At 38.4% G+C, this 72089-nt stretch overlaps 2 non-coding genes across 2 annotated transcripts; both read left to right on the top strand.

Moving 5' to 3' along the window:
* The first annotated feature begins 29084 nt into the window (after nt 1–29084).
* LOC130953914 (small nucleolar RNA R71) lies at nt 29085–29188 on the top strand. Its single transcript, XR_009076075.1, has one exon. It is a non-coding gene; the product is annotated as a small nucleolar RNA R71 (small nucleolar RNA).
* Nucleotides 29189–52475: 23287 nt separating this feature from the next.
* On the top strand, nt 52476–52579 carry LOC130952774 (small nucleolar RNA R71). The gene has a single exon (XR_009074951.1). It is a non-coding gene; the product is annotated as a small nucleolar RNA R71 (small nucleolar RNA).
* The last annotated feature ends 19510 nt before the right edge of the window (nt 52580–72089 follow it).

Here is a 72089-nt window from a genome sequence, read left to right as displayed (position 1 = left end):
GAAACAAGCAAAAGACAAGCTATTTATAATATTCACATATGTACAATAGCTAATAACATAACACCATTGCAACTCCCCGAAAACGGCGCCATTTTGATGATTAGATTTTTGATGGTTTAGAATTTCACAAATTAATTCTCGTTGCAAGTATAGTTCCTAAACCAAACAATAATCTTTTCATACAAAAATTTATTTGTCACTAAAACAAACCCCTAAATTTATAAACCGAAGTATTGAAACCTCGGGTCGTCTCCCTAGGAATTACAATAAAATGTCTTGTTATTAGTTGTGAGCTATTTTGGGGTTTTTGATGAGAAATATGAAAAGTAAATGGAAATAAAATTTTATTAACAAAATGGTCTTGGCAAGGGTTGATGATCAAGGACCTATATCATTATCACTAATCACAATCATGATAGTAGCAAGGATCGATCTCACTAAGTCATCATCTAGCTAATAGCAAAGGAAAGTCAAGTGAGTTATATCAATCCAAGTCCATAAATCCTAGTTCACTAATTGAATTAATGAAGGCTAGAGCCAATGGCTATCAACTATCAATCACTTGGATATTAGTAACTCAAGAGTTCCTAAGTTATCTTCCCAAGCCAAGAACATAAAATTCTATTCTAACATTCTCCCAAGCATTTCATCAAACACTTGGAAGGTACAAAAGAGAAGTATAGTAAATCACAACAAGAATGAATTCTACCTACAATTGAATGCAAAGAATTAACAATAACAATCAAGGAAGTCACAATTATCATGTATTACCTCAAATTGCATTATTGAAAGAAAACAAAAGAACAACATTAGATCCACAACAAAATGAAGAATTGCAAGAATTAAAGTACATAACTAGAGAGAGGAAGAGTAGAATAGTAAGAATTGATAAAGGAAAAGTAAATCAAAGCATGAATTAATCCTAGATCGAAGAAGACAGATTAACCTAAACCTAATCCTAATTCTAGAAAGAAGCGAGAGTTTCTCTCTCTAGAAAACTAACTCTAAACTAATCTTAATGTGCATAAAATGATGCTAAGTCTTCAAAGATGCATTCCCCTTCAATCATTGGTCCTTTTGATGTATTTTGGCGCCAAAGTTGGTTGCACTGGGCCCCACAACTTCCCAGAAATCACTAGGCATGAGTTTCCTTTAAAAATCACGTGCAGCCTTCGGTGCGGACGCGCACAGTATGCGTACGCATCCCTGGTCGATATTGCAATGTGCGCGCAAGCGCCTTGCGCGCGTGCGCATCCTTGGCTGAGGTTACTTCTTTGGCTTTTTATACTTCTCTCCACTTGCATGCTTCCTTCCTTGCTCCTTTGATCCATGACTAGCCTATTTTAACCTGAGATTACTAGCAAACACATCAAAGCATCTTATGGAATCAAGGATGAATTAAAATTATCAAAATAAAGGCTAAAAAAGCACGTTTTTACATTCAAGCACAAATACGGGAGAGATAACAAAACCATGCTAATTCATTGGTTAAATGTGAGAGAATGTTATCAAAATACTCTAAATTCAACACAATATAAACCCTAAAAACGGGGTTTATCAATCGACCCTTACTCACGTAAGGTATTACTTGGATGACCCAGTGCACTTACTGGTTAGTTGTGCGAAGTTGTGACAAAGTGTGATTCACGTTTGAGAGCTCCAAGTCTATTGGCGCCATTGTTGATGATCACAATTTATGCGCACCAATGATCACAGAAAAATGTCCCTGGAGGAAAGCAACAGTGAACCGGAAGCAGATCCCCTGAAACAATCCTTGGTGAACAAGCAAGAAATTCAAGAGATACAGCAACCAAGGGAGCTCAAAGAAGAGTTGAAGCCACAAGAATCAAGAAAAGTAGCTAACCAGAACCTCCCTAACACAAGAGTCACTGGAGAACTGCTAGAAGAAGAAAAAAGAGTTGTGAAGAAATTACCAAGGGGATAGAGAAATAAGAAGATTCCTACAGAAGGTTTTTCCCCTGGAGACAAGGTGATATCAACCCACCATCCACCAATTCTACCCCATCTTCCAACCATTCCATCTCAGTTACTTCAAGTGTTCAAAATCAGAATTGTCCTTTCCTTGGAACATGTATAAATCATCAAAGAATCAAGTGGAGAAAGCTTTACTATGCGAGGAGAGGAAATGAGGCACTACAATCCACCCTAACAGAGACTAACCGTCAAGCTAGTGACGTTAAAAGAGCGCTTATTGGGAGGCAACCCAACCAAAGGTAATTTTCTTTTCATAACTAGTCAATAAAAGAGTCAAGAAGACTTCTCTGCATTGCAATGAGCTAAGTTTGGTGTTACACACCAAAGAAATTCAGAGATGAATATGCAATTTTAAGTTTGTTGCTTCACCATAGACTTCCCTAAAGAGCAGATTGCATTTCTCATCATAACTGGTTAGAAGCTCCAAACAATCAGAGAAACTACTTGACAAATTTTTTATTTTCAACCATAGTTTAACTTCTTAATAAAAGCACTTACAGTTTCACATGTATGTTTACCTTGCTGCATTTAGAAGTAAGAAAGGAATTAAGTTTGGTGTTCACACACCAATTTAAGTTCTAAAAATCACAAGCATACATATAGACTTACCATTTCTCGAGTGCTTGGGGAACAAGCAACTTCCAATAGTTTTGCAGGAAGACAATCAAACCTTTAAGAAAGCTATGCACCATCATCTAGGGAAAAAAAGAATACCAAGGCTAGGAAGGGTGATGAACAACAAAAAAGATGCCAAAAGGTTGTATTGCTACTTAATTGCTTGTACTTTGAATTACTGATATTGGAAGCTTGAACATACCCCTGCTGAATGGTATACTTATGTCTGAATTCTGTTTGTTTAATTTCTTTAATTTCAAATAAGTGTTTTAGTCTAAGTGTCTGGGTGAATCTCACTTGCTTGAATGTATGCTTGTCCCTTGTTTTAATTAAATAAAGAAATGTTTGAACAGATGAGAAATAGTTCCATTTGGCAAGGAACAAATAAAGATTGAGTGGTGGTATGTATGTCTGATTGTGTAGCTAGCTCACTAATAACTAACAAAAAGGGTTGAGTACTTCTCTTTAGTGTCAACTTGGCTGCTGTCTATGAATCTTAGCAAATAAAAGTCCTTGGAAGAAAGAAAGAACAAATATGAAAGAAATAAAGAATAAAAGGCTAGGCACCTATAGTTTGATCTTAAGGCATGTGTCTGTGGTGTTTTTGTGCAAGGATATGCATGAATGAGTAAGTTCATAGGAGTGCTTCATCACTTGACAACTTGGGTTAACTAACCTGGGATTGTCAATTGAAAATTCACAATCAAGAGCAACCTTGTCACAAAACATTTAGTAACCCAAAGAGGTGCTGGACACCAAGGCCTAGAGAATGAATAACAAACCATGTTCCTGTAGTGGATATGTGCTGAGGAGAGACTTAGGTAATTAAGTCCTTAGGGGTGTTTCAACACCTAGCACCTTCAACCAACTGGTTCAGGAGTGTTGACTGAAATCCTACCTTAAAGAGTTGCCTCAAAAATATGACACTGAGCTATAATGGACAATAAGTTCACAGAAAAAGAAAGACAAGGAAAAGCAATTACCAAGGATGAGTGAATAATAAGAAGTCATAGCAGCATGTTGGTTGATACTTAAAAGAGATATTCCTCACCTAAGAATCAATAAAAAGTGAGCTGCAATATTTTCTGCATAAAACCCTACGAATTAATTTCAATTGTTTGCTGATATGGGCACTACCTTCTGTTTCACTAATTCTTCTCATAATTCAGTGCTTGCTTGGGGACAAGCAAGATTTAAGTTTGGTGTTGTGATGCCAAGGCATCTTAGGCTAGTTTCACTAGCCTTTTTCTTTTGTTTTAGTAGTTTTATCCAATTTCTTGTGCTGTAAGTAAGCATTTGGGTTAAATGTTCATGTATACCTTGAATCATTCAAACATGGTTATTTTGATGCATTTCTATGAGATTTTGGCCATAATTACTTGTGCGCTAAGAACGATGCAATCTCTCATGATATTATTAAGGCTTTGATGCATGTATTGCTTGATGATAGGTGGAGAAAGGCATGGAAGGAGGTTGAAGAATGGCCATGGAAAGAAGGAAGAGGAAGCAATGTTGGTGGCCAAAGTTGGACCACCAACGTTGCCTCAAACGTTGAGAGGAATGAAACAAGGAAAAAGTCTGCATAATTCTGATACCCACGTTGGAGGGAGCGTCGGTGAGCCAACGTTACCTCCAACACTAGTGATACAATGTGCTTTCAGAAAAATTAGAAAAATTATTGCGACGCGTACACATGCTATACGTGCATGCGTGGATTGTGAATTTTTGCCAATCCATGAGCACGCATAGGTGATGCGCACACGTTGATAGGTTAACGTTGGAAGGAACGTTGTCACTCAAACGTTGATGCCAACGTGCCGATAGGAAGTTCAAAACTCAATTTGGAAAAGCGCATCGACTCGCATGCATATGCTACGCGTACGCGTGAGCGTGGGTTTTGGCGATCCATGCGCACGCATAAGTGACGCGCACTCGTGGATGAATCAACGTTGGAGGGAGCGTTGTTGATCCAACGCTGAGGCCAATGTGTGCGAAAAAGTTTCAAAAATAGAATTGGGGAACTTGCATCCACCCGTACGCGTAGGAGACGCGCACGCGTAGGAGACGCGCACGCGTGGATGAGCATTTTGGTCCCAGACTTGCACACGCATAAGCAGCACATACGCGTGAAGTGGTGAATTGTGCCATCCACGCGCATGCGTATGTCACGCATACGCGTGGACAAGAAAACGTTGGCACTCCAACGTTGAGTCAAACGTTGCTCAAAATGCCCAAATTCCATTTTCTCTGAAAGATGTTTGACTCAACGTTTGCCCTCAAACGTGGACTCCAACGTGGGCATCAGAACTCTACAAATCAAGCACATCTCTTCTCAATAGCATTGGAGCAACTTCAACCCATTTCAATTAAGCCCAAAAGCCCAATCCAGAGACTGAAGATCAATGGAAGAAAGTGTATAAATAGCTTAGAATTTAAGTTAGTCGGGGGGCAGAGACACTGAGTACTGAACTTCTGCCCAATTTTACTTTCTCTGCAACTTTTCGATTCTGCAATGTGCTTTTCATTTCCAATTTCCATTTTGAGAGCTATGAACAACTAAACCCCTTTCATTGGGTTAGGGAGCTCCATTGTAATTCCATAGATCAATAATAGTTTTCATCTTCTTCTTCTATCTTTTCTCTTGATTTTGTTGGAAAGCTTTCGATCTTAATTCAATTGGATAGTTATCTTGACAGAGAAGCTATTCTGGAATTCCTCTGATCCTTGAGAGAGGGATGAGGAATTCATTTTAGAATTTCTTTCTCACATTAGATTAGGTTGGGATTGGATGGATATTGTGACATTTAATCCTACAAATACTTTGATATATGAATCTGTGTGGTATAATCATTGATCGAACATCATCTCTTCCCATGAGCAATTAAATCAAGACATTGGGCAATTGTTCATGCTTAGAGATATTGGTGAGCCAAGACATTGGGATCAAATCATCTAAGGTTTCCAAGCAAGGTCAATGAATGCAATGATTGAGGAAGAGATGAAAATGATTTGATCTGGAGAGTTCAATATCTCCTGAAACCCATTGAATCCCCTACTCTGATCTTACCCATTCTCATTACATTCTGCTCTTTAAGTTCATGCTTGATCTCCACTCCCATTTAATTTCTTGCAATTTAAGCTTCTGCACTTAAATTACTTGCAATTTACTTTCTGCCATTTAAATTCAGTCAATACATTCAGTTATTTACATTTCTTGCACTTTAAGTTTCCCGCCAATTTACATTTTGTAATCTCAATTCATTTATGATTTCGTTCAACTAGAACAATTTTCCAATTAAAGTTGATCAACCAACCAATCCCTGTGGGATTCGACCTCACTCTATAGTGAGTTTTACTTGACGACATTCCGGTGCACTTTCCGGTAGGAAATTTATTGAGAGACAAGTTTTCGTGTATGAGTGCCACACCTAGCCACTCAGTTTGGCTTGGCGCGCCACGCCTAGCTCCTCAAGTGGCACGCCCCTTGCATCAATCTCCCTGGCGTGCGACGCCTTCGAACCCTGGTTAGCCTAGCATGCTATGCTTTCTAGCCCAAGTGGCACACCCAGGCTTCTTCTTCTTGCTCTTCTTCTCTGGATATTTGAACTGGTGTGGCACGCCCAGGCTCTGGCATGCCACGCCCATTGTGTGCTTCATTTCCCTCTTCTGGTAAACATTACTGGCATGCCACGCCCAGGTAGGTGGCATGCCACGCCCATGTGTTGTATGCATGGCTTCTTGTTCTAGTGGCTGGCGTGCCACGCCCAGTCTTCTTCTTCTTTGTTTTCTGAAGTTGCTATGCCATGCCTGAGACTGAAGTGGCACACCCAAGTCAAGAATGATAGCTGGCGTGCTACGCCTTTGATACCAAGTGGCACGCCCAAGTGTTTAGATCTTCACCTCCTCCTCTGGAAACTTGTATTGGCGTGCCACGCCTTGGTGTTCAAGTGGCACGCCCATATTGATGTGACTCCTTCAAGCCTGGCATGCCAAGCCTAGGTCCTCAAGTGGCACACCCAAGTGTTGGATTAGAGTTGGCGTGCCACGCCTTCGATACCAAGTGGCACGCCCAGTGTGTGTCCCCTTCTGGATTGGTGAATTGGCGTGCCATGCCCACAAGTTCAAGTGGCACGCCCTTGGTGTATGATGGGGTTGGCGTGCCACGCCCAGCCTAGCATGCCACGCCCCCTTTATGGCCTTCAATCTTGCTCTTTGGAAAATGTAACTTGTGTGCCACGCCTGGCTCTTGGCGTGCAACACCCTTGTTAAAGTTTTAAGAACTCTTCTCTAGAAATTGCAACTGACGTGCCACGCCCTGATGCTGGCATGCCACGCCCATACAATTTCATGGCGTTTGTTCCAAGTGGCACGCCCAACTTCACACGCCCAGCCATATTTGTTGTTTCCTTTCCTTTTTGTTGCTCTTTTCACCTGAAATTCAGCACAAACTCATTTCAAAGCAAAGTACCATAATATTTATCATTTGGTTTATGAAATTGCATTGTTCAATGAGATGATGCTCTTTTTATGGTCCTTTTAGATAAGAAAAAAAGGTAAATGATGATGTAAGTCATCACGAGTTCAAAAATAAGAACACATTGAATTCATTTTTGAATTCAACTGAACCACAATTAAACCATGTAATGAACTGAAATTATCAAGATTTGTACAAGCAGTAAAACTTACACATTAACTGGTGCTTCTTGTTCTGATTGTTGTACCGATGCTTCTTTGCAGGGCTACTGTTGCGTTTCCAGAGGGTTGCTGCATTAAAAAGAAAATAGTTCAATAATGACCACAAATAATTATCCTATACCATTAAAATTAATAAAAAGAATTTTATGTGCAACTTACTCAATATCAGAAGGGAGATAGGTATAGTCATCTTTTAGTAACTCTTCCTTAAGAGAACTCGGAAGACACACCACAATAGGATCTCTAAGGAATGTAAATAAGGAAAAAGTTAATGTTGAGCAATTGGAATAGGTTCTGAGAAACCAAAATTTGCCCAATAAAAAACTCACATTTCCAAAGGTTGACAACGAGTTTCTTCTCGAACCTCAATGATTTGTAGGTCAGAATCAGGTGTAGTGCTACAAACATTTAAACACGATTTTCGTGTGATTAATTAAACAAAGTTTATTACCTAAATCTAAAAGAGCAACATAATATTTTTAACTTACAATGGTAGAGTTTTAAAACTCTATTTTTGATGGAATTTCTTTATTCTAAAAATTTTTACCTGAGTTTCCGGGGTATTTTTCCTAATAAAAAAGATACCAAATTAAAATCAGCAACTTGATGCACGAAAACTTTTCTCTCAACAATTTTTTCTCGGCAAGTATACCGAATTGTCGTCAAGTAAAAACTCACAATAGAGTGAGGTCGAATCCCACAGGGATTGATTGGTCGAGTAATTTTAGTTAGAGGAGTGTTCTAGTCAAGCTAAGCCAAATTGAGTTGAGAATTGCAGATACTTAAATGCAGAAAAGATAAATGACATGGAATATAAAGTTACAAAATCTTAAATGGGGAGTTGGGGAGATGAGCATGAAAGTAAATAACAGAAAGTAAAGAGAATGGGTAAGATCAGATATGGGGAATTCATTGAGCTTAGGAGATATTACATTCTCCGGATCAAGTTCATCTTCATCTCTTCCTCAATAAATGCATTCATTAATCTCCTTGGCAATCTTAGGTGATTGGATCCTAATTCCTTAGCAACCCAATCTCTCTAAGCTTGAACAATTGCCCAATTCCTTGATTTAATTGCTCATGGGAAGAGATGAAGTATGGTCACAGATTATACCACATGTATTTCCAAATCAAGTGTTGGTAGGATTATATATCACTATATCCATCCAAACCCCAATTCGGTCCAACATGAGAAAGCATTTCTAGCATGATCTTCTCATTCCTCTTCCAATGCTCAAAAGAGATCCAATTATGGAGGGTCTCTTTTCCAAGATAACTAACCAATTAGTTGAAGAACAAAAACTTTCTAGTAAAATCAAGAGAAAAGAAAGAGGAAGAAGAATGAAAACTATAATTGATCTATCAAATTACAACAGAGCTCCCTAACACAATGAAAATGGGTTTAGTTGTTCATAGCTCTGGGAATGGAAAACAAGAAAGAAAAGTGCATTCTAAAATAAGCTAGAAATTGCAGGTAAAGTAAAATATACAGAGTGTAGCTTCCAATAATGCCAATCTCTCTTCTAGTTCAAAACTACCCCTATATATACTACTCTTCTGGTCTTCTAGTTAGCTCTTCAAGTCTTGGATATGGGCCTTTGATCTTTAGTTGAAGCAGTTACAGCCTTCAGTGGGCTCAACTTTGCTTGCAGAAAAAGAGTGAGTCAGGCATGGTATGCAGTTAGTCAGGATGTTAGTGGCATTAACGTTAAGTGTAATATCTGGTTCGAAGACGTTAGTGACATTAACTTTGTCACTAACGTCCCAACCCAATTGAGCCACATTAACCCCAACGTTAGTGGCACTAACATGACCACTAACGTAGCCTTTCTATCCTTTGCTAGCGTTATTGGCACTAACTTTGCCAATAATGCTACATTCTTGCCCTTTTTCCCACGTTAGTGGTCCACATTAGTGTAACTAACGTGACCATTAACATAGGCATGCCATGACACGAAGGCGTTAGTGACACTAACTTTGTCACTAACGTTACAAAATTCCTTCTCTTCCACGTTAGTACTCACGTTAATGGCGTTAACGTGGCTACTAACGTGGGTGTATTACGCCATCTCCAACGTTAGTGACAAAGTTAGTGTCACTAACGTTGGCATCTCATTCCTTGCTCCACGTTACCCTTCACGTTAGTGGCATTAACATGGCCACAAACGCAAGTACTCTTGGCCTAGTCCAACGTTAGTGACAAAGTTAGTGTCACTAACGTTGGCGATTTCCTCTTTGCTCCACGTTAGAGTTCATGTTAGTAGCACTAACGTGGCCCTTAACATGGTTATGTGTGGCCTTTGCAACATTAGTGGTGTTAACTTTACCACTAACATTGGAGCTTCCTCTTCCTTCCACGTTAGTTCCTACGTTGGTGTAGCTAACGTGGCAACTAACATGGGTTGTGATGGCTTTCGAAGGAGTTAGTGGTGATAACTTTACCACTAATGTTGCAAGCTTGCTCCCTTTCCACGTTAGTGGTCACGTTAGTGATACTAACGTGGCTACTAATGTGGTTCTTCTATGCTTCCTTTGTCCTGAAATTAAACAAACAGGGTGCATCAAAGCTTTATTTTAGGTCATGAGATCTTGCATTATATAAATTGGCATTCAACTCATGCATTATTCTCATGAAATCATGTAAATTTCACAATATTTGCTTGAATCAAGGTGTATGTGTACATTCACCCAAAACCTGCTTATTTCCTAAGAAAGTGCATGAAACTACCTAAAAACAGTAAAGAAAAGGCCAGTGAAACTGGCCAAGATGTCCTGACATCACAACACCAAACTTAAAGCTTGCTTGTCCCTAAGCAAGTACTGAAACATAAGAAGAAAGAATGAATGTACAAGATAAACAAGTCCTTATTTATGAAAGTTCTTGGCTCATGGGGTTTCATGCATAGCAACTTAGGTTCATGCCTGGTGCTGATGACAAGTCATCTTAGCCTAGTTTCACTAGTCTTTTTCTTTTGTTTTCAATTAAATTATGCACTTTCTTGAGCCACAAGCAAGCCAATTTAGGTAGATTTTCATGCTTCCTTTGATTTAATCAACCATATGTGAATTAATGCAATTTCATGAGGTTTGAAGCTATAATTGTTGCATATTATGATAGATTGAACATCTCATGATTTTGAGCATAGCTTTGATGTGTTTGGTTGATTAATGATAGGTGAAGAAAGCTTGGAGAAAAGTGGAAGAAAGAAGGAACGGCTAGAAGCAAAGAGGAGACAATGAAACAAGTGAATTTGAACCAGGAAACATAAAGTTGGAGTTGAAGTTAGCCCTCAAACTTTGGCACAAACTTTTGGTGCAAAGTTAGCCTCAAAGTTAGCCCCCTAACTTGAAGGCTAACTTGAGAAGTTGAATTTTCTTCCCTGGGCCACTCAAAGTTTGCGCCAACGTTAGCCCCCAAACTTGGAGGCTAACGTTGGCATGTAAATTTCTACTCCAGGGTGGCCAAAGTTTGCGCCAACGTTAGCCCCAAACTTGGAGGCTAACGTTGGCATGTCAATTTCTCCCAGGGGTGGCCAAAGTTTGCGCTCAAGTTTGACCCCAAACATGGAGGCTAACTTTGGCGCCAATTGTGTTTAAGGAAAGGCCAAAGTTTGCGCTGAAGTTTGCCCCCCAACGTTGGCACCAACTTTGGCACCAGAAAAATGGGCTTGCTGATATAAAAAGTTGGCCTCAAAGTTAGCCCCCAAACTTCAACTTAAACTTTGAATCCAACTTTGCAAAAACTCAAATCCGGTTCAAATGGTTCACTTGGGTTTCTCTCCAAACTTCAAGAGCAATTAACCAAAGCCTCTTTCAACCCAATTCCACCAAGAGCAAAGGCCCAACTCAAGGCTTGGAGATCAATTGAAGAAAGTGTATAAATAGGCTAAGATTCAAGTGAGTCGGGGAGTTCCCTTTTTAGAATTTTTCATAGAGCTTTCTTTTCATTTTTAGTTACAGAGAGTGATCTTTAGTTTCTTAGTTTGGGGAAGGAGAATTCCATTCTCTTCCTTTTAGTTTTAGTGCTTTTAATTTCAATTACAATTGTCTTGGATCTTGGGTTGGAGAATTGAAGGAATTCTGTTTCAATCTCATCCTTGGATCTCTTTTTACAGCTTAATTGAATTTAGTTCTCTGTTAATTGTTCTTCTTCTATTTTCGTTGCAATTTACAATTCTTTTACTATTGTTCTTGTTGGATCTAGGAAGGCATTGAGATCTAGATTTGGTTTTCTAGTCTCTGGGTCCTGAGATCTAATTTTCCCATTTCAATTTTCTGTTTCTTGCTTCACTTGTTCATTTACTTTCCTGTTTTAAATCCGATCCAACCCCAATTCCAATTTACCCTTCTGTTTGATGCAATTCAACTTCTCTTTGTTTAATTCCTGCAAATCCAAGTCCCAATCCCCTTTACATTTCAAGTCATTTACATTTCTTGCCATTTAAGATTCTTGCAATTTACATTTCTTGCCCTTTAAGTTTCTGCCATTTAATTTCTTGTTTCTTAAGATTCAGCACTTTAATTTTTGTTCTCTCTAAATTCATGCCAATTTCCCATTCCTTTTACTTTCAATGCAATTTAAATTCTGCCAATTACCAATCAATCAACCAAATCTTGATTCGCTTGACTAATTCAACCACTAAGCTAAAATTGCTCAATCCTTCAATCCCTGTGGGATCGACCTCACACCCGTGAGTTTTTATTACTTGATGCGACCCGGTGCACTTGCCGGTTAAATTGGTGTGTTTTTGGGAGAAATTCATTTTTCCACACAAAATATATTACATCAAGTTTTTGGCGCCGTTGCCGGGGATTGATTAGATTGACAATGATTAAGTGAGGTGGTAATTTAGATCAAGCACTTTTTCTTAATTTTTGATTAACCCACTAACTGTTTGATTTATTGTTTAAACTAACTAAAACTTCAATTTAGCAGTAAATTGAAACATCACTGGTTTGTGAATTTCTTTTGTTATGCTTGTATGTCAGGTACAAGGAGAAGCACACTAAATCTTCATGAACAAGATGAAAGAACTCTCAGGAGGTTAAGAAGAGCTGAAAGAGGGAAGAATATTGTTGGAGAAGAGGAATCTGAAGAAGAATTTCAAGATATGGAGGAACATACAACAACAATGGCAACCCACCTCAGAGGAGAGTTTTGGCTTCCTATACCTTTGCCAATCCTAGACATTGTGGAAGCAGCATCTTGGCTCCAAATATCAATGCAAACAATTTTGAACTTAAGCCACAACTCATCACTTTGGTTCAGAATAATTGCTCTTTTGGTGGAGGATCACTTGAAGACCCACATCAACACTTATCCACCTTCTTGAGGATATGCAACACTGTCAAAACTAATGGAGTGCCTCCTGACAGTTACAAACTGATGCTATTCCCATTCTCTCTCAGGGATAAGGCCACTCAATGGTTGGAATCCTTTCCATGGGACAGCATTAACAACTGGGATGATTTGGTAACCAAGTTCCTCGCCAAGTTTTATCCACCACAGAGGGTTATAAGGTTGAAGGCCGAGGTACAAACATTCACTCAAATGGAGACTGAACCCATATATGAGGCCTGGGAGAGGTACAAGGCTCTAGTCAGAAAATGTCCTTCTAACATGTTTAATGAATGGGAGAAGTTGCAAAACTTCTATGAAGGCTTGACACTGAAGTCCCAGGAATCTTTAGATCATTCGGCTGGAGGTTCCTTGCAACTCATGAAAACTGCAGAGGAGGCCCAAGAACTCATTGATATGGTGGCCAACAACCAATATTTCTTTGCTCATCAAAGAAACCGCCAACCATCACAAAGAAGAGGAGTAATGGAGCTAGAAGGAGTGGATTCAATCCTAGCTCAAAACAAACTCATGCAGCAGCAAATCCAATAACAATTTGAGCAAATGACCAAGAGGATTGATAGCCTCCAAGTTGCGGCAGTGAGCACTAGCCAACCATCAACCACATGGGGGCAAAATGAAGAAGTTCAAGAAGAGCAACCGCAGGAACAAGTCCAGTACATGCACTCTAATCCAAATGAGTTCTATGGTGACACTTACAACCCTTCATGGAAGAATCACCCCAATCTCAGATGGGGAGATACTCAAAACCACCAACAACCATGGCAGAGAAACTCAAACTAAAACAACCCAAGAAACAACCAAAATTACAACCAGCATCAAACCAACCAAAACACCTACAGAAAACCTCAAAACAACTACCCCAACCTCAACCAGTACCAATCCAATAACCAGCCCATTAACCAAAATGCCCACCATCCACCACCTACAACTCACAACCCACCACAAGCACCACCTGAATCCCAAAGACTCACAAACCTGGAGACCTTGATGGACAAAATGATGAAATACCAAGAAATGGCAACCAAAAACCAAGAAGCATCAATAAAAAGCCTAGAGAGGCAGATCGGGCAAATCTCCAAGCAAATCTCTATTGAGAGACCTTCAAGTTCACTGCCTAGTGACACAATCCCAAATCCCAAGGAGGAGTGCAAGGCAATACAATTAAGGAGTGGGAGAACATTGATGAGCAACAGTGACACTACAAAGAAGCAAGCAGAAAGCATCAAAGAACCAACAGGGGATAAAAAGCAAATAAAAGCAGATCAAGCTAAGGAGCAAGTTGTGGTGCCAAACAAAAGCACTGAGAAACTCAAAGAGCAGAACAACCAATCACATAGCTCAAAGGAGATGACTCAGGGACAGCAGCACATAGGAAAAAGCATCACACCTCCATTGCCATATCCTCAGAGATTCAACAAAGAGGTTAAGGACCAACATTTCCACAAGTTCCTTGAAACCTTCAAGAAGCTGGAAATCAATATCCCCTTGGCAGAAGCACTCGAACAAATGCCTCTATATGCCAAATTCTTAAAGGAACTCATCAATAAGAAAAGAAGGTGGGATGAGCAAGAAACCATAGCGATCACTGAGGAATGCAGGGCCTTGATTCAAAAGGGACTTCCTCCCAAGCTTGAGGACCCAGGGAGCTTCCTGTTACCATGTACCGTTGGGGAATTAACCATCACTAAAGCAATGTGCGATCTCGGAGCAAGTATTAATTTGATACCGTCCTCCCTAATGGAAAAGATGCATATAGAAGAAGTCAAACCAGTACAAATGTCGCTGGAGCTGGTAGATAAGTCAATGGTGCACCCTAGGGGTGTAGTTGAAAATCTGTTGGTCAAGGTGGACAGCTTTATATATCCTGCTGACTTTGTGGTTCTAGAGTCAGATGAGGATGATGGTGACTCTGTTATACTAGGAAGGCCATTCTTGGCCACGGCTAGAGCCATCATAGACATAGAGAAAGGGGAGTTAACTCTCAGGATGCATGATCAGAGTGTCACTCTGAAGGTCTTACCAGAAGCACAGTTTAGTGAAAAGAAGAAAGACTATATAGAAATTGATAAGGGAGGATCACAGCTGAAGGAAAAGAATGACAAGGAAAGTCCCAGCAACACCCCAAGGCCAAGGATTGTGCCAATTAATGAAGAAGCCCAAGAAGAGATTGGAATATTAGCCACTGAGAAGAGAGGTCCCCAAGAGAAGCCCATGGCCAGAAAAGAAAGATCAACAAAAGGAAAGATGAAACACAGAAACAAAACAAAAAGGGGTTGAAAGAACAGGAGGATTCCAACAGAAGGGTTTTCCAAAGGTGACAAAGTGCAGCTGATATATCAACAGCTCGGGTCAAATCAACAAACTGAGGACTACTACATTGTCAGCAACATACTTTCATTGGAGCATGCTGAAATTGAACACCAGAAAACAAAGAAGAGAATCACAGTCAGGGGAGACAAATTGAGGCTCTACAAGCACCAACCACCATAAAAGAAAGCCTCAATGTCAAGCTAATGACAATAAAAGAGCGCTTGTTGGGAGGCAACCCAACCTGAGGTAGTTTTCTTTTCATAGCTTTTTCAATAGAAATGTTGAATAATTGATATGTATTGCAAGGAAATTAAGTTTGGTGTTACACACCAAAAACAATTCAAGGGAGAAGGTAGGATTCTAAGTTTGGTGTTCCACCAAAACCTCATTCAGAAACACATTTTAACTTCCTGCACATTGCTAGTCTCAATTATTCAACCATATAACTGCTTTTTAGTCCTAACTCTATAACCTTTAGCAAGAACATAAAAGTCTGCCCAGAGTCAAACTGTTGAATCAGAGGAATTAGCAAGGAAGTACGCATCATGACTCGAAACGGGGCACAACAGAAGGACGAACAAAAGAACTGCAAACCAATAGGTTGTATCTATACTTAACCTTTGCTGTTGAGAAATGTTTTGAGTATGTTCTGTTAAGGTGTTCACTTAGTTCAAATAGATTCAATTTTCTCTTAAAATAAGTAAGCTAGTTTAAGTTTGTGCTTGTGTGTTTACTTTCACTTGACTAAAAGCATGTTTTGTCCCCTGCATCTTTAAATCTATAAAAGAAATGTTTGAATGTGAAGTGAGATAGTCTCTGTTAGATAGAAGTAGAATAAAAGTAAGTGGTGGTATGTGTGTGATTGTATAAAAACTCACTATTAGTGAATAAGTGAACTAGAATGTCTCATTCTAAGTGTAGAGTGGCTTACTGTCTATGAATCTCAATAAGAAAATCCTTGGTTCAAAAGAAAAACAAAAAGAAAGAAAGAAAAGAAATAGCCAAAAGATGGCAGAACCAAAGAAAACAAAAGAAACAAAGCTGGACACCAATAGCTTGAACCTTAAAAATATATGCCCGTGGTGTCTGTGTATTAGGATCTGCTTGGACTACTAAGCTCTTTGGAGTGCTTCAACACTCGGTGACTTGGATTAACTAATCCGGGATCATCAGCTGAAAATCCACTATCAAGAGCAACCTAACTACAAGGCATTTAGTAACCAAAAAAAAAAAAAAGGTGCTGGGCATCAATGTTTAAAAGGAAAGGTGAGCCAAGTGTCCATGGTGAATAATGTGTCAAGTATACAGAAAAGAAAATGAACTTGCTACACATGACACTCAAATAAAGCTTTGAACAAAGTAATAGCCAAGGATAAGGGAATAATGAGAGGTCATAGCTGTAGGTTACTTGAAGCTTGAAGGAGACTTTCTAGGCCTAAGAGTCAATAAGAAGTGAGTATTGCATATCCACACAAAACCCCATGAACTACCAATAACTTCCTGCTAGCATGAACACCCTCTTCCATTTCATTCTTTCTTCTTAATAATTCATTTCTTGCTTGGGGACAAGCAAGCTTTAAGTTTGGTGTTGTGATGACAAGTCATCTTAGCCTAGTTTCACTAGTCTTTTTCTTTTGTTTTCAATTAAATTATGCACTTTCTTGAGCCACAAGCAAGCCAATTTAGGTAGATTTTCATGCTTCCTTTGATTTAATCAACCATATGTGAATTAATGCAATTTCATGAGGTTTGAAGCTATAATTGTTGCATATTATGATAGATTGAACATCTCATGATTTTGAGCATAGCTTTGATGTGTTTGGTTGATTAATGATAGGTGAAGAAAGCTTGGAGAAAAGTGGAAGAAAGAAGGAACGGCTAGAAGCAAAGAGGAGACAATGAAACAAGTGAATTTGAACCAGGAAACATAAAGTTGGAGTTGAAGTTAGCCCTCAAACTTTGGCACAAACTTTTGGTGCAAAGTTAGCCTCAAAGTTAGCCCCCTAACTTGAAGGCTAACTTGAGAAGTTGAATTTTCTTCCCTGGGCCACTCAAAGTTTGCGCCAACGTTAGCCCCCCAAACTTGGAGGCTAACGTTGGCATGTAAATGTCTACTCCAGGGTGGCCAAAGTTTGCGCCAACGTTAGCCCCCAAACTTGGAGGCTAACGTTCGCATGTCAATTTCTCCCAGGGGTGGCCAAAGTTTGCGCTCAAGTTTGACCCCAAACTTGGAGGCTAACTTTGGCGCCAATTGTGTTTAAGGAAAGGCCAAAGTTTGCGCTGAAGTTTGCCCCCCAACGTTGGCACCAACTTTGGCACCAGAAAAATGGGCTTGCTGATATAAAAAGTTGGCCTCAAAGTTAGCCCCCAAACTTCAACTCAAACTTTGAATCCAACTTTGCAAAAATTCAAATCCGGTTCAAATGGTTCACTTGGGTTTCTCTCCAAACTTCAAGAGCAATTAACCAAAGCCTCTTTCAACCCAATTCCACCAAGAGCAAAGGCCCAACTCAAGGCTTGGAGATCAATTGAAGAAAGTGTATAAATAGGCTAAGATTCAAGTGAGTCGGGGAGTTCCCTTTTTAGAATTTTTCATAGAGCTTTCTTTTCATTTTTAGTTACAGAGAGTGATCTTTAGTTTCTTAGTTTGGGGAAGGAGAATTCCATTCTCTTCCTCTTAGTTTTAGTGCTTTTAATTTCAATTACAATTGTCTTGGATCTTGGGTTGGAGAATTGAAGGAATTCTGTTTCAATCTCATCCTTGGATCTCTTTTTACAGCTTAATTGAATTTAGTTCTCTGTTAATTGTTCTTCTTCTATTTTCGTTGCAATTTACAATTCTTTTACTATTGTTCTTGTTGGATCTAGGAAGGCATTGAGATCTAGATTTGGTTTTCTAGTCTCTGGGTCCTGAGATCTAATTTTCCCATTTCAATTTTCTGTTTCTTGCTTCACTTGTTCATTTACTTTCCTGTTTTAAATCCGATCCAACCCCAATTCCAATTTACCCTTCTGTTTGATGCAATTCAACTTCTCTTTGTTTAATTCCTGCAAATCCAAGTCCCAATCCCCTTTACATTTCAAGTCATTTACATTTCTTGCCATTTAAGATTCTTGCAATTTACATTTCTTGCCCTTTAAGTTTCTGCCATTTAATTTCTTGTTTCTTAAGATTCAGCACTTTAATTTTTGTTCTCTTTAAATTCATGCCAATTTCCCATTCCTTTTACTTTCAATGCAATTTAAATTCTGCCAATTACCAATCAATCAACCAAATCTTGATTCGCTTGACTAATTCAACCACTAAGCTAAAATTGCTCAATCATTCAATCCCTGTGGGATCGACCTCACACCCGTGAGTTTTTATTACTTGATGCGACCCGGTGCATTTGCCGGTTAGATTGGTGTGTTTTTGGGAGAAATTCATTTTTCCACACAAAATATATTACATCAGGTGCACGAAATTGTGATCATCAATGGTGCCATCAACATGGTACGCTCAATTGCAATCTCAACTCTTTATCACAACTTCGCACAACTAACCAGCAAGTGCACTGGGTCGTCTAAGTAATAAACCTTACGCGAGTAAGGGTCGATCCCACGGAGATTGTTGGTATGAAGCAAGCTATGGTCATCTTGTAAATCTCAGTCAGGAAAATTTAAATGGTTATAGATGACTTATGAATAAAGCATAAAATAAAGATAGAGATACTTACGTAATTCATTGGTGAGAATTTTAGATAAGCGAATGGAGATGCTTTCTCCCTTTCGTCTCTCTGCTTTCCTACTGTCTTCATCCAATCCTTCTTACTCCTTTCCATGGCAAGCTGTATGTTGGGCATCACCATTGTCAGTGGCTACAGTCCCGTCCTCTCAGTGAAAATGTTCAACGCGCTCTGTCACAGCACGTCTAATCATCTGTCGGTTCTCAATCAGGTTGGAATAGAATCAGTTATTCTTACGCCCATTTGCTGCCCTTACTGGCGTTTAAACGCCAGCAAGGTTTTCCTCCAGGGTGTGCTATTTTTCTTTCTGTTTTTCATTCTGTTTTTGCTTTTTCAATTGATTTTGTGACTTCCCATGATCATCAACCTACAGAAAACATAAAATAACAAAGGAAAATAGATAAATATAACATTGGGTTACTAAGTCAGAGTGGCTTTGCTTAGAGTTCTCTGTCTGTTGCTGAGAAGATGATGGAAAAGGTTTGCCATTGCTAAACCTGTTTCTTCCACCATTATTGTTGTTGAAACCTTGTTGAGGTCTCTGTTGATCCTTCCATGAGAGATTTGGATGATTTCTCCATGAAGGATTATAGGTGTTTCCATAGTGTTCTCCCATGTAATTCACCTCTTCCATTGATGGGTTCTCAGGATCATAAGCTTCTTCTTCAGATGAAGCGTCCTTAGTACTGCCTGGTGCAGCTTGTATTCCAGACAGACTTTGAGAAATCATATTGACTTGCTGAGTCAATATTTTGTTCTGAGCCAATATGGCATTCAGAGTATCAATCTCAAGAACTCCTTTCTTCTGATTCGTCCCATTGTTCACAGGATTTCTTTCAGAAGTGTACATGAATTGGTTATTTGCAACCATTTCAATGAGTTCTTGAGCTTCTACAGGCGTCTTCTTCTGATGAAGAGATCCTCCAGCAGAGCTGTCCAATGACATCTTGGACAGTTCAGACAGACCATCATAGAAGATACCTATGATGCTCCATTCAGAAAGCATGTCAGAAGGACACTTTCTGATCAATTGTTTGTATCTTTCCCAAGCTTCATAGATGGATTCACCTTCCTTTCGTCTGAAGGTTTGGACTTCCACTCTAAGCTTACTCAATTTTTGAGGTGGAAAGAACTTTGCCAAGAAGGCATTGGCTAGCTTTTCCCAAGAGTTCAGGCTTTCTTTAGGTTGTGAGTCCAACCATATCCTAGCTCTGTCTCTTACAGCAAAAGGGAATAGCATAAGTCTGTAGACGTCAGGGTCAACCCCATTAGTCTTGACAGTGTCACAGATTTGCAAGAATTTAGCTAAAAACTTATGAGGATCTTCCAATGGAAGTCCATGGAACTTGCAATTCTGTTGCATTAGAGAAACTAATTGAGGCTTAAGCTCAAAGTTGTTTGCTCCAATGGCAGGGATAGAGATGCTTCTCCCATAGAAGTCGGAAGTAGGTGCAGTAAAGTCACCAAGCACCTTCCTTGCATTGTTGGCATTGTTGTTGTTTTCGGCTGCCATGTCTTCTTCTTTGAAGACTTCTGTTAGGTCCTCTACAGAGAGTTGTGCTTTAGCTTCTCTTAGCTTTCGCTTCAAGGTCCTTTCAGGTTCAGGGTCAGCCTCAACAAGAATGCTTTTGTCTTTGCTCCTACTCATATGAAAAAGAAGAGAACAAGAAAATACGGAATCCTCTATGTCACAGTATAGAGATTCCTTGAGGTGTTAGAGGAAAAGAAAAATAGAAGGAAGAGGTAGAAGAATTCAAACTTATCAAGAAAGATAGAATTCGAATTGTGCATTCAGGAGTAGTGTTAGTCCATAAATAGAAGGATGTGAGAAGAGGGGAAGAAATTTTCGAAAATAAATTAAAAGATTTTAAAAAAATTTTGAAAATTTGAAGAATGATTTTCGAAAAATGTGATTGGGAAAGAAATAAAGTGATTTTTGAAAAAGATTTTGAAATTAGAAATCAAAAAGATATGATTGAAAACTATTTTGAAAAAGATGTGATTAAGAAAATATGATTAAAAAGATGTGGTTTTAAAGAGATGTGATTGAGAAGATATGATTTGAAAAACAATTTAAAAAGATTTGATTTTAAAAATTAATGACTTGGCTAACAAGAAAAGATATGATTCAAACAATAAACCTTTCTCAACAGAAAAGGCAACATAATTGAAATGTTGAATCAAATCATTAATTGTTAGCAAGTATTTTTGAAAATGGAAAGAAATTGATTTTGAAAATATATGATTGAAAAGATATGATTTGAAAAAGATTTGATTTTGAAAAATGATGAAAACTTGAAAAAAAATTTGAATTAAAAAAACAAAATCTTCCCTCTTGTGCCATCCTGGCGTTAAACGCCCAGAATGGTATCCATTCTGGCGTTTAACCCCCAAAACTCACCCCTTTTGGGCATTAAACGCCCAGCCAGGCACCCTGGCTGGCGTTTAAACGCCAGTTTTCCTTCTTCACTGGGCGTTTTGAACGCCCAGCATTTTCTGTGTAATTCCTCTGCTGTATGTTCTGAATCTTCAATTCTCTGTATTATTGACTTGAAAAGACGCAAATTAAAAATTTTTTGGATTTTTAATAATGAGGAATAATCAAAATGAAACTAAGATCAAATAAACAATGCATGCAAGACACCAAACTTAGAAGTTTGTATACTACTGACACTAACAAAATTGAGAAAGCATGTGAGAAACAACAAAACACTCAGGACAGGAGAATTTAAAGATCAGAACAAGGAAATCATCAAGAACAACTTGAAGATTAATTTAGACACATGAATGAATTCGAAAAAATGCAAGAAGAATAGAAACATGCAATTGACACCAAACTTAAAATGAGACACTAGACTCAACAAGAAACATAAAATATTTTTGGTTTTTATGATTTTGTTATTTTTTGGATTTTTTATTTTCGAAAATTTAAAGAAAATAAGGATATCAAAATTCTTAATAAGAATTCCAAGAATCATGCAATGTTAGTATAAAGCTTTAGTCTAAAAAAATTAGACATGGCTAGCCAAGCATCAGCAGGACATTGCATTCAAGAGCTAAATTGATGAAAATCAATCAGCTTTGGTGATGATAAGAACATCACCTTGAAACACTAAAATTCATTCTTAAGAACTCTGAAGAAAAATACCTAAGCTAAGCAACAAGATGAACCGTCAGTTGTGTAAACGCAAACAATCCCTGGCAACGGTGCCAAAAACTTGGTGCACGAAATTGTGATCATCAATGGCAACATCAACATGGTACGCTCAATTGCAATCTCAACTCTTTATCACAACTTCGCACAACTAACCAGCAAGTGCACTGGGTCGTCCAAGTAATAAACCTTACGGGAGTAAGGGTCGATCCCACGAAGATTATTGGTATGAAGCAAGCTATGGTCATCTTGTAAATCTCAATCAGGCAAATTTAAATGGTTATAGATGATTTATGAATAAAGCATAAAATAAAGATAGAGATACTTATGTAATTCATTGGTGAGAATTTCAGATAAGCGAATGGAGATGCTTTGTCCCTTCCGTCTCTCTGTTTTCCTACTGTCTTCATCCAATCCTTCTTATTCCTTTCCATGGCAAGCTATATGTTGGGCATCACCGTTGTCAGTGGCTACAGTCCCGTCCTCTCAGTGAAAATGTTCAACGCGCTCTGTCACAGTACGGCTAATCATCTGTCGGTTCTCAATCAGGTTGGAATAGAATCCAGTGATTCTTTTGCGTCTGTCACTAACGCCCAGCCTTCAGGAGTTTGAAGCTCGTCACAGTCATTCAATCCTTGAATCCTACTCAGAATACCACAGACAAAGTTTAGACCTTCCGGATTCTCTTGAATGCCGCCATCAATTCTAGCTTATACCACGAAGATTCTGATTAAGGAATCCAAGAGATATCCACTCAATCGAAGGTAGAACGGAGGTAGTTGTCAGGCACACGTTCATAGGTGAGAATGATGATGAGTGTCACGGATCATCACATTCATCAAGTTGAAGAACAAGTGATATCTTAGAACAAGAATAAGCTGAATTGAATAGAAGAACAATAGTAATTGCATTAATACTCGAGGTACAGCAGAGCTCCACACCTTAATCTATGGTGTGTAGAAACTCCACCGTTAAAAATACATAAGAACAAGGTCTAGGCATGGCCGTGAGGCCATCCCCATGTTCTAAGATAGCGTAAGACTACTCAAAGATAGCTACCCAGATGAGAATACAAAAGTAAAAGGTCCTATATGTAGAGAACTAGTAGCTTAGGGTTTACAAAGATGAGTAAATGACATAAAAATCCACTTCCGGGCCCACTTGGTGTGTGCTTGGGCTGAGCATTGAAGCTTCTATGTGTAGAGACTTTTCTTGGAGTTAAACGCCAGCTTTTGTGCCAGTTTGGGCGTTTAACTCCCATTCTTGTGCCAGTTCCGGCGTTTTACGCCAGAATTCTTAAGCTGACTTAGAACGCCTGTTTGGGCCATCAAATCTCGGGCAAAGTATGGACTATTATCCATTGCTGGAAATCCCAGGATGTCTACTTTTCAACGCATTTGAGAGCGCGCCAATTGGGCTTCTGTAGCTCTAGAAAATCCACTTCGAGTGCAGGGAGGTCAGAATCCAACAGCATATACAGTCCTTTTCAGCCTCTGAATCAGATTTTTGCTCAGGTCCCTCAATTTCAGCCAGAAAATACCTGAAATCACAAAAAAACACACAAACACATAGTAAAGTCCAGAAAAGTGAATTTTATCTAAAAACTAATAAAAATATCATAAAAACTAACTAAAACATACTAAAAACATACTGAAAACAATGCCAAAAAGCGTATAAATTATCCGCTCATCAATGCCCTTGCTGGTTTCTAGGCCCTTATCATATCCTTGAACTTTTACTTGGTTGCATTCTATGATATTCTTATTCACTTGATCCCTTTTTCTTTTCTATAAGAGCTTATTGTTTTTTTAGGCTAGGTGCTCTGTGTTGAGGCAACTCTTTATAATAAGCTTTCAGCCAGCACTCCCGAACCAGTTGGGTCAAGGTACTAGGTGTTGAAACACCCCTAAGGACCTACTTCATCAAGTCTCTCTTCTACACATACACACCACAAGCATATGGTTTGCTATTTTCTTCCTTGAGACCTTGGTGTCCAGTACCTCTTTGGGTGACTAAATGCTTTGTAGTAAGGTTGCTCTTGACAGTGGATTTTCAGTTGATAATCCCGGGTTAGTTAACCCAAGTTACCAAGTGATGAAGCACTCCTAAGAAATTATTCATCCAAGCAGATCTTTTACACAAAATCACCACAGACACATGCCTCAAGGTTCAAACCCTTGGTGCCTAGCCTTATTTCATTTTCTTTTCTTTCCTTTTTCTTCTTTCTTTCTTTTTTTTTAACACTTTCTTATTTGTTTCTTATTGGAATCTGTTATTCAGCTAATCTCATAGGATGCATTTTCAAGTATATGATTCAAAACACATAATTGTCCTTATACCTCATTGCTGAACCAACTTAGCTAATCAATTACCACCACAAACATTGAGACTTTTACCTTTATAACATGGACTCCACTCTTGTTTTTCATGACATTCTCCTTTATGTATCATAAGGGACAAGCATACATTAAGCAAGATAGAGCAGGGGACTGGCTAGTACAGACTATATTAGGTATTAAAGATAGTACACAGACAGAATTAAAATTCCTAAGCTACTATGGAAGCATGTTCTATTTCATACATGATTTTCCTTATTTTAAACTTGAAAGATAGAGAAAGAAACTCCACCACCTTTTACTCATGGGTGTGCTCCTGGCCATCCCCTTGCTTGTCCCCTTCCCTTTGGGTTCTCTCGTTGTGTCTACTTGTGCTACCTTGCATTCGTGCCACTCTGGCTATTCTCTAATCTTCTAAGGCTTTTCTTACTAATTCATGACTCTTTTCGGCTCTTTCTTTTTCCACCTGTGCTAATTCATCCTGGACGTCTTCATATCTTGTGATCCCAGGGTGTAAGTTGGATAGTTGTCCAACGAAATATCCCAGCCTAGCTTGAGTGTTTATATTATATGCAGTCCCACTCATATAAACTCCTTCTGAGAATGCTCTGAACTCATCGAATGCATCTGTTTGTTCCCTTTGCCTCCAATGCATATCATGGATGTGTGCTCCTTGGTGTGCTTGTATATTGATCAACTTTTGGATAGCTTCTTATTGCTGAGCTTGCTTTTGGTTCACCGTATTGAAGGACTCATTCCACTGTCTTCCTTGTTTAAGTTGATGCTCCATCAGTTGTATTTGCCACTCCCTTTGGTGACTCATCCATTTAGAATTCAGTTCTTCTTGAAGATCCATCAGTTGCAGTTGGAGGTTCCTCTGTGTCTCTTTGTTTTCTAGGTATTGTCTTGATAGGCTATCAATGGCTTCTTGAATTTGGCGCATGTCCAGAGAGGTTGGAGCTTGCTCTTCTGAGGCTTGTCCTTCTTGCGGCACTGCTCTCTTTCTTGCCCTTTGTGGAGGTTGAGGTGGTGCAACATATTGCATTCGTCGAGCAGTAATTGGGACACCAACTTTCACCCATTCAGTTTCCTTATCCTCAAATACTACCCAGCCTTCTTACACAAGCAGAAAATGGTGCTAGGGTAGCCTAACATACCTCTAGGATCATTTTTCTCGGCTAACTTCTGAATGCCTTGAACTATGAGTTCATAAACTTTGATTTCCCCTCCTTTCAATAGACATTGCACTATTGTTGCTCTTTTGAGATTCACCTCCGAGTTGTTTTCGGCGGGGAGGATGGATCTCCTCACAATTTGAAACCATCCCTTAGCTTTGGGGATAAGATCCCCTCTTTTAATGAATTTGGGCTTTTCCTGGGGGTTTCTTACCCAATCTGTTCCTTGTATGCAGATGTCTTTCACAATCTGGTCATAATTGGGTTCTCCATCTATTCTGGATTGATAACTTTCTTCCTCAAATGGTATGATTCATAGCTTCAACACCGTCATGATGGTCATTGGACTAAAATCCACCACTACCCCCTTACAAAACTTCTATAGAATTCATCCTCCTTACCATGCCTGACTGCATTTGCGTAGAACTCTCTAACAAAAGTTGTGCTTACTTTCATGACCGGATCAGTAAGGAGTTTCCATCTTCTCTTTTTGACCTTCTCTGTGATTTTTGGGGCATTCATTCTTTCTGACTTGAAAGGCTAGCTCGTATATTATCTCTTTGTCAGCCATCCACCCGAATTGTAATGCATGGTGCAAAGTTCTGAACTTCTTTTCATCAAAAGGGTGTTGCTCTATAGGCTCTTTCCCTTTTCTTCTTTTGGAGCTAGGTGATGCCATAAGTAAGAGGTGAGCTATAGAGATATTGAGAAATGTAGTTTAATGGTGGATCTTGGCAAGGTGTAGAGAAGGTATTCTAGTTATTTTCAACGGAATGATGGGTGAAGTTCGGAATGTATAGTAGTTTTGGCTACATGAGGTGAGAGCCTTTTTATATCAAGGAATGGTGGGCAAATAAAGGGTGTGGATTGGTTGTATATGTTAGAGATAGACGGTTGGAGTTTGAAATGAGATGAGCACAAGGATCACCACTTTTGTGAAGTGGTTTGTTCAGTCTCCAAGGGCACTCTCCCTTCAATGTTGTATGGCAACGTTTCCCGACGCATTCTATGCCAAGACATGTGGCTGGCCCCCTTTATGAAGTGGCCGAACCTCTCTTCTTGGTTTGTCCCATCAATTCCATCCAATCCTTCCTTCATTTCCTATACAAGATAAAAGAAAGTAAGAGTTAGGTATCTTTGTGGCGACAAAATAGACATAGGAACTAACTACTTTTTAAATTTTTCTTTTAGACAAAATAACTGCTATTCATGAATTTAAATCAACGGACTCCTTAGTGTTTATGTATGCCACATTGGTGACACCAAACTTAGTTTGTGACTATGTAGTGCAAGAAGAGTTGATCACGGCTCTAAGATAAGCATGATATGCTTTGTGTTCATGCCCTCTTAGAGTGCCTTGAACACCAAACTTGTTGTTCACTATATGTTGCATACAAAGATTCACCTAAGTGTCTGTCAAAGTGGATTTGAAATTCATGAACCTTGCTTTATTAACTACTATTAAAGATTTAAAGGAAAGGATATAAAACATGGGTTGCCTTCCAAGAAGCGCTTCTTTAGCGTCATTAGCTTGACAGTTGCTCTTCGTTAGGGTGGTTGATAGTGCCTCAAGTCTTCCCCTCTTGCAGTAAATCAATCTCTATTGGCTTCATTAAGAATCTCCACATATTCTAAGGAGAGAACTCTGCTGATGGTATATGCTTGGGGTAGCTGAGATGGAATGGTGGGGAGATGATGTGGGATTAGTGGGAAATGAGCAGAGATCACTTTATCTCCTAGAGAGAAGTCCTCTGTAGGGATCTTTTTGTTCCTCCATCCCCTTGGCACCTTTTTCTTTTCTTCCCTTGGTGCTGCCTTGCTCCTTGTGGCCTCCTTTTCCAGGGAAACCTTGTTGCTAGTCTCATATAACTTTTCTTGGTTCAGCTCCACCTAGGTTTCCCTTGGCTGTTGTGCCTCCTGACTGCATTGCTTGTCAACCAAAGGGATTTCCAGGTGTCCTATTCGTGCTTCCTTATTTGTTTCCTCCATGGGTGTCCTATTGTGGTTCTCCCTAAATTCCTTGTTTTCTTGATATGTTTCTTGTGAGGGCTTGAAGACATTGAAGGTAAGTTGTTCATCATGTATCCTCAATATTAGTTCTCCTTGCTCCACATCTATAAGTGCTCTGGCCGTGGCTAGGAAGGGTCTCCCCAGGATGATTGGATGGATGTGACTCTCTTCCATCTCCAGGACAACAAAATTTATGGGAAGGAAGTAGTTCCCGACCTTCACCAAAGTAGTTCCCGACCTTCACCAACACGTTTTCAACCACACCTATTGCTTGTTTTTGAGTTTTGTCAGCCAATTGGATGATTACATCTGTGGGTGTTAGCTCTTTGATTTGAAGCTTCTTCATGAGGGATAACGGCAATAAGTTGATGCTTGCTCCCAGGTCACAACGTCCCCTATCAATCCTTATTTCTTCTATAGCATAGTAGATGTGAAAGCTCCCTGGGTCCTTTCTTTTTATAGGCAACTCTGTCTGAATGAGAGTACTGTACTCCTTATTCATCACTATTGTTTGCCCACCCTTCAATAATTCCTTCTTGGTCAGCAGCTCCTTCATACACTTAATGTATGATGGCATTTTTGGAGAGCCTTGATGAATGGTATGTTTACATGGAGGTATGCAAACATGTCGAGGAATCTTGAGTATACTTTCCCTTCTACACCCCCCTTGAGTCTTTGGAGAAATGGTGCTTTGGGTGCATATGGGTTCAATACCTCCTTCTCCTCTGGCTCTTTTCTTTGTGTAAGCTTACCTCCTTGGTCTTTCTTGTCTGAATGCACTTTTGAACCACCTTGGGGGTGCCCTGATGATTTGTTCACTTCTTCCAAATTCTCCTCATCACTTATAGTAACCATCTTGCATTCTTCCCATCTCATTTTCTTTGCTTCTCCTCTCAGATTTTTCTCCGTGTCACTTAGGAAGCTATCAGTAGGCTTAGGGATCTGCTAAGAGAGATATCCTACTTGAGATTCGAGTCTCTTGATGGTGTCCCCTTGATTCTTTATATTAGCTCGTACTTAATCCTTGAACACTCTATTGTCTTGAATTTCCTTGCATATGCCTTCGAGCAAGGTCTCAATCCTAGAGAGTCTATCTTCGGATGGTGATGGTGGGTTGAGGTTAGAGTTTGGGTTTGATATGGCTACTGAGAAGTGTTGTTGGGTGGGTGTTGATATGATCTCTGTGTGGAATGTTGGTATGCTGTATTATTACTGGGGTTGTGACGTCTCTGATCTTGGCTTTGGTCTTGTTGATTTTCCCACCCAAAGTTTGGATGGTTGTTCCAATCAGAATTGTAGGTCTTTGAGTATGGATCATGTGATTGCCTGGGTGAGTTCCCAATATAGTTGGCTTGTTCCCAGTCATCTCCTTCCGCTATATTCACTCCTTCTTGAGCTGGTGGTGGGGTGGTGACTGCTGTAACTTAGTTCCTCTCTATCTGCTTCGTAAGGTCAGCAAACTGCTTGGTGATCATCTTGTTTTGAGCTAGCAGTTCATCCATATAGTTCAACTCCATTACTCCTTGAGTGTTGCTCCTCTCAGAAGCATAAAAGTAGTCATTCTCAACTACAGTCTCAATGACATCTATGGCTTCTTCAATGGTCTTTTTCTTATTTAGAGATCCCCTGGAAGAGTGGTCAACTACCTTCTTTGATTCGTAAGACAAGCCTTTATAGAAAATGTGTAGTTACACCCATTCATTGAACATGTCTAGCGGGCACCTTCTTGTTAAGTCCTTAAACCTCTCCCATGCCTCATAGAGAGTTTCACCATCTTATTGCCTGAAGGTTTATACCTCAGCTCTCAACCTGTTGATCCTTTGAGGAGGATAGAATCTTGCCATAAACTTGTTCACCACATCTTCCCAGGTTGTTAATCTCTCCTTTGGGAAGGATTCTATCCATTTAGATGCTTTGTCCCTGAGTGAAAAGGGGAACAAAAGCAATCTATAGGTGTCAGGATGAACACCATTAGACTTCACAGTATCACATATTCTTTGGAAGGTGGTTAAATGTTGATTGGGGTTTTCTTGGGCGCTTCCTCCGAATGAATAGTTGTTCTGGACAAGGGTGATGAGCTGGGGCTTCAGTTCAAAGTTATTGGCATGTATGGTTGGTTTTTGGATGCTACTTCCACAGTTTCCTGGATTTGGATAATATAAGAGCCTAGAACTCTTCTCTCCTGCCCAGCATGATCTGCTAGACCTTCTCTGGCAAGGTTGTGTGTCTCCTTCTCATGGTGGTTTTCCATGTTCTCCTCCATGTCTGTCTCAAAATCCTCCTCTTCTTTCTCAATACCAACGACCATCTTCCCTCTTGCTTCCCTCCTTAATCTAAGGAAGGTCCTCTCAGGTTCAGATTCAAAAGAGGTTGAAGCTCCTCTTCTGCTACCTTTCATACAATCAGCAGATTACATAAGCAAGAGAAAAGTGAAGAAATCACTCTTGTTAAGGTTACTGTTAGTGTGAGTGAAGCAATTTATCAAACAGTTAGTGGATTAGTTGACAGAGTTGTGAATTAACTGAGAAAATAAAACAAAAGGAAATAATAAATGAAAATGGCTAAAACTGAAAGTAAATGACAGAAACAAAATAAATGAAACAAAAGAAAATTGCTCAATCTAGTTATCCTATAATTTAATCATTGTCGATACAAAATCAATCCCCGGCAACGGTACCATAAACTTGATGCACGAAAACTTGTCTCTCAACAAATTTTCGTCAGCAAGTATACCGAATTGTCAACAAGTAAAAACTCACAATAAAGTGAGGTCAAATCCCACAGGGATTGATTAGTCGAACAATTTTAATTAGAGGAGTGTTCTAGTCAAGCTAAGCCAAATTGAGTTGAGAATTGCAGAAACTTAAATGCGGGAAAGATAAATGACATGGAATGTAAAGTTGCAAAATCTTAAATAGGAAGTTGGGGAGATGAGCATGAAAGTAAATAACAAAAAGTAAAGAGAATGGGTAAGATCAAATATGGGGAAATCATTGGGCTTAGGAGATGTTGCATTCTCTGGATCAAGTTCATCTTCATCTCTTCCTCAATCAATGCATTCATTGATTTCCTTGGCAATCTTAGGTGATTGGATCCCAGTTCCTTGGCAATCCAATCTCTCTAAGCTTGAACGATTGCCCAATTCCTTGATTTAATTGCTCATGGGAAGAGATGAAGTATGGTCACTAATTATAGCAAATGTATTTCCAAATCAAAGTGTTGGTAGGATTATATGTCACTATATCCATCCAAACCCCAATTTGGTCCAACAAGAGAAAGCATTTCTAGCATGATCTCCTCATTCCTCTTCCAAGGCTCAGAGAAGATCCAATTATGGAGAGTCTCTTTTCCAAGATAACTAACCAATTGGTTGAAGAACAAAAGCTTTCTAGTAAAATAAAGGGAAAAGAAAGAGGAAGAAGAATGAAAACTATAATTGATCCATCAAATTACAACAGAGCTCCCTAACCCAATGAAAAAGGGTTTAGTTGTTCATAGCTCTGGGTATGGAAAACAAGAAAGAAAAGTGCATTCTAAAATAAACTAGAAATTGTAGGTAAAGTAAAATATAGAGAGTGTAGCTTCCAATAATGCCAATCTCTCTTCTAGTTCAAAACTACCCCTATATATATTACTCTTCTGATCTTCTAGTTAGCTCTTCAAGTCTTGGATATAGGCCTTTGATCTTTAGTTGAAGTAGTAACAGTCTTTAGTGGGCTCAGCTTTACTTGCAAAAAAAAGGGAGAGTCAGGCATCGTATGCACTTAGTCAGGACGTTAGTGGCGTTAACGTTAAGTGTAATGTCTGGTTCGAAGACGTTAGTGACATTAACTGTGTCACAAACGTCCCAACCCAATTGGGCCAAGTTAACCCCAACGTTAGTGGCACTAACGTGACCACTAACGTAGCCTTTCTATCCTTCGCTAGCATTATTGGCACTAAGTTTGCTAATAACGCTACATTCTTGCCCTTTTTCCCATGTTAGTGTAACTAACGTAACCATTAACGTAGGCATGCCATGACATGAAGGCGTTAGTGACACTAACTTTGTCACTAACGCTACAAAATTCCTTCTCTTCCACGTTAGTGCTCACGTTAATGGCGTTAATGTGGCTACTAACGTGGGTGTATTTCGCCATCTCCAACGTTAGTGACAAAGTTAGTGTCACTAACGTTGGCATCTCACTCCTTGCTCCACGTTACCCTTCACGTTAGTGGCATTAATGTGGCCACTAACGCAGGTACTCTTGGCCTGGTCCAACGCTAGTGACAAAGTTAATGTCACTAACGTTGGCGATTTCCTCTTTGCTCCACGATAGAATTCACGTTAGTAGCACTAACGTGGCCCTTCACGTGGTTATGTGTGGCCTTTGCAACGTTAGTAGTGTTAACTTTACCACTAACGTTGGAGCTTCCTCTTCCTTCCACGTTAGTTTCTACGTTGGTGTTGCTAACGTGGCAACTAACATAGGTTGTGATGGCTTTCGAAGGTGTTAGTGGTGATAACTTTACCACTAATGTTGCAAGCTTGCTCCCTTTCCACGTTAGTGGTCACGTTAGTGATACTAACATGGCTACTAATGTGGTTCTTCTATGCTTCCTTTGTCCTGAAATCAAACAAACAGGGTGCATCAAAGCTTTGTTTCAGGTCATGAGATCTTGCATTATATAAATTGGCATTCAACTCATGCATTATTCTCATGAAATCAAAGTTCACAATGTTTGCTTGAATCAAGGTGTAAGTGTACATTCACCCAAAACCTGCTTATTTCTAAGAAAGTGCATGAAACTACCTAAAAACAGTAAAGAAAAGGCTAGTGAAACTGGCCAAGATGCCCTGGCATCAGCAACCCAGATTAAAAGCAGAGCTCTATAAATACATGAAATTCATTTCTAGAACCTACTGAATCGAAAGTAAAGCCTGCAATGAACGAATTTACCTGGTATTATCCGGGGCATTCACAGACGATGTGGAGCTCGCCTGAGTCTGTAAGAGAGGTTTGCTACCCAGATTTACAGTCGATAGTCTAAGCAAGATAAATAAATATTACTCAGTGAATCCAAAAGAATTAGAAGAGGTTCTAGGAAAAGTTAGCAAACAAAGAAAAAGAACTTGATATAAGAAACCGAATCTTACGTCTCGGAGAAATCATTTCGTGCCTCTGTTGAGGCAAACCTATCTAGAGCAACATTTGTTGTCTGAGATCCATTATTTCTTCTATTTGATCTATTTTCTCTTAACATCTGCAACGCCTGTCTTCTTCTTTTCGAAGTGTTGTCCTTTTCTTGTTCAGTTCTGAAAATTCATAAAATAAGTATCAATAAACCTAGAAGGAGAGCATTAATAACCAAAAATATGATTTGATAAACTTACTCCCTGTCAGATTCAGTTTTGCTATCTGAATCTATCAAAACAAGCTTTCCTGATTTGGTTTGTTCTTTTGCCACCCTTCCCGATTATTTTCTTTTCACGATGGGTGTTTTTTTATTTCTTTTTCTCTGCAACATAGACAAACATATCGAATTTATACCGGAGACAAATATCAGCAAGAAAAACATTTCTAACGCGAAAGGACCCAACTAAAGACACTAACAATCAAGTGAATAAAAATGAGTAACACCAGTGAACTGAACGCAATTCATATACTGAATAATACGTTATACACATTCAATCATCAAGAAAAACATTTCTGCATGCAAAAGGACAAGTGAAGACACTAACAATCAAGTGAACGAAAATTACAAAGCCCAATGAACCAAATGCAATTCATATGCTGAATAAAATGTGATACACATTCAATCATCAAGAAAAATATTTCTGCATGCAAAAGGACTCAACTGAACACTTGACAATCAAATGAATCAACTTGACCAACTCCACTGAACAATATCACATTTGTAATTTACTCAACAAGCATACATAAACAATTTTCAGCAAAGAAAAGCAAAACTAAACCAAATGAATATCATACAATCACATAAATGAACATCACCCTGTGCTTACTGGCTTTCAGATTGGCTTGTGCTCTCTGAATTTGTCAGCACATGCTTTCTTTTTTTGCTTTCTTTTTCAACTACCTTCCATGGTTGTTTTCTTTTCTTTGTTGATATTCTTTCAATTTCTTCTTCTCTAGAATACATAAGAACAAGCGCATAAGAACGATTTTAACCAAATACAAGTAAAATGAAATCAATATGAACATCAAATTTACTGGTTTTTGGATTCATGGTGGACGAAATTGTGATTTCTATCTTTTGATCTTTAGTATGTACACAAAAACTATTGTATCTCTTTATGGAATATGATAATAGAGCCTGGTCCAAAATCAACTTCACAACTTCGTTCAACTAACCAGCAAGTGCATTGGGTCGTCCAAGTAATACCTTACGTGAGTAAGGGTCGATCCCACGGAAATTATTGGTTTGAAGCAATCAATGTTATTTTATTAATCTTAGTCAGGAGGCTAATAAAGTTATTTGGATTTATTTATAAGAAGCCAAAGTATTTAAAATTGTAAGTTAAAATAATAGGGAATAATAGCGTTACTTGTTGTGTAGTAGTGAGAAATATGTTGGAGTTTTGGAGATGCTTTGTCCTCTGAAATTCAACTCTTCCTTGAAATCCTTTCTCCACACGCAAAACCCATTCTATAGCAAGCTCTATGTAGGGTGTCACCGTTGTCAATGGCTACCTCCCATCCTCTCAGTGAAAACGTTCCTATGCTCTGTCACAGCACGGCTAATCATCTGTCGGTTCTCAATCAGGTTGGAATAGAATCCATTGATTCTTTTGCGTCTGTCACTAACGCCCAGCCTTCAGGAGTTTGAAGCTCGTCACAGTCATTCAATCCCAGAATCCTACTCGGAATACCACAGACAAGGTTTAGACTTTCCGGATTCTCATGAATGCCGCCATCAATCTGGCTTATACCACGAAGATTCTTATTAGGAATCTAAGAGATACTCATTCAATCTGATGTAGAACGGAGGTGGTTGTCAGACACACGTTCATGGATTGAGGAAGGTGATGAGTGTCACGGATCATCACCTTCTCCATAATTAAGCGCGAATGAACATCTTAGATACGAGTAAGCGTGTTTGAATGGAAAATAAAGGAATTGTATTAATTCATCGAGACGCTGCAGAGCTCCTCACCCCCAACAATGGAGTTTAGAGACTCATGCCGTCAAAAAGTATGTAATTCAGATCTGAAAATGTCATGAGGTACAAGAAATGTCTGTAAAAGTTGTTTAAATAGTAAACTAGTAACCTAGGTTTACAGAATATGAGTAAACTAAGATAATTGGTGCAGAAATCCACTTCTGGGGCCCACTTGGTGTGTGCTGGGGCTGAGACTAAAGCTTTCCACGTGTAAAGACCTTTCTTGGCGTCAAACTCCAGATTATAACGTGTTTTGGGCGTTCAACTCCGGATCATGACGTTTTTCTGGCGTTTAACTCCAGACAGCAGCATGAACTTGGCGTTTAACGCCAAGTTACGTCATCTATCCTCGCGCAAAGTATGGACTATTATATATTGCTGGAAAACCCCGGATGTCTACTTTCCAACGCCGTTGAGAGCGCGCCAATTGGACTTTTGTAGCTCCAGAAAATCCATTTCGAGTGCAGGGAGGTCAGGATCCAACAGCATCAGCAGTCCTTTTTCAGACTAAGTCAGATTTTTGCTCAGCTCCCTCAATTTCAGCCAGAAAATACCTGAAATTACAGAAAAATACACACACTCATAGTAAAGTCCAGAAATATGATTTTTTCTTAAAAACTAATAAAATTCTATTAAAAACTAATTAAAACATACTAAAATCTACATGAAATTACCCCCAAAAAGCGTATAAAATATCCGCTCATCACAACACCAAACTTAAACTGTTGCTTGTCCTCAAGCAACTAGATAAATAAAATAGGCTTTAGCAGAAATTAAGAAGTAATAATATTTTAGAGTTTTAAATGAAGCTCATATTCTTATTAGATGAGCGGGGCTTGTAGCTTTTTGTTTCTGAACAGTTTTGGCATCCCCCTGTATCTTTAAATTTTCAGAATAATTGGCATCCTTAGGAGCTCAGAATTCAGATAGTATTATTGACTCTCCTAGTGTAGTATGTTGATTCTTGAACACAGTTATTTTGTGAGTCTTGGCTGTGGCCCTAAGCACTTTGTTTTCCAGTATTACCACCGGATACATAAATGCCACAGACACATAACTGGGTGAACCTTTTCAGATTGTGACTTAGCTTTGCTAAAGTCCCCAGTTAGTGGTGTCCAGAGCTCTTAAGCACACTCTTTTGCTTTGGATCACGACTTTAACCACTCAGTCTCAAGCTTGTAACTTGGACCTGCATGCCACAAGCATATGGTTAGGGACAGCTTGGTTTAGCCGCTTAGGCCTGGATTTTATTTCCTTGGGCCCTCCTATCCATTGATGCTCAAAGCCTTGGATCCCTTTTTTACTCTTGGCTAGTGCTCATGGCTTGTTTTTTTTTTTTTTTTTGAACTGTTTTTTCTTGCTTCAAGAATCAATTTCATGATTTTTCAGATCATCAATAATATTTTTCGTGTTCCTCATCCTTTCAGGAGCCAATATTCATCAAATTCAAAGTACAATTTATGCACTGTTCAAGCATTCATTCAGAGAACAAAAAGTATTGCCACCACATATAATTAATTATAGTCTTTATTACTAAGAACTCAAAAATATAAATTACTTCTTTATTCTAAAAAAAATTCTACTACTTTATTTATGCCTGATGATGATGAGAAAAATAAATTATAGCTTAATTAGAAATAAAGTCAAAAAAAGATATGCTAATTACTACTACTCCTATATAACTTCTAAGGTAAAATCCTATAATAATACTATCACAGAGTTAAAGCTGGAATTAGAACTTAACAACCTGTATTTTGGGAAGTGGATGTTCCTCTAGTCTGTGGGGTGCCTTCAAGAATTAATTTCTGATGCTTCGGCTCCCTTAAGTTCACATCCTTGCTCTTCCTTTTCTCTTAGGTGCCATGATCTTAATGAGTTTTAGCTCAGTGATCATGGTAAATCACACCAAACTTAGAGGTTTGCTTGTCCTCAAGCAAAAGAAAGGAAAGGATAGGAGTAGAAGGAAAGGCATTGTCAAATAAAGATAAGATGAGTTGAAAAAGATATGAGAAGAAGTTAAAAATATTTGAAAAAGAATTGGATTGGAAAAAAATTTGTGTTTATGAATTAAGATACATTTGATATTTTTGAAAAAGGGATTTTAGAAATTAGGGTTCTTAGAGAACCAATTTGATTTTGAAGGATGACATTCTGAAACATGTTTATGCAAGAAATCATGAATTGAAACTTAAAAATTTAGAAAATTTGTGAAGAAAAATGAATTTTACCTCCTCCCCACCATCCTGGCGTTGAACGCCCACGTGGTGCATGTTTTGGGCGTTCAACGCCCACATGTTGCTTCTCCTGGGCGTTCAACGCCCAGTTGATGCATCTTTCTGGCGTTGAACGCCAGGAAGTCCTTTGTTACTGGGCGTTTTTCTAAACGCCCAGGATGCTCCCAAACTGGCGTTAAACGCCCAGAAGGTGCTTCTTTCTGGCGTTTAACGCCCAGAAGATGCTCCTTTCTGGCGTTTAACGCCCAGAAGGCTACCCTTACTGGCGTTGAACGCCCAGTGGGTGCTTCTTTTGGGCGTTCAATGCCCAAAATGTTTCTTACTGGCTTTTTCACGCCAGTAAGCTTCCAATTTCCTTTATAACTCTGTGAATCCAACCAATTGCAATTTCTCCTTGAAGAGATTTGGACCTATACCAGTAAAAAAAGAAAATTTATATAATTAGGAAATATACTTTGTAAATGGCTGGGTTGCCTCCCAGCAAGCGCTTCTTTAACGTCATTAGCTGGACTTATTACTGAGTTTTTAATCGAGTCTCAGCTTTGAGCAGTCTTGCTCAAAATTGCCTTCAAGATAATGTTTGACTCTTTGTCCATTAACAATGAACTTTTTGTTAGAGTCATTATCCTGAAGCTCTATGTATCCATATGGTGATACGTTTGTAATGACATATGGACCTCTCCACCGGGATTTTAATTTTCCGGGGAATAATTTGAGCCTAGAGTTAAATAGCAGAACTTTCTGCCCCGGCTCAAAGACTCTGGATGACAATTTCTTATCATGCCATTTTTTCGCTTTCTCTTTGTAAATCTTTGCATTTTCGAAAGCATTGAGTCTAAATTCCTCTAGCTCATTTAACTGGAGCAATCGTTTTTCTCCAGCTAGCTTGGCATCAAGGTTCAGGAATCTGGTTGCCCAATAGGCCTTATGTTCCAGTTCCACTGGCAAGTGACATGCCTTTCCATACACAAGCTGGTATGGAGAGGTCCCTATGGGGGTCTTGAATGCTGTTCTGTATGCCCACAGAGCATCATCCAAGCTTCTTGCCCAATCCTTTCTACGGTTAATTACAGTCCATTCCAGGATTCTTTTGAGCTCTCTATTTGAGACTTCAACTTGCCCATTAGTTTGTGGATGATATGGAGTAGCTACCCTGTGGCTAACTCCATAACGAACCAGAGCAGCATAAAGCTGTTTATTGCAGAAATGAGTGCCCCCATCACTGATTAACACTCTAGGGATACCAAATCTGCTGAAGATATGTTTCTGGAGGAATTTCAACACTGTTTTAGTGTCATTAGTGGGTGTTGCAATAGCCTCCACCCATTTGGATACATAATCCACTGCCACCAGAATATAAGTGTTTGAGTATGATGGTGGGAAAGGTCCCATGAAGTCAATACCCCATACGTCAAACAACTCAATCTCCAAGATTCCTTGTTGAGGCATGGCGTAACTGTGAGGTAGGTTGCCTGATCTTTGGCAACTGTCACAATTAAGCACAAATGCTCGGGAATCTTTATAGAGAGTAGGCCAGTAGAAGCCACTTTAGAGGACTCTTGTGGCTGTTCGCTCACTTCCAAAATGTCCTCCATACTGTGATCCATGGCAATGCCAAAGGATCTTCTGTGCCTCTTCTTTAGGCACACATCTACGGATTACTCTGTCTGCACATCTCTTGAAGAGATATGGTTCATCCCAAAGATAGTACTTTGCATCTGTGATTAATTTCTTTGATTGCACCCTACTGTACTCTTTGGGTATGAATCTCACTGCCTTGTAGTTTGCAATGTCTGCAAACCATGGCACTTCCTGGATGGCAAAGAGTTGCTCATCTGGAAAGGTTTCAGAGATCTCAGTGGGAGGGAGGGACGCCCCTTCTACTGGTTCTATTCGGGACAGGTGGTCTGCTACCTGATTCTCTGTCCCTTTTCTGTCTCTTATTTCTATATCAAACTCTTGCAGAAGCAACACCCATCTTATAAGTCTGGGTTTTGAATCCTGCTTTGTGAGTAAATATTTAAGAGCAGCATGATCAGTGTACACAATCACTTTTGATCCTACTAAATAGGATCTGAATTTGTCAATGGCGTAAACCACTGCAAGTAGCTCTTTTTCTGTGGTTGTGTAATTCTTCTGGGCATCATTTAGAACACGGCTGGCATAGTAAATGACGTGCAGAAGCTTGTCATGCCTTTGTCCCAACACTGCACCAATGGCATGGTCACTGGCATCACACATCAATTCAAATGGTAATGTCCAGTCTGGTGCAGAGATGATTGGTGCTGTAACCAATTTAGCCTTCAGAGTCTCAAACGCCTGCAGACACTCTTTATCAAAGATAAATGGCGTGTCAGCAGCTAGCAGGTTGCTCAGAGGTTTAGCAATTTTTGAAAAATCCTTTATAAACCTCCTATAGAATCCTGCATGCCCCAGAAAGCTTCTGATTGCTTTAACATTAGCAGGTGGTGGTAATTTTTCAATTACTTCTACCTTAGCTTGATCCACCTCTATTCCCTTGTTCGAAATTTTGTGCCCAAGGACAATTCCTTCAGTCACCATAAAGTGACATTTTTCCCAGTTTAAAACTAGGTTAGTCTCTTGGCATCTTTTCAGAACAAGTGCTAAATGGTTAAGGCAGGAGCTGAATGAGTCTCCAAATACTGAAAAGTCATCCATGAAGACTTCCAGGAATTTTTCCACCATATCAGAGAAAATTGAGAGCATGCACCTCTGAAAAGTTGCAGGTGCATTGCACAGGCCAAATGGCATCCTTCTGTATGCAAATACTCCGGATGGGCATGTGAATGCCGTTTTCTCCTGATCCTGGGGATCTACTGCAATTTGATTATAACCTGAATATCCATCCAGGAAGCAGTAGTATTCATGACCTGCTAGTCTTTCTAGCATCTGGTCTATGAATGGTAAAGGAAAATGATCCTTTCTGGTGGCTGTATTGAGCCTTCTATAATCAATGCACATACGCCACCCTGTAACTGTTCTTGTAGGAACCAGTTCTTTTTTTTTCATTATGAATCACTGTCATGCCACCTTTCTTAGGGACAACTTGGACAGGGCTCACCCAGGGGCTGTCAGAAATAGGATAAATAATCCCAGCCTCTAGTAATTTAGTGACCACTTTCTGCACTACTTCCTTCATTGCTGGGTTCAGCCGCCTTTGTGGTTGGACCACTGGTTTGGCGTCATCCTCCAGCAAGATCTTGTGCATGCATCTAGCTGGGCTAATGCCCTTAAGATCACTGATGGACCACCCAAGAGCTGTCTTGTGTGTCCTTAGCACTTGAATTAGTGCGTCCTCTTCCTGTGGCTCTAAGGTAGAGCTTATAATTACAGGAAAGGGATCACCTTCTCCCAGAAATGCATATTTCAGGGATGGTGGTAATGGTTTGAGCTCGGGTTTAGGAGGTTTCTCCTCTTCCTGAGGGATTTTCAGAGGTGCTATTATCTTCTCTGACTCCTCCAAATCAGGCTGAACATCTTTAAAGATGTCCTCTAGCTCTGATTCGAGACTCTCAGCCATATTGACCTCTCTTACCAGAGAGTCAATAATATCAACACTCATGCAGTCATTTGGGGTGTCTGGATGTTGCATTGCTTTGACAACATTCAACTTGAACTCTTCCTCATTGACTCTCAAGGTTACTTCCCCTTTTTGGACATCAATGAGGGTTCGGCCAGTTGCTAGGAAAGGCCTTCCTAGAATGAGAGTTGCACTCCTGTGCTCCTCCATTTTCAGCACCACAAAGTCAGTAGGAAAGGCGAATAGCCCAACCTTGACAATCATGTCTTCAATCACGCCTGATGGGTATTTAATGGACCCATCAGCAAGTTGAAGACATATCCTGGTTGGTTTAATTTCTTCAGTTAAACCAAGCTTTCTGATAGTAGATGCAGGTATTAAGTTGATACTTGCCCCAAGATCACATAAAGCTTGCTTGGTACAATTACCTTCTAATGTGCATGGTATCATAAAGCTCCCAGGATCTTTAAGCTTCTCAGGTAAGCTTTTCAGAATGACTGCACTGCATTCTTCAGTGAGGTAGACTTTTTCAGTTTCCCTCCAATCCTTCTTATGACTTAAAATTTCCTTCATGAACTTAGCATAAGAAGGTATTTGCTCAAGTGCTTCTGCAAACGGAATCTTTATTTCAAGAGTCCTAAGATAGTCTGCAAAGCGGGCAAATTGCTTATCCTGTTCCGCTTGGCGGAGCTTTTGAGGATAAGGCATTTTGGCTTTGTATTCCTCAACCTTAGTTGCTGCAGGTTTATTACCTACAGAAGTGGGTTGGGAAGCCTTTTTAGAAAGGTCAGCACTTATATGTGACTGATTCCCCACTGGCATTTGAATGCTAGTGGTGGGAGCTGGAGTGGCGTTAGACGCCACTTCCTTGTTTGTTACGGGCGTTTGAACGCCAGAACCATGCTCCCTTTGGGCGTTCAACGCCGGATCCATGCTTGTTTCTGGCGTTGAACGCCAGGAATGAGCATGGTCTGGGCGTTCAGCGCCAGCTTTGTTCCTCTCTGGGCTCTGATTGTCCTCAGAGGGATTTTGAGTATCCTCTTGTTCATTTCTTGGTTTCCTGATGCTTTGAAGTGAGGTATTTAATGTTTTCCCACTTCTTAATTGAACTGCTTGGCATTCTTCTGTTATTTGTTTTGACAGTTGTTTTTCTGTCTGCTTTAATTGTACTTCCATGTTCCTGTTAGCCATTCTTGTTTCCTGTAATATTTCCTTGAATTCGGCTAGCTGCTGAGTTAGAAAATCTAATTGCTGATTGAATTCATTAGCCTGATCCACTGGACTGAGTTCTGCAGTTACTGTTTTAGCTTCTTCTTTCATAGAGGATTCACTGCTTAGGTACAGATGCTGATTTCTGGCAACTGTATCAATAAGCTCTTGAGCTTCTTCAATTGTTTTTCTCATGTGTATAGATCCACCAGCTGAGTGGTCTAGAGAAATCTGAGCTTTTTCTGTAAGCCCATAGTAGAAGATGTCTAATTGCACCCATTCTGAAAACATTTCAGAGGGGCATTTTCTTAGCATCTCTCTGTATCTCTCCCAAGCATCATAAAGGGATTCATTATCTCCTTGTTTGAAGCCTTGGATGTTTAGCCTTAGCTGTGTCATCCGTTTGGGAGGGAAATAGTGATTCAGGAATTTTTCTGACAGCTGTTTCCATGTTTTTATGCTGTTCTTAGGCTGGTTATTTAACCACCTCTTAGCTTGATCTTTTACAGCAAATGGAAACAGTAATAATCTGTAGATATCCTGATCTACTTCCTTATCATGTACTGTATCAGCAATTTGCAAAAATTGTGCCAGAAACTCTGTAGGTTCTTCATGTGGAAGACCAGAATACTGACAGTTTTGCTGCACCATGATAATGAGCTGAGGATTCAGCTCAAAGCTACTAACTCCAATGGAAGGTATACAGATACTACTCCCATATGAAGCAGTAGTGGGGTTAGCATATGACCCCAGAGTCCTCTTGTCTTGTCCATTCATACTTATTGAACAATAGAGTTATTTGTTTATAAAGGACTGTGGAATATGTTGATTTTATTTATTTTATAAAAGTGGAATAAATAAAACGAAATATATATATAAAAAAATATTTTGAAAATATTTTGTGAGAATTTTTTCGAAAAATTTGAAATTGAAATTTGAATTTTTTATAAAAATTTCGAAAAAGTAGTTTTAAAAATTGGTTAGAAAATAAATATTTTTTTTTTTTGAATTTTGAATTTTATGATGAAAGAGAAAAACACACAAAAGACACAAGATTTAAAAATTTTTAGATCTAATATTCCTTATTTTCGAAAATTTTTGGAGGGAAAACACCAAGGAACACCAAACTTAAAAATTTTAAGATCAAGACACAAGAAAAACTCAAGAACACCTTGAAGATTCACAAGAACACCAAGAACAAAAGAAAGAACACCAAACTTAAAATTTTTAGAAAACTTTAAGAAAATTTTCGAAAATTATATTAAAATTAACAAGAAAACACCAAACTTAAAGTTTGGCACAAGATTCAATCCAAGAAAAATTATTTTTGAAAAAGGTTCCAAAGCGTAAAACCAATTATCAAGAACAACTTGAAAATCAAGGAAGAACCAAGAACACTAACACGAAAATTTTAGAGAAAAATATGAGATATACAATTGACACCAAACTTAGAACAAGACACTAAACTCACGAAAATTAACAATTAATCAGAAAAAAAATAAATTTTGAAAAGAAATTTTTGAAAAGAAATTATCCTATCAAGATTTAATGACTCTATAATAATAAAAAATAAAAATAAAATATTCCTAATCTAAGAAATAAAATAAGCCTTCAATTGTCCAAACTCAATAATCCCCGGCAACGGCGCCAAAAACTTGGTGGACGAAATTGTGATTTCTATCTTTTGATCTTTAGTATGTACACAAAAACTATTGTATCTCTTTATGGAATATGATAATAGAGCCTGGTCCAAAATCAACTTCACAACTTCGTTCAACTAACCAGCAAGTGCACTGGGTCGTCCAAGTAATACCTTACGTGAGTAAGGGTCGATCCCACGGAGATTATTGGTTTGAAGCAATCAATGTTATTTTATTAATCTTAGTCAGGAGGCTAATAAAGTTATTTGGATTTATTTATAAGAAGCCAAAGTATTTAAAATTGTAAGTTAAAATAATAGGGAATAATAGCGTTACTTGTTGTGTAGTAGTGAGAAATATGTTGGAGTTTTGGAGATGCTTTGTCCTCTGAAATTCAACTCTTCCTTGAAATCCTTTCTCCACACGCAAAACCCATTCTATAGCAAGCTCTATGTAGGGTGTCACCGTTGTCAATGGCTACCTCCCATCCTCTCAGTGAAAACGTTCCTATGCTCTGTCACAGCACGGCTAATCATCTGTCGGTTCTCAATCAGGTTGGAATAGAATCCATTGATTCTTTTGCGTCTGTCACTAACGCCCAGCCTTCAGGAGTTTAAAGCTCGTCACAGTCATTCAATCCCAGAATCCTACTCGGAATACCACAGACAAGGTTTAGACTTTCCGGATTCTCATGAATGCCGCCATCAATCTGGCTTATACCACGAAGATTCTGATTAGGAATCTAAGAGATACTCATTCAATCTGATGTAGAACGGAGGTGGTTGTCAGACACACGTTCATGGATTGAGGAAGGTGATGAGTGTCACGGATCATCACCTTCTCCATAATTAAGCGCGAATGAACATCTTAGATACGAGTAAGCGTGTTTGAATGGAAAATAAAGGAATTGTATTAATTCATCGAGACGCTGCAGAACTCCTCACCCCCAACAATGGAGTTTAGAGACTCATGCCATCAAAAAGTATGTAATTCAGATCTGAAAATGTCATGAGGTACAAGAAATGTCTGTAAAAGTTGTTTAAATAGTAAACTAGTAACCTAGGTTTACAGAATATGAGTAAACTAAGATAATTGGTGCAGAAATCCACTTCTGGGGCCCACTTGGTGTGTGCTGGGGCTGAGACTAAAGCTTTTCACGTGTAAAGACCTTTCTTGGCGTCAAACTCCAGATTATAACGTGTTTTGGGCGTTCAACTCCGAATCATGACGTTTTTCTGGCGTTTAACTCCAGACAGCAGCATGAACTTGGCGTTTAACGCCAAGTTACGTCGTCTATCCTCGCGCAAAGTATAGACTATTATATATTGCTGGAAAGCCCCGGATGTCTACTTTCCAACGCCGTTGAGAGCGTGCCAATTGGACTTTTGTAGCTCCAGAAAATCCATTTCGAGTGCAAGGAGGTCAGGATCCAACAGCATCAGCAGTCCTTTTTCAGCCTAAGTCAGATTTTTGCTCAGCTCCCTCAATTTCAGCCAGAAAATACCTGAAATTACAGAAAAATACACACACTCATAGTAAAGTCCAGAAATATGATTTTTGCTTAAAAACTAATAAAATTCTATTAAAAACTAATTAAAACATACTAAAATCTACATGAAATTACCCCCAAAAAGCGTATAAAATATCCGCTCATCAATTCACTTCTGCTTTCTGAATCAAAATTAGAAACTCCACTGGATAGAAAGAAAATAAGAACACATTTCAGAACTAGCCCTAGTTGTGCGAAAAAAATGGAATCAGAATAAGGCGATCTACTAAATGAAGCAACTCAATCCAATAAACTTAAAATGCAACTAGGAGAAAAAAATTAATTATAACCTAAAACATAAGCTTATTTAGTTAGAAGAGTATTTTAGAAGCATCTAAAACAAAATTTCAAGGGGAAATTTTTGTTTAATTTACCACTGTGTCTGTTGCTTCTTGTGTAATCCCGTCGAGCATCATCTTCTTTGTCCAGTGGGCCACCCACGGTGGCGTGGCAGCATTAGGTCCATCCAAGAAACGAAACTTGGTTTCATAGAAATAAATGAGCATCAAAATAAAAATACAGCCGTCAACGGACTATTTCTTTTCTTTTCTCTTGTTTTTTATTCCCTTCCTCAAGAAGCTGAGCACATGATTTTCCCATCCCACTGTTGGATGTTGTCCACATGAAAGGCAGGCAGCTTATGGATCAGGGAGGCCATGGTTGTCGGTAGCAAAAAGCACTTCTGTACAAACACGACAAAAGTCCTCCAGAATTTTTGCCGGTTCTCCTCCCCTTCAATACTCATATCAAGGACAGACTTTGTCAAAGAAGCCAACGTAACACATTTGAGGCTGTCAAATATTGCCTTGTCTGTCTCATTCAGTCTGCCATACTCAATATTTTCAGGAAAATAATTTCCTACAATATTTTAATAGCAACAAATCAGCCAAAAAGGCTCAGTTTAATTTTCTGTACCCAATGAACCGAAATTAAAAGAAGAAATAAACTGAAAATAAGCAGAAAGTGGGAAGTGTATTACCACCGTGGTTTATGCCCAACGTATCTGCTATCTTGCCAGGTGTTATGTATATTTTGCCATGGAGAGTTTTTAGGCATCCATGATAGTCACCGTAGCAATCAATTAATTCTCTCAAGAGGGCATTGGTGGACGAAATTGTGATTCGTTCTCTTTGTATTTGCATGAGATTTAAATATTGGTTCTATCAAAAATACACCAAAGAGATCATGGTATGATGAATTGAGATCCTGGTAATGGCACACGTGATCACAACTCGTTCAACTTAACCAGCAAGTGTACTGGGCCATCCAAGTAATACCTTACGTGAGTAAGGGTCGATCCCACAGAGATTGTTGGTATGACGCAAGCTATGGTCACCTTGTAAATCTTAGTTAGGCAGATTAAATGGTTTATGATGAGTTTGAAAATAAATAATAAACAGAAAATAAAATAGTAAATAGTTACTCGTATAATTCCATGGTGGGAATTTCAGATAGGCGTGTGGAGATGCTAGAATCCTCTCGAATCTCTACTTTCTTATTACATTCATCCAATCCTTCTTACTCCTTTCCATGGCAAGCTGTATGTAGGGCATCACCGTCTTCAATGGATACTTTTCATCCTCTCGGGAAAATGGTCCTATGCGCTGTCACTGCATGGCTAATCGTCTGGAGGCATCACCCTTGTCGATGGCTACATCCCATCCTCTCAGTGAAAATGGTCCAAATGCTCTGTCACAGCACGGCTAATCATCTGTCGGTTCTCAATCAGGTTGGAATAGAATACCTTGATTCTTTTGCGTCTGTCACTAACGCCCAGCCTTCAGGAGTTTAAAGCTCGTCACAGTCATTCAATACCGGAATCCTACTCGGAATACCACAGACAAGGTTAGACTTTCCGGATCCCTATGAATGCCGCCATCTATCTAGCTTATACCACGAAGATTCTGTTGGGGAATCTAAGAGATATGTGCCCGGCCTAAGGTAGAACGGAAGTGGTTATCAGTCACACGCGTTCATAGGTGAGAATGATGATGAGTGTCACGGATCATCACATTCATCAAGTTGAAGTGCAACGTATATCTTGGAATAAGAATAAAAGAGAATTGAATAGAAAGTAATGGTAGTTTTATTGAAACTTGAGGTACAGCAGAGCTCCACACCCTTAATCTATGGTGTGCAGAAACTCCACCGTTGAAAATACATAAGTGAAGGGTTCAGGCATGGCCGAATGGCCAGCCCCCTAAAACGTGATCAATAGCCTCTTAAGATGAAGAATAAAACAAAACTAAGACCAAAGATGAAACGTGGTCAAAAGACGTCTAATACAATAGTTAAATGTCCTATATATACTAGACTAGCTACTAGGGTTTACATGAGTAAGTAATTGATGCATAAATCCACTTCCGGGGCCCACTTGGTATATGCTTGGGCTGAGCTTGATCTATCCACGAGCTGAGGCTTCTCTTGGAGTTGAACGCCGAGTTATAGCATGTTTCTGGCGTTCAACTCCGGGTTATGACGTGTTTCTGGCGTTTAACTCCAGACAGCAGCATGTACTTGGCGTTGAGCGCCACTTTACGTCGTCAATTCCCGAATAAAGTATGGACTATTATATATTGCTGGAAAGCTCTGGATGTCTACTTTCCAACGCCGTTGAGAGCGCGCCATTTGAGTTCTGTAGCTCCAGAAAATCTATTTTGAGTGCAGGGAGGTCAGAATCCAACAGCATCAGCAGTCCTTTTGTCAGCCTTTTTCAGAGTTTTGCTCAAGTCCCTCAATTTTAGCCAGAATTTACCTAAAATCACAGAAAAACACAAAAACTCATAGTAAAGTCCAGAAATGTGAATTTAACATAAAAACTAATGAAAACATCCCTAAAAGTAGCTTGAATTGTTGCTTGTCCCCAAGCAACTGAAAATCAAATAGGATAAAAAGAAGAGAATATACTATAAATTCAAAATATCAATGAATAATAGTTCTAATTAGATGAGCGGGACTTGTAGCTTTTTGCTTCTACACAGTTTTGGCATCTCACTTTTTCCCTTGAAGTTTAGAATGATTGGCTTCTCTAGGAACTTAGAATTTTGGATAGTGTTATTGATTTTCCTAGTTAAGCATGTTGATTCTTGAACACAGCTACTTATGAGTCTTGGCCGTGGCCCTAAGCACTTTGTTTTCCAGTATTACCACCGGATACATAAATGCCACAAACACATAACTGGGTGAACCTTTTCAGATTGTGACTCAGCTTTGCTAGAGTCCCCAGTTAGTGGTGTCCAGAGCTCTTAAGCACACTCTTTTGCTTTGGATCACGACTTTAACCACTCAGTCTCAAGCTTTTCACTTGGACCTGCATGACACAAGCACATGGTTAGGGACAGCTTGAATTAGCCGCTTAGGCCTGAATTTTATTTCCTTGGGCCCTCCTATCCATTGATGCTCAAAGCCTTGGATCCTTTTTACCCTTGCCTTTTGGTTTTAGGGGCTATTGGCTTTTTCTGCTTACTTTTTTCTTTTTCTTTCTATATATTTTTTTTTCGCAAGCCTTTGCTTTTTCATTGCTTTTTCTTGCTTCAAGAATCAATTTTCATGATTTTTCAGATCATCAATAACATTTTTCTTTGTTCATCATTCTTTCAAGAGCCAACAGTTTTAACATTCATAAACAACAAGATCAAAATTATGCACTGTTCAAGCATTCATTCAGAAAACAAAAAGTATTGTCACCACATCAATATAATTAAATTAAATTCAAGGATAAATTCGAAATTCATGTACTTCTTGTTCTTTTGAATTAAAAACATTTTTCTTTTAAGAGAGGTGAAGGATTAATGGATTTTATTCATAGCTTTAAGACATAGTTACTAAACACTAAATGATCATGAAGTAGAGACACAAAACATAAATAAACATAACATAGAAACCGAAAAACAGAAAGAAATAAGAACAAGGAATGAATCCACCTTAGTGGCGTCTTCTTCTTGAAGGACCAACAATGTCCTTAAGCTCTTCTATGTCCCTTCCTTGCCTTTGTTGCTCCTCCCTCATTGCTCTTTGATCTTCTCTTATTTCATGGAGAATGATGGAGTGCTCATGATGTTCCACCCTTAATTGTTCCACATTGTGGCTCAAATCTTCTAAGGAGGTGTTGACTTGTTCCCAAAAGTTTTTGGGAGGAAAGTGCATCCCTTAAGGCATCTCAGGGATTTCTTGATAATGAGCTTCCTCATGCATCTCTTGAGAACCGTGGAGGGTCTCTCTTGCTTGCTCCATCCTCTTCTTGGTGATGGGCTTATCCTCTTCAATGGAGATGTCTCCTTCTATGATAACTCCAGCTGAGTAACATAGATGGCAAATAAGGTGAGGAAAAGCTAGCCTTGCCATGGTGGAGGGCTTTTCGGCTATTTTGTAAAATTCATTGGAGATGACTTCATGAACTTCTACTTCCTCTCCAATCATGATGCTATGAATCATGATGGCCCGATCTACAGTAACTTCAGATCGGTTGCTAGTGGGAATGATGGAGCGTTGAATGAACTCCAACCATCCTCTAGCCACAGGCTTGAGGTCCAGTCTTCTTAGTTGGACTGGCTTGCCTTTGGAGTCTCTCTTCCATTGAGCTCCTTCCACACATATGTCCATAAGGACTTGGTCCAACCTTTGATTAAAGTTGACCCTTCTAGTGTAGGGACGTACATCTTCTTGCATCATGGGCAAGTGGAACGCCAACCTTACATTTTCCGGACTAAAATCTAAGTATTTCCCCCGAACCATTGTGAGATAATTCTTTGGACTCGGGTTCATACTTTGATCATGGTTCCTAGTGATCCATGCATTGGCATAGAACTCTTGAACCATTAAGATTCCGACTTGTTGCATGGGGTTGGTTAGGACTTCCCAACTTCTTCTTCGGATCTCATGTCGAATTTCCGGATACTCATTTTTCTTGAGCTTGAAAGGGACCTCAGGGATCACCTTCTTCTTTGCCACAACATCATAGAAGTGGTCTTGATGGATTTTGGAGATGAATCTTTCCATCTTCCATGACTCAGAGGTGGAAGCTTTTGTCTTCCCTTTTCCTTTTCTAGAGGATTCTCCGGCCTTAGGTGCCATTGATGGTAATGGAAAAACAAAAATCTTATGCTTTTACCACACCAAACTTAAAATATTGCTCGTCCTCGAGCAAGAGAAGAAAGAAGAGAAGAAGAAGAAGAAGAAAATATTGTGGAGAAGGGGGAGGGTGGGTTTCGGCCAAGGTATAGAAGAGGGTGTTGTGTTGTGTGAAAATGAAGTGGAATGGAAGGGTATATATAGGGAAAGGAGAGAGGGTAGGTTCGGCCATTTTAGGGTGGGTTTGGGTGGGAAAGTGTTTTTGAATTTTGAAGGTAGGTAGGGTTTATGGGGAAGAGTGGATGGATGTGAGTGGTGAAGAGATGATGGGGAAGAGAGATTGAGGTGATTGGTGAAGGGTTTTGGGAAAGAGTGTTTATTGGGAAGAGTGTAATAGGATTAGGAGGTAAGGTGGGAATATGTTAGGTGGGGATCCTGTGGGGTCCACAGATCCTTAGGTGATCATGTGGGGTCCACAGATCCTGAGGTGTCAAGGAATTCCATCCCTGCACCAAATAGGCCTGTAAAATGTCTTTGCATACCATTCTAGCGTTTAAACGCCGAGGTGATGCACATTCTGGCCGTTCAACGCCCATGTAAAGCATGTTCTGGGCGTTCAACGCCCATATGTAGCATGTTTCTGGCGTTGAACGCCAGTTTCATGCTTGTTACTGGCATTCAGCGCCAGCTTTTCTCAAGGCACATTCCTGGCATTCAAACGCCAGAATGTTGCTTGTTTCTGGTGTTCAGCGCCAGATTCATGCTCTGTTCTAGCGTTGAACGCTAGCCTGTCCTTCCTCCAAGGTGTGATTTTTCTTCTGCTGTTTTTGATTCTATTTTTAATTTTTATATTTTTTCGTGACTCCACATGATCATGTACCTAATAAAACACAAAATAACAATAGAATAAAATAAAATAAAAATTAGATAAATAAAATTGGGTTGCCTCCCAACAAGCGCTTCTTTAATGTCAATAACTTGACAGTGGGCTCTCATGGAGCCACAAGGTGATCAGGTCAATGTTGTATAGTCCCAACACCAAACTTAGAGTTTGGATATGGGGTCTTAACACCAAACTTAGAGTTTGGTTGTGGCCTCCCAACACCAAACTTAGAGTTTGACTGTGGGGGCTCTTCTTGACTCTGAACTGAGAGAAGCTCTTCATGCTTACTCTCTTTTGTCACAGAGGGATGCCCATATGCCTTAAACACAAGGTAGTCCCCATTCAATTGAAGGATTAATTCACCTCTGTTGACGTCTATCACAGCTCCTGCTGTAGCTAGGAAAGGTCTTCCAAGGATGATGCATTCATCCTCTTCCTTCCTAGTGTCTAAGATTATGAAATCAGCAGGGATGTAAAGGCCTTCAACCTTTACTAACACGTCCTCTACTATTCCATAAGCTTGTCTCAATGATTTGTCTGCCAATTGTAATGAGAACAAGGCAGGTTGTACCTCAATGATCCCCAGCTTCCCCATTACAGAGAGTGGCATAAGATTTATCCCTGACCCCAGATCACATAGAGCTTTTTCAAAGGTCATGGTGCCTATGGTACAAGGTATTAAGAACTTGCCAGGATCTTGTCTCTTTTGAGGTAAAATTTTCTGAATCCAGGTGTCTAGTTCCCCAATGAGCAAGGGAGGTTCATTTTCCCAAGTCTCATTACCAAACAACTTAGCATTCAGCTTCATGATAGCTCCTAAATATTGAGCAACTTGCTCTCCAGTCACATCTTCATCCTTTTCAGAGGAAGAATAGTCTTCAGAGCTCATGAATGGCAGAAGGAGATTTAATGGAATCTCTATGGTCTCTATATGAGCCTCAGATTTCTTTGGATCCTTAATAGGAAACTCCTTCTTGCTTGAGGGACGTCCCAGGAGGTCTTCCTCACTAGGATTTTCGTCCCTCTCCTCCCTTGTGCATTCGGCCATATTGATTACATCAATGGCCTTGCACTCTCCTTTTGGATTCTCTTCTGTATTGCTTGGGAGAATACTGGGAGGAGTTTCAATGACTTTCTTACTTAGCTGGCACACTTGTGCCTCCAGATTTCTGATGGAGGATCTTGTTTCACTCATGAGAATGAAAGTGGCCTTTGACAGATCAGAGACTAGATTGGCTAAATTAGAAGTGTTTTGTTCAGAATTCTCTGTCTGTTGCTGAGAAGGTGATGGAAAAGGCTTGCTATTGCTCAGCCTATTGCGTCCACCATTGTTAAAGCCTTGTTGAGGCTTCTGTTGATCCTTTCATGAGAAATTTGGATGATTTCTCCATGATGAATTATAGGAGTTTCCATAAGGTTCACCCATGTAATTAACCTCTGCCATTGCAGGGTTCTCAGGATCATAAGCTTCTTCAGAAGCTGCCTCTTTAGTACTGTTGGATGCATTTTGCCATCCATTTAGACTTTGAGAAATCATGTTGACTTGCTGAGTCAACACTTTGTTCTGAGCCAATATGGCATTCAGAGCATCAATTTCAAGAACTCCTTTCTTCTGAAGTATCCCATTATTCACGGAATTCCTCTCAGAAGTGTACATAAATTGGTTATTTGCAACCATGTCAATGAGTTCTTGAGCTTCTGCAGGTATTTTCTTTAGGTGAATTGATCCACCTGCAGAATGGTCCAATGACATTTTCAAAAATTCAGATAGGCCATAATAGAATATATCTAATATGGTCCATTCTGAAAACATGTCAGATGGACATCTTTTGGTCAGCTGCTTGTATCTTTCCCAAGCTTCATAGAGGGATTCACCATCTTTTTGTTTGAAGGTCTGAACATCCACTCTAAGCTTGCTCAGCTTTTGAGGAGGAAAGAATTTATCCAAGAAGGCTGTGACCAGCTTATCCCAAGAGTCTAGGCTATCCTTAGGTTGTGAATCCAACCATATTCTAGCTCTGTCTCTTACAGCAAAAGGGAAAAGCATGAGTCTGTAGACTTCAGGATCAACTCCATTCGTCTTAACAGTCTCACAAATCTGCAAGAACTCAGTTAAAAACTGGTAAGGATCTTCAGTGGAAGTCCATAAAACTTGCAGTTCTGTTGCATTAAAGCAACTAGTTGAGGCTTAAGCTCAAAATTATTGGCTCCAATGGTGGGAATGGAGATGCTTCTTCCATCAAATTTGGACGTTGGCTTTGTGAAGTCACCAAGCATTCTCCTTGCATTATTATTATTTTCGGCTGCCATCTCCTTCTCTTGCTCTAATATTTCTGAAAGGTTACCTTTAGATTGTTGTAACTTAGCTTCTCTTAATTTTCTCTTCAGAGTCCTTTCAGGTTCTGGATCAATTTCAACAAGAGTGCCTTTTTCCTTGTTCCTGCTCATATGAAAGAGAAGAAAACAAGAAAAGAAGAGGAATCCTCTATGTCACAGTATAGAGATTCCTTTATGTTAGTAGAAGAAGAAAGGGGAGAAGAATGTAGAAGAGTGGGTTTGGATATTTAGATGGAGAGAGGTGAAGAGAAGTGTTAGTAATTAAATAATTAAATAGAATAAGTGAAAAGGGATAGAAAATTCGAAAATAATTTTAAAAAGGGGTTAGTAATTTTTAAAAATTAAAGATAAGATATAATTAAAATTAAAATTTAGAACAAAAAGAATTTTTGAAAAAGAGGTGAGATATTTTCGAAAATTAGAGAGGGAAAAGTAGTTAGGTGGTTTTGAAAAAGATAAGAAACAAACAAAAAGTCAAATAGTTAGTTGTAAAAGATATTAAAATCAAATTTTAAAAAGATAAGATAAGAAGTTAGATAAGATATTTTAAAATCAAATTTTTTAAAAAGATAAAATTTTGAAAAGGATATGATAAAAAGATAAGATAAGAAGATGTGATAAAAAGATATGTTTGAAAAAGATTTAATTTTTAAAATTAAAATTAATTACTTAACTAACAAGTAACTACAAGATATGATTCTAGAATTTAAAGATTGAACCTTTCTTAACAAGAAAGTAACAAACTTCAAATTTTTGAATCAATCACATTAATTGTTAGCTAATTTTCGAAAATATGATATAAAGATAAGAAAAAAATTTTGAAATATTTTGAAAAAGAATTTTGAAATTTTCGAGAAATAGAAAAAAAATGAAAAAGATATCATTTTTGAAAAAGATTTTGAAAAGATAAGATTTTTAAAATTGAAAATTTGACTTGACTTGTAAGAAACACTTAATTTTGAAAATTTTTTACTAAGTCAACTCAAATTTTCGAAAATTATGAGAAAAATAAGGAAAAGATATATATTTTTTTATTTTTGAATTTTTAATTATGACAGAGAAAAACACAAACATGACCCAAAATTTAAAAATTTTGGATCAAAACACATGATACATGCAAGAACACTATGAATGTCAAGATGAACATCAAGAACACTTTGAAGATCATGATGAACATCAAGAACATATTTTTGAAAAAGTTTTGATGCAAAGAAAAAATGCAAGACACCAAACTTAGAAATCTTTAATGCATGGACTCTAACAAACAAAAAATGCATATGAAAAACAACAAACAACACAAAGTAAGAAAACATCAAGATCAAACAAGAAGACTTGTCAAGAACAACTTGAAGATCATGAAGAACACTATGAATGCATGGAATTTTCGAAAAAATAATGCATAGATTTTAAAAAATGCAATTGACACCAAACTTAAAAATTGACTCAAGACTCAAACAAGAAACACAAAATATTTTTGATTTTTATGATTTTATTAATTTTTTGGATTTTTATTAAATTTTTTTTTTTTGAAAATAAAGTTTGGAAAAACGAAAAATAAAAGAAAAATTTTGAAAAAGATTTTTGAAAAGAAAATTACCAAATCTGAGCAACAAGATGAACCGTCAGTTGTCCATACTCGAACAATCCCCGGCAACGGCGCCAAAAACTTGGTGGACGAAATTGTGATTCGTTCTCTTTGTATTTGCATGAGATTAAAATATTGGCTCTATCAAAAATACACCAAAGAGATCATGGTTTGATGAATTGAGATCCTGGTAATGGCACGCGTGATCACAACTCCGTTCAACTTAACCAGCAAGTGTACATGGTCATCCAAGTAATATCTTACGTGAGTAAGGGTCGATCCCACAGAGATTGTTGGTATGAAGCAAGCTATGGTCACCTTGTAAATCTCAGTTAGGCAGATTAAATGGTTTATGATGAGTTCGAAAATAAATAATAAACAAAAAATAAAATAGTAAATAGTTACTCATATAATTCCATGGTGGGAATTTCAGATAAGCGTGTTGAGATGCTAGAATCCTCTCGAATCTCTACTTTCTTATTACATTCATCCAATTCTTCTTACTCCTTTCCATGGCAAGCTATATGTAGGGCATCACCGTCTTCAATGGCTACTTTTCATCCTCTCGGGAAAATGGTCCTATGCGCTGTCACTGCATGGCTAATCGTCTGGAGGCATCACCCTTGTCGATGGCTACATCCCATCCTCTCAGTGAAAATGGTCCAAATGCTCTGTCACAGCACGGCTAATCATCTGTCGGTTCTCAATCAGGTTGGAATAGAATCCCTTGATTCTTTTGCGTCTGTCACTAACGCCCAGCCTTCAGGAGTTTGAAGCTCGTCACAGTCATTCAATACCGGAATCCTACTCGGAATACCACAGACAAGGTTAGACTTTCCGGATTCCCGGGATCCTACTCGGAATACCACAGACAAGGTTAGACTTTCCGGATCCCCATGAATGCCGCCATCTATCTAGCTTATACCACGAAGATTCTGTTGGGGAATCTAAGAGATATGCGCCCGGCCTAAGGTAGAACGGAAGTGGTTGTCAGTCACGCGCGTTCATAGGTGAGAATGATGATGAGTGTCACGGATCATCACATTCATCAAGTTGAAGTGCAACGTATATCTTGGAATAAGAATAAAAGAGAATTGAATAGAAAGTAATGGTAATTGTATTGAAACTTGAGGTACAGCAGAGCTCCACACCCTTAATCTATGGTGTGCAGAAACTCCACCGTTGAAAATACATAAGTGAAGGGTTCAGGCATGGCCGAATGGCCAGCCCCCTAAAACGTGATCAATAGCCTCTTAAGATGAAGAATAAAACAAAACTGAGACCAAAGATGAAACGTGGTCAAAAGACGTCTAATACAATAGTTAAATGTCCTATATATACTAGACTAGCTACTAGGGTTTACATGAGTAAGTAATTGATGCATAAATCCACTTCCGGGGCCCACTTGGTGTATGCTTGGGCTGAGCTTGATCTATCCACGAGCTGAGGCTTCTCTTGGAGTTGAACGCCGAGTTATAGCGTGTTTCTGGCGTTCAACTCCGGGTTATAACGTGTTTCTGGCGTTTAACTCCAGACAGCAGCATGTACTTGGCGTTGAGCGCCACTTTACGTCGTAAATTCTTGAATAAAGTATAGACTATTATATATTGTTGGAAAGCTCTAGATGTCTACTCTCCAACGCCGTTGAGAGCGCACCATTTGGAGTTCTGTAGCTCCAGAAAATTTATTTCGAGTGCAAGGAGGTCAGAATCCAACAGCATGAGCAGTCCTTTTGTCAGCCTTTTTCAGAGTTTTGCTCAAGTCCCTCAATTTCAGCCAGAATTTACCTGAAATCACAGAAAAACACACAAACTCATAGTAAAGTCCAGAAATGTGAATTTAACATAAAAACTAATGAAAACATCCCTAAAAGTAGCTTGAACTTACTAAAAACTACCTAAAAACAATGCCAAAAAGCGTATAAATTATCCGCTCATCAGGCATCAGACGCGTTCATTTCCGGGACATGTGCTAGCGCACCAAATCCCATTTCTTTAACTATATCTTTCTTTTTCGGATTTAAATTCTTGAACATTGTTGCTATTGCCTTTTTCTGGCATTTGCAATCGTGAGTTTTCTACAAGATTTCGAAATAGAATGTCACGATATATTTATAATACAAAATAGATTTTATTTGAATCAAAGTGGATAAATATGTTTAATGTGGTTACGTTATAGCGCAGGTTCTCCTTGTTTGTCGCCATTGTCTTCTTCATTTTTGCTGTAAGGACAAAAAAATTTGGTCAATACTTCACTCAATACACCGACAAGCACAAGCATGCATATCTTAATCAAGTGAATGAAAATGTCCCAGCCCACTGAACCAAACTCACTTGATGCACTGAATAAAACATGATGAATAATGAAACATCTAGAAAAGCATTTCTGTATGCAAAAGAAGCTAGATGAACATACTAACAATCAAGTGAATCAAAATTAGCAACCTCACTAAACTGAACACAATTCATGTTTTGAATAAAAAGTGATAAACATTGAGTCAGCAAGAAAATCATTTTTGCATGCAAAATGACCCAACTGAACACACTAACAATAAAGTGAATGAAAATGGCCAACTCCACTAGACCAAATGCCATTCATATGCTGAATAAAATGTAAAAGACATTCAATCATCAAGAAAGACATTTATGCATGCAACAGGATTGTACTGAACACACTAACAATCAAGTCAATGAAAATGATGAATCGCATTGAACAGAACACCATTCATGTTGTGAATAAAACGTGATAAACATTCAATCAACAACAAAAGCATTCTGAATGCAAAAGGAGCCAAATGAACATACTAACACTGAAGTGAATAAAAATGGCCAACACTACTGAACCGAACACCATTCATGTGTGGAATAAAATGTAATAGACATTCAATCATCAAGAAAGATATTTATACATGCAAAAGGACTAAACTGAACACACTAACTATCAAGTGAATGAAAATCATCAAGCCCACTGAACAGAACACTGTTCATGTGCTGAATAAATCGTTATAAACATTCAATCATCAAAAATAGTATTTTTGCATGCAAAAGAAGTCAACTGAATAGACTAACAATCAAGTGAATCAAAATTAGCAACTCCACTGAATTGAATGAAAATAAGAACACATTTCATTCCAAGCCCAAGTTACATTGTAAAAATGGAATTAGAATACGTCGATCTACTAAACAAAGAAACTCAATCCTGTAAACCCCACTGAACTGAACACAATTCATGTTTTGAATAAAAGTGATAAACATTAAATCAGCAAGAAAATCATTTTCGCATGCAAAAGGACCCAACTGAATACACTAACAATCAAGTGAATGAAAATGGCCAACCCCGCTGAACCAAATGCCATCATGTGCTGAATAAAATATAAAAGAAATTTAATCCTCAAGAAAGACATTTATGCATTCAAAAGGACTAAACTAAACACACCAACAATCAAGTGAATGAAAATGACGAAGCACAATAAACAAAACACCATTCATGTTGTGAATAAAACGTGATAAATATTCAATCAGCAACAAAAGCATTTCTAAATGCAAAAGGAGCCAACTGAACATACTAACAATGGAGTGAATGAAAATGGCCAACACCACTAAACCAAATGTCATTCATGTGCTGAATAAAATATAATAGACATTCAATCATAAAGAAAGACATTTATGCATCCAAAAGGACTGAATTGAACACACTAACTATCAAGTGAATGAAAATCACCAAGCCCACTGAACAAAACACCATTCATGTGCTGAATAAATCATTATAAACATTCAATCATCAAGAATGGTATTTCTCTATGCAAAAGCAGTCAACTGAACAAACTAACAATCAAGTGAATCAAAATTAGCAACTCCATTGAACTGAATGAAAATAAGAACACATTTCATTCCAAGCCCTAGTTACTCTGTAAAAATAGAATCAGAATACGTCGATCTACTAAACGAAGCAACTTAATCTAGTAAACCTAAAATGAAACTAGGAAAAATGTGAGATTGTAAGATTTTAAATGAACAGTAGTTTTTCTCATACCTTTCGTAGTTTGTTGCTGTTTTCGTTCGTTTTTTCTTCTTTCTTGCGAAATCTTTTCACGATTCTTCTCCAGTAGTGGTTTCTGCAGAGAACGTGACTAACGTTTGAGTGATTTTGAGAGAGATTCGAAGAGTAGTAGTGGTTCCATGCGTATTAAAGAAGAAGGAACGTTTTTTCATAATGAAGCGCGAATCAATATTAACGCTTTGGGGGATTTGGGGTGCGTGTTATACACGCTCATTCAATGGTATTGGGTTTTTTTTATGTTGGGCCAGCTTGGATGGACTTTGATACAAAATTACATAGATGTGCAGCATGACTGTAATGAATAATTAGCTTTGCCCATAATAGTGTCCCAACTCCGATTTTTTAAATTACCGACTTTATAAAAAATAGCCGCGTTTAATGGATCAGGGCTAATTAATTTTTGCACCTTTATTTTCAGGCGCCAAATAATTAAAAGTCTTAAAAACTTTTTAGTTTCTTTTTAAATAGTTATCAGCCTTGGTTTTGAACCGTCATGAGCTTTAATAATATCTCATTTCCATCAATTAATTCAACAGCACTTACCAATAAAACCCATAGTTTTTATTTAATTTTATCTCTCTTTAAAAATACCTCATCGAATTCCTTCGTTTCTCCAAACAAAACTTCTCATTCTTCTTCTTCCATTTCTAGGTAGTAGAACCATTTTTTCCTACCTTCTTCAAGTTTTTGCATAGATTTCTTCATCATTCCCAAGTAAAAACTTTACTTATTATTTTTATAGTTTTCCATACATTTATGCATTTACAATGTTCTCCCATAGAATAAACCATTATTCTGGATTTTCTATTTTTTATTGCTCTTAAGACATGGATATAGTTTTTTGGGTTCTACTTTTTTCTTTCAATAACTTTGCCTTCACTCAGATATCAGATACCACTACTTAGCTTTTCCTGCTTGAATAGTATTTTCCCATGTTTTCGGAAGAAGTTACAAAAATAGAGAAAAAATTTCTGTAACATAGTAGTGGTGCTCCCGTAAGTTTTCTAGAGAGGGTGAAAAGAAAGGTAATTAGCAATCGCAAAAGTGTGAGCACATCTAAACAAGCTGGTCCCGGTCTGCTCCAAGACTATGAAATAGATTTTTATTCCTGGATTCCTGAGGAATTGAAGTTTACTCCTTCCAGCATTACTCATGAAAGATTAGATGAGTTCCGAGAATCTGGAGTAACTTTTAGTTCAGACATCGGCAACCTCTATATTATGCCTGTTTCTAGTCCCGATGATCAACTTTGTCATATCAATCACAAGCCGGAACCCAACCTGACTGGTTATGGATATATGGAATCTTTTTTACTAGGCTGGGAGTTCGGATTCCTTTTCTTGAATTTCAAGAGAATGTTCTTAGTTATTGTGGATGTTCTCCCTCCTAACTTCATTCAAATAGTTGGGCCATAATTTGTAGCTTTGAACTCCTCTACGCCTTTCTAGGACTTCCTGCTTCTATGAGAGTGTTTCTATATTTTTTGTAATTTAACAATGACATTTAGTACTCGAAGTCGCGAGTTTATTTCATTCTGAGATAACCCTAACAGAAGAATCTTCAATTTTTTTGAAAAGTCTTAAAGAAAAATATTTTGAGATTGAATGGGTTGCGGGTAGAACACCTTTCTTCAAGACCTTAAAAGATAAAAAAAATGTTTAATCCTTGCAGGAATTTTCATGTAGCTTCCCCTAAGATTGAGTTGCAATGTGTGAGCCCTTATAAGCGTGTGAATATTCACATGCTTTTAGAGTTATGGAATGAACGACCTCTCGGCTTAAGGATAATACTTACCGATGAACATGCTTCTCAAAATGCTATTGATAATATTTTATTTTTGTTTATTTATTTTGTTATGCTGACAATAATTTGACTTCCTATCTTTGATTTCTTGTTTAAGTTGACATGGCTGGTAGGCTAGAAGTTATTGTTGCTATCATGAGGAGGATGACTTCATGATCCGTTCCACCGATCGATGCTAAAGGAGGGGATAGGATTTTCCCCTCCACCACTTTGAATAATCTTCCTCCTCCTGGTCCTCAGAAGTCAGTCCCCAAGGTTGAGATACTAGGCGCACAGTCTCCAACCAACTCTCTAAAGAAGAAAAAAACAAGAAATCAAGGGAAAAGGTCACACCCAATCTAAACTGAGCTTAAGTCATGGCCTGGTTCCTTTGGTTGTATCCTTCAAAAAGAATTCCAATCTTCTGAATTTGTTAACAAATTCCTGATCTCGGAAGAGACCAAATCAGGCTTAACTAAGATGCCTGTTGAATTCAGCAAATGCTCATTTGTTGAGCTGCATTTGTAAGAGATGTGAAAATGGAGATTCCAAACATCCATACCGCAGTGATGGAAAAAAAAAGGAGGTGGAAAATTATTCTCAGATCCAGAGTTTAAATGCCACCCTAGTATCCTTACAAGAAGAGAACAAAGCACTACAAAGTCAGGGGAACTCGTTGGAGGAGGCAAAGAAATTTCAGACTCCAAAACTAAGGATCTGAACAAATAAGTTGCTGAGTGATGCCTAGGCATCTTAGGCTAGTTTCACAAGACTATTTCATTAGTTTTCATTTGGTTTCATGCACTTTCTTAGGCAATAAGTAAGCATTTGGATGAGATTAATGCAAGAATTGCTTGATGCTATGAATGATGCATGTCTTTATTCAATCAAACATTGTTATTTATGAGCATTTTCATGAGATTAATGCAAGAATTGCTTGATGCTATGAATGATGCATTATCTTATGATTATGGCAAGGCTTTGATGTATTTTGTTTGGTTGATGATAGGTAAGAAGAAGCAAAGGAAGAGCAGAGAAGAAGCAGAGGCCATAGCGTTAATGGCCAAAGTTAATGCACTAACGCTATGGCTAACGTTGGCTCAAGGAAGGGTAAGCAACGTTGGTGGCCAAAGTTGGCTCACCAACGTTGCCTATCAACGTTGCCCATAAATGTTGGCAGAGGAAGAGAAGGCAACGTTGGTGGCCAAAGTTGGCTCACCAACGTTGCCCATCAACATTGGCATTAGAAAGGGGAAGCAACATTGGTGGTCAAAGATGGCTCACTAACATTGCCTATCAACGTTCCAAGGAAGAGAGTGAGCAACGTTAGTGGTCAAAGTTGGCTCACTAACGTTGCCCACTAACGCTCCAAGCATAACAAGCAACGTTGATGGCCCAAAGTTGGCTCACCAACGTTACTAGCAAAGAAAATGGTGCCAACGTCAGTGTGCTACCGTTACCTAAAGTTAGCACACTAACGTCTTCGATAGATTTTCAAGTTTGAACTAGGAAATTTGTAAGGGACGTGTACACGTGGACGATGCGTACGCGTGACTAAAAGAACATTGGTAGCAACGTTAGTGAACTAACGCTAGTGGCAACGTTCCTAAGGGATTTTGAAGGTAACGTTGGCCATTGTTAGTGTACCAAGGTTGGTGACCAACGCCAATGGCAATGCTCAAAGTGGTTTATGCATGCAACGTTAGTGCCACCGTTAGTGCACTAACGTTGGTGACTAACGCCAAGGCCAATTCCAGTTTCAACGGCACCCATGCAAGCTTGTGAACGTTAGTGAACTAACGCCCATGTCAACATCACAAAGAGCCACTCCTAACTGCTTCAAACAAAGGCCAAAGCCTACATCCAAAGACTTGAAGATTGATCTGAAAAGTGTATAAATAGGATAGATTTTGAGGTTAAAAAGAAGGCTGGGAAGCAGGGACCCTAATTGGGAAACCCTGAATCATTTACTTTGTACTTTCTTTTACTTTCATGTACTTTTCTTTTCCCTTTGATTTTGCTGAGCAATGATGAACTAAACCCCTCCCCCCAATCATTAGCGGGAGGAGCTCTATTGTAATTCACATGATTGAATAAAATTCTTCTTCTTATCAATCTGCTTGTTGTAGCTAAGAGATAACTTCTATTTTCATTTTGATCAATTCACTCCGGAAGGAGGTTTTAGATCCATGAATTTCTATGTGAGCCTCGGAAGGAAAATCATGGAAATTAGATTGAAGCTCTATCTCTCACAAATCTCTTGATCAACACCATTCGGGGGGAATTGAGATCTTGAGAGTTTGTGTAGCTCATGGATAAGAGAATGCACTTAACCTCTTCTCATGACAATTAGATCAAAGAATTGGCAAATTGATTGTGTTTAGAGAAATTGGCTCATATGATTGAGAATGAAGTTGAGACCCATTGATTCATGGAGGATTATGATATCTCCAATCCCTAATGAATATTTCTCTTTGATATTCTTCATTTTAATTGCCTTGAATTTACTTTAATTCCTTTGAATTTACTGCTTCCTTTGATTTTCAACACCCAAGTCCCTTTTACAATTCATGCAATTTACTTTCCATTGTCATTTACATTTGTGCCCTCTACTTTCTTGCAATTTAAGATTCAGCTCATTTACATTTCTTGCCATTAAGGTTTCCGTCCTTTACCTTTTAGCACTTAAATATTCTAGTCCTCTACATTCTGTGCCATTTAAGTTTCCGTACTTTACCTTCTGGCATTTAAATTTCTAGTACTCAACATTTTGTTGTTTTACTTTCTTGCAATTGATATTCTGTCCATTAAAGTTCACCAAAACCTTTCAATACTCGCTTGACTAGACATATTACCTCACTAAAGTTGCTTGATACATCAATTCCCTATGGGATCGACCTGACTCTTGTGAGTCTTACTACTTGATGCGACCCGGGATACTTGCCGGTAGTTATGAGGATTGAATTTTTCCGTCATCATTGAGTTGGAAGAAAAGATCAACATTCTTTCCAAGATAGTCATGGATGCTGAACGAGCTGCTGTCTATGGGGTTTTTGATGCAGAAAGGAACATGGTGGATCAAATTAAGCTTCTTTCTCCCGAGTTGGACACCTCCTCTGTGAACACCTTCAAGAAGGTTAGTGATAACCAACTGGTTGATATTATGTAATAGATTTTCTAAGTGTTTTCTGAAATTTTTCAAAGTTATTTTGCATAGTTTAGACAACTACTTCCTCTTTATCTGGTACTACTATTTATAAGACTTAAAGCTTATTTTCTTATACTTAGAACTTTTTATCTTTATTGGATCTCTATTCTTAAGTATTATAATTGTGCTTCTTTAATTGTCAACCATCTTTTTTATATAGGCACTTCGCATTTACTACATTAATGTAATCATCAAAACATTCAAAACAATAATATAAAGATAATAGGGTAAAATGAAAATAAATCTAGTACTTAATAACAAATACCGTTTCAAATGGCCTCATTAAAAACCTATTAAATAGGAAAAGAGTGCCTTTATTCTTACATTAATAATGCTTAAGAGCAATACCTCTTCAAATGAGTTGCATTCCATGTCCTCAACACTTCAGTTCCATCAAGATTTTCTATCTTATAAGCCCCTTTTCCCAATTTTTTTTTACCCTAAAAGGTCCCTTCCAAGTGGAGTTTAACTTCCCTTGATTAGACAAAGTAACAGCATCTAGCCTACATCAGAACCAAGTCCCTAGCTTGGAAACTTGTAGGTCTAACCTTGCTATTATACATTTTGGCTACCCCCTGTTTCAATGCTTGTTCAGTTAAATTTTTCATTGACCTAACTTCATTAATGAGATCATGAGCCAAATGACTATCTGTGCTTCCAAGCAGCATCCTTGGACTAGGTTCTCCAATTTCTAGTGGAATAACAACCTTTTTCACAATAAGTGAGCCTGAATGGTGTTTCGCTAGTAAAAGATTACGACATTGTGTGATACCATCATGACATTGACCAGAACGCGCTAGCCCATAAGCCCTTAGCTTCATCTAACCTGTTTCTTAATCCTTTTAAGATTATTTTATTCGCAGCTTCTGCTTGAATATTAGCTTATGAATGCTTTACCGATGCAAACACTTGCCGAATTTTCAATCCAGCCAAAAATTCTCAAAATTTAGCAACAGTGAGCTATGTCCCGTTGTCAGTGACTATGATCTCAAAAATTCCAAACCTCGTTAGGATTTCTCTCCACACAAACTTCCGACATTGAAAGAGGTAATACTTGATAATGGTATAAGATTCAATCCATTTTGTAAAATAATATATCACCACAATCAAGAATTTAACTAGTCCAAGCCCTTGAGAAAATGGTCCCAAAAGATCCATACTCCATTTTGAAAATGCTTTTGCCGAAATAACGGAAACGAGTTCATGAGGTAGTTCTTGGTGAAGGTTAGCATGAAGCTGGAATTTTTCATATTTCTTCAGATACTGAATCTTTGATGATAGTAGGCCAGTAGTAACCAGCCCTGATGATCTTTTGAGCTAATGCTTTCCCACCTAAATGATGTCCACAACATCCTTCATGAATTTCGTATAAGACATACATTGTTTGTTGAGGTTTCAAACATTTAAGTCATGGTTGTGACAATCCTCTTTTATACAATTGTGCATTTATAATGGTATAGTTTGTTGCTTTTAATTGCAACTTTTTATCTTCTTTTGAATCATCAGACAAAAGGCCATGTTCCAAATACATGAAAATTGGGTCCATCCAAGTGCTAATAGTACTAGAATGGAAATTCGTTATGTCATTGATACTAATAGAAAACTTTGATAACACTTCTTATATCAAGCTTCGATTTCTATTTCCAGGTTTCGTACTAGCTAACTTGGATAGTACATCTGCTCGTGTATTTTGTTCCCAAAGTACGTGCTTAATGTAGAAAGAATCAAAACTTTATACCTCATTGATGAGCGGATATTTTATACGCTTTTTGGCATTGTTTTTAGGTAGTTTTTAGTAAGTTCAAGCTACTTTTAGGGATGTTTTCATTAGTTTTTATGTTAAATTCACATTTCTGGACTTTACTATGAGTTTGTGTGTTTTTCTGTGATTTCAGGTAAATTCTGGCTGAAATAGAGGGACTTGAGCAAAACTCTGAAAAAGGCCGACAAAAGGACTGCTGATGCTGATGGAATCTGACCTCCCTGCACTCAAAATGGATTTTCTGGAGCTACAGAACTCAAAATGGTGCGCTCTCAACGGCGTTGGAAAGTAGACATCCAGGGCTTTCCAGCAATACATACTAGTCCATACTTTATTCGGAAATTGATGACGTAACTTGGCGTTGAACGCCAAGTATATGCTGCAGTCTGGAGTTAAACGCCAGAAAAATGTCATGATCCGGAGTTGAACGCCCAAAACACGTCGTAACTCGGAGTTCAACTCCAAGAGAAGCCTCAGCTCGTGGATTGATCAAGCTCAGCCCAAGCATACACCAAGTGGGCCCCGGAAGTGGATTTATGTATCAATTACTTACTCATGTAAACCCTAGGAGCTAGTTTATTATAAATAGAACATTTAACTATTGTATTAGACATCTTTGGTCTCAGTTTTGTTTTATTCTTCATCCTAAGAGGCTATTGATCACGTTTTAGGTGGCTGGCCATTCGGCCATGCCTGAACCCTTCACTTATGTATTTTCAACGGTGGAGTTTCTGCACACCATAGATTAAGGGTGTGGAGCTCTGCTGTACCTCAAGTTTCAATACAATTACTATTACTTTTCATTCAATTCTCTCTTATTCTTACTCCAAGATATTCATTCGCACCCAAGAACATGATGAATGTGATGATTATGTGACGCTCATCATCATTCTCACCTATGAACGCGCGTGATTGACAACCACCTCCGTTCTACATGCAACCGAGCTTGAATGTGTATCTCTTAGATTCTCCAACAGAATCTTCGTGGTATAAGCTAGATAGATGGCGGCATTTATGAGGATCCGGAAAGTCTCACCTTGTCTGTGGTATTCCGAGTAGGATCCTGGGAATCCGAAAAGTCTAACCTTGTCTGTGGTATTCCGAGTAGGATTCCGATAATGAATGACTGTGACGTGCTTCAGACTCGCAAGTGCTGGGCGTTAGTGACAGACGCAAAAGAATCAAGGGATTCTATTCCAGTAGGAGCGGGAACCAACCAGTGATTAGCCGTGCTGTGACAGAGCGCGTGAGCGTAGTTTTCACTGCGAGGATGGGATGTAGCCTTCGGCCAGTGTGATGCCTCCAGACGATTAGCCATGCGAGTGACAGCCGCAGAGGACCATTTTCCAGAGAGGATACAAAGTAGCCATCGTCGAACGGTGAACCCCTATACACAGCTTGCCATGGAAAGGAGTAAGAAGGATTGAATTGAAGCAATAGGAAAGTAGGCGTTCTTGAGCCATACAGTATCTCCATTCGCTTATCTGAAATTCCCACCAATGAATCTGCATAAGTATCCCTTTTATTGTTTCTTTTCATTATTAATTTTCGAAACCATAAACCAATTTAATCTGCCTAACTGAAATTTACAAGGTGACCATAGCTTGCTTCATACCAACAATCTCTGTGGGATCGACCCTTACTCGCGTAAGGTTTATTACTTGGACGACCCAGTACACTTGCTGGTTAGTTGAACGGAGTTGTGAATTCAACTGGTGTCATAATAATGATTTCATACAAATATAAAAGAATATGGATCACAATTTCGTCCACCAAGTTTTTGGCGCCATTGCCGGGGATTGTTCGAGTATGGACAACTGACGGTTCATCTTGTTGCTCAGATTAGGTAATTTTCTTTTCAAAAAAATCTTTTTCAAAATTTTTCTTTTATTTTTCGTTTTTCTAAACTTGTTTTCGAAAAAAAAAATTATTACTAAAAATATAAAAAAAATTAAAAAATCATAAAATCATAAAAACCAAAAATATTTTGTGTTCTTGTTTGAGTCTTGAGTCAATTTTTAAGTTTGGTGTCAATTGCATGCTTTAAAAATTTTTTCTTGCATTTTTCGAAAATCCCATGCATTCCTAGTGTTCTTCATGATCTTCAAGTTGTTCTTGATAAATCCTCTTGTTTGATCTTGATGATTTCTTGTTTTGTGTTGTTTGTTGTTTTTCATATGCATTTTTTGTTTGTTAGAGTCCATGCATTAAAGATTTCTAAGTTTAGTGTCTTGCATGTTTTCTTTGCATCAAAAATTTTTCAAAAATATGTTCTTGATGTTCATCATGATCTTCAAAGTGTTCTTGGTGTTCATCTTGACATTCATAGTGTTCTTGCATGCATTCATTGTTTTGATCTAAAAATTTCATGCATTGAGTATTTTTGTTGTTTTTCTCTCTCATAATTAAAAATTCAAAATTCAAAAAATATCTTTTCCTTATTTCCCTCCAAATTTTCGAAATTTTGGGTTGACTTGGTCAAAAATTTTCAAAATTAGTTGTTTCTTACAAGTCAAGTCAAAATTTCAATTTTAAAAATCTTATCTTTTCAAAATCTTTTTCAAAAATCATATCTTTTTCATTTTTTTTATTATTTTTGAAAATTTTAAAAATTATTTTTCAAAAATCTTTTTCTTAGCTTTTATATCTAATTTTCGAAAATTAGCTAACAATTAATGTGATTGGTTCAAAAATTTGAAGTTTGTTACTTTCTTGTTAAGAAAGGTTCAATCTTTAAATTCTAGAATCCTATCTTGTAGTTTCTTGTTAGTTAAGTCATTTTAAAAATTTAAATCTTTTTCAAAATATCTTTTTCTTAAAATCTTATCTTTTATCTTATCCTTCTCAAAATTTTATCTTTTTCAAAATTTAATTTCAAAATATCTTATTTAACTTCTTATCTTCTTATCTTTTTAAAATTTGACTTCAAAATCTTTTTCAATCAACTAACTAACTTTTTGTTTGTTTCTTATCTTTTTCAAAACCACCTAACTACTTTTCTCTCTCTAATTTTCGAAAATATCTCACCCCTTTTTCAAAAATTCTTTTTAATTAACTAATTGTTTCATGTTTTAATTTTAATTACATTTTATCTCTAATTTTTGAAAATTACTAACCCCTTTTTCAAAATTATTTTCGAAATTTTCCCTCTCTTTTCTTATTCTATTTAATTATTTAATTACTAACACTTCTCTCCACCTCTCTTCATCCATAAATCCGAATCCATCCTTCTTCATTCTTCTACCCCCTTCTTCTTCTACTAACATAAAGGAATCTCTATACTGTGACATAGAGGATTCCTCTTTCTTTTCTTGTTTTCTTCTCTTTCATATGAGCAGGAACAGGGATAAAGGCACTCTTGTTGAAATTGATCCAGAACCTGAAAGGACTTTGAAGAGAAAATTAAGAGAAGCTAAATTACAACAATCCAGAAACAACCTTTCAGAAATTTTCGAACAAGAGAAGGAGATGGCAGCCGAAAATAATAATAATGCAAGGAGAATGCTTGGTGACTTCACAAAGCCCACGTCCAAGTTTGATGGAAGAAGCATCTCCATTCCTGCCATTGGAGCCAATAACTTTGAGCTGAAACCTCAGCTAGTTGCCTTAATGCAACAAAACTGCAAGTTTTATGGACTTCCATCTGAAGATCCCTATCAGTTTTTAACTGAGTTCTTGCAGATCTGTGAGACTGTAAAGACGAATGGGGTTGATCCTGAAGTCTACAGACTCATGTTTTTCCCTTTTGCTGTAAGAGACAGAGCTAGAGTATGGTTGGATTCACAACCCAAGGATAGCCTGGACTCATGGGATAAGCTGGTCACTGCCTTCTTGGATAAATTCTTTCCTCCTCAAAAGCTGAGTAAGCTGAGAGTGGATGTTCAAACCTTCAAATAAAAAGATGGTGAATCCCTCTATGAAGCTTGGGAAAGATACAAGCAGCTGACCAAAAGATGTCCATCTGACATGTTTTCAGAATGGACCATTTTAGATATATTCTATTATGGTCTCTCTGAATTTTCGAAAATGTCATTGGACCATTCTGCAGGTGGATCTATTCACCTGAAGAAAATGCCTAAAGAGGCTCAAGAACTCATTGACATGGTTGCAAACAACCAATTCATGTACACTTCTGAGAGGAATTCCGTGAATAATGGGATACCTCAAAAGAAAGGAGTTCTTGAAATTGATACTCTGAATGCCATATTGGCTCAGAACAAAGTGTTGACTCAACAGGTCAACATAATCTCTCAAAATCTGAATGGATGGCAACATGCATCCAACAGTACTAGAGAGGCAGCTTCTGAAGAAGCTTATGATCCTGAGAACCCTGCCATGGCAGAGGTTAATTACATGGGTGAACCTTATAGAAACACCTATAACTCATCATGGAGAAATCATCCAAATTTCTCATGGAAGGATCAACAAAAGCCTCAACAAGGCTTTAACAATGGTGGACGCAACAGGCTGGGCAATAGCAAGCCATATCCATCATCTTCTCAGCAACAGATAGAGAATTCTGAACAAAACACTTCTAATTTAGCCAATGTAGTCTCTGATCTGTCAAAAGCCACTTTCAGTTTCATGAGTGAAACAAGATCCTCCATCAGAAATCTAGAGGCACAAGTGGGCCAGCTGAGTAAGAAAGTCATTGAAACTCCTCCCAGTACTCTCCCAAGCAATACAGAAGAGAATCCAAAAGGAGAGTGCAAAGCCATTGACATAGTCAATATGGCCGAATGCACAAGGGAGGAGGAGGACAAAAATCCTAGTGAGGAAGACCTCCTGGGACGTTCCTCAAGCAAGAAGGAGTTTCCTATTAAGGATCCAAAGGAAATTGAGGCTCATACAGAGACCATAGAGATTCTATTGAATCTCCTTCTGCCATTCATGAGCTCTGAAGACTATTCATCCTCTGAAGAGGATGAAGATGTAACTGGAGAGCAAGTTGCTCAATATTTAGGAGCTATCATGAAGCTGAATGCCAAGTTGTTTGGTAATGAGACTTGGGAAAGTGAACCTCCCTTTCTCATTAATGAACTGGATACTTGGATTCAGAAAATTCTACCTCAAAAGAAACAAGATCTTGGCAAGTTCTTAATACCTTGTATCATAGGCACCATGATCTTTGAAAAAGCTCTGTGTGATCTGGGGTCAGGGATAAATCTTATGCCACTTTCTGTAATGGAGAAGCTGGGGATCATTGAGGTACAACCTGCCTGGTTCTCATTACAACTGGCAGACAAGTCATTGAGACAAGCTTATGGAATAGTAAAGGACGTGTTAGTAAAGGTTGAAGGCCTTTACATCCCTGCTGATTTCATAATCTTAGACACTAGGCAGGAAGAGGATGATTGCATCATCCTTGGAAGACCTTTCCTAGCCACAGCAGGAGCTGTGATAGATGTCAACAGAGGTGAATTAGTGTAACGACCCAACTTCCAGAACGTCATGATCGTACTGAAAGTAAGGCGTTACCAACCTGCTTTCCTTTATTAACTATTTACTATTGAGCCTCTAGTTCGATATCGCAATCCAGTTTTAGTAATAATACCAGAAAATTTTGTTTTTATTTGTCAAAATCATATAGTAAGCATCACCAAGTAATAATAATCACATAATTATTATTAATAATATCTGTCATACAAAAGATTTCAAATAAAACTCACATACAAATCCTATCCCTCTTTATAAAATAAAAATCAAAGTAACAAGGGCGAGGGAAATTCTATGAAAATAACTCAAGTCATAAACTTAACTCATAAATAAGGTCTAGAAATCGCCCCAGCTTCACACTGTGTCTTCAAACCTGTGTCACTGAAAGGGTGGAAGATTTTGGGGTGAGAACAAACCACACGTTCTCAGTAGGGAATGGGAATGCCGTAAAAGTAATGATTAACATGCAAATAATTAACTTTACTTAATAAACCATCTTTGTCAAACCCTTTGAAATACTTTTTAATCTTACCTTAGATAAATAATTACTTTCTTTAAATTCCAAAACCCAAAACAGATCTCAATCGTAAAACTTGTCATATTAAATATCTATCAGCCATATAATTGATTCTCAGTCATAACAACATATAGTAATCATCTTCATCCATTCACAAACTACTAGCACAAGCAAGAAACTCAATTCATCACACAAACAAATCACAGCAAGGCAAACAGCACAATCACAGGGAAGTACAACGAGCAAACCCAATCAAATGCAAATGCACACACAAGGATGATGCATGTCTAGCCCTAGTGCAGGTAATGAGCTCATTTGTCGGTTACATACCCGCTCTCGACGTTACCCGGAGTCCTCTGACCAGGTAAGGCTTCCCTGTTGGCAACGCCCCTCGCAAGAGTCCTTTGACTTGTGAGGCAAACCACTGCAAGAGTCCTTCGACTTGCAGGGCGGCACTAGCAACCCACTGCAAGAGTCCTTTAACTTGCATGGCGGAGCTAGTTAACTTATATCTGCCCAACACACTCACTGTAAGAGTCCTTTGACTTACAGGAGCACACACACTCTCACTGTAAGAGTCCTTTGACTTACAGGAGTATATGCTAGTTGTGTTTTCTCGATACCTCTGTAAGAGTCCTCTGACTTACAGAACAGCATTATAGCTAAGTATCCCAGGGAAGCGCTCTTAGTGGTCGTACCACCATCTATCTGACTGCCTTCACGCAGCAGATCATCACAT

Source organism: Arachis stenosperma, chromosome 9, assembly GCF_014773155.1.
Source record: "Arachis stenosperma cultivar V10309 chromosome 9, arast.V10309.gnm1.PFL2, whole genome shotgun sequence".
NCBI lineage: Eukaryota > Viridiplantae > Streptophyta > Magnoliopsida > Fabales > Fabaceae > Arachis > Arachis stenosperma.
Note: the sequence above shows the minus strand (reverse complement) of the source record. Positions and strands in the feature narration are given on the sequence as shown.